General features: G+C 32.8%; 1 protein-coding gene across 1 annotated transcript; it reads right to left on the reverse strand.

Annotated features, from left to right (window-relative positions):
* Window positions 1-31,300: 31,300 nt before the first annotated feature.
* On the reverse strand, window positions 31,301-59,223 carry LOC131930450 (angiopoietin-2-like). Its single transcript, XM_059286942.1, has 6 exons — window positions 58,975-59,223; window positions 58,200-58,359; window positions 41,716-41,901; window positions 32,684-32,869; window positions 32,166-32,303; window positions 31,301-31,906 (listed from the first exon to the last, which is right to left on the reverse strand). Exons 1-6 carry the CDS (start codon window positions 59,221-59,223, stop codon window positions 31,341-31,343), a joined length of 1,485 nt encoding a protein of 494 aa, XP_059142925.1. The 3' UTR covers window positions 31,301-31,340.
* Window positions 59,224-65,703: the final 6,480 nt, after the last annotated feature.

Raw genomic sequence — 65,703 nt, forward strand, 5'->3', positions numbered from 1 at the left:
TCTTAAATTCACCACTAAGTTAGGACAAAAGAACAACAGAATATTAAGATGGTGCTTGTTTTTCCAAAACTTTAATCTTGTAATTTCCCATATTAAAGGAACTGATAATATTGTGGCTGACTGTTTGTCAAGAATGTAACTCTTTTTTTATGCCCACATTGATCATGTGACATTTTTGTGGTTAGTTGTGACCATTTACAGATGATTTGTTTAGGTAATCTACACTTTCTCATGAATATGAATGGTCTGAGTTTTACATTTTTTTTCAAAACTACAATCTTGTTGGAGATTCTTGTTATTTTCAAATTAACCTTATTTGAAGGTGGTTTTTCATTATGTGTATTAAATTATCATAAAATGTACCTTATGATCAGTTGATGTTATATCTGGTCATTGAAATAAAGGAATTACCCTGTCGGGTTTCCCATATGTTTTATCCACATTGCAATATTGTGTTACCCCTGTCTGAGGGACTTTGATGTATTATTATTTTTAGAAAGGGTTATTCCCCTTTTACGAATTGTAAAATGTTGAATTACTTCCCTTTGATTTCCAGGGATGTTTTTACCTGGTATTGAAATTTTTATTCGCCACTTTTGTGGAACATTTTTTGATGTCAGATTTGTTCCTTATATATATGTTTGTTGAGTGACAAATCTGCCTCTTCAAAAGGGAGGGGATGTGACCTACTTGTCTTGTATTTTTTTAGTTTAACATTTATTAATCACCGGTATTTTTCCATAGTTTCAAGAAAGATCTATACCCAGTACTTTTCCATCACGATATGTGGTGTAATCCTTCTATAATTACGATTGGTTAATTCGGACATCGGCGATGGCCTAACCAATAGTCTTATGACTTGAAGGTGACCTCCCATGTTTCCGAAGTAGTTCAAATAGCCTGCGCACACGTCTCTTGAGGCAGATAGACCAGAGTCATCCTGAGAGACCATGCCATTTTGTGCCGCCATTTTGTAGTCTATAGTTTTAAAGCAGCATTTTTCCCTTATTACTTGTGGTTTAAGTAATATTGTGTTCTTTAAGTAGTTTTGTATAAGCTGTGGTGATTTTCCTAAGTTCCATCTCCTGTGATAGTGTAATATAGTGTTTTTCCTTCAACTTGTAAGTTGGGTTTTGTTTATTCTACTCATTCATTATTGTTACGGTTAAGTTGCTGTGTGAGAGGGTTTGATTTACTTGACTCAGCCAACTACCATTTCACTCCTCTCCAATACCAGGGAGAGAGTATCACTAAGGTTGTCTTACATTCAGACACATCAACGACGTTTGAAAATAAGAGGAACTAAGTATTCCTTATACGAATCTTTTATTCTTGTATCTACATATATCTATTTTCCTAGATCCTATCTCTTGACTTGAGTCACGCCAACCAACACACGTCCTTTCACACCGACGATTGAGATTCAACTCCTCACACATAAACTCAGAGCAACCAACTCTCTAACCTAAAACGTCACTATCTTTCGTACCGCGTCATCACACCCATGTGTTCACTATGTTCTCCGCACCAACCTGCACTCAATTCAATACCTACTAAACCATACATCATAACATTACCCCCCTCCCCATTCAAGCTAATCCCATTAGCTTCGAACATTTTCACAAAGTCCAACTATGTCTACCAACATATCATCCTCAACATACTTTTAACCTAACAATATCAACTAGGTGCTATACATGAACATTCATTCTATTTCCCAGTCTTAATTACTACATTACATTGTAATTTTACTCCCACACAATTTTATTTTAATCACTCGCATTCAACTAGTAGTTTCTCTTGAAATATCTCCCTCCGATAAGTATTCTTGGGTTTTCACACAAATCTCATCATCATCCTCAGTGATGTCCATCTCTTGACACCAGTAGCTATAAAAGAAAAATTATACCCAACATCCCATTAGTTTAGACCAATACAACTTGTGATGGCGAACAGAGCCCCCAGTGCCACCATTTAGTGGACATCTGTGGTTGTTCCCATCTTTACATATAATATCACTAATACAGCTTGATCAACATGGCACTGGATCCCCCCAGCTCCTGTAATAAAGTCCTATTAACACATGATATAAACAAATCAACTCAGCATAAAGACTTCTCTCAACCTAGAAAAATAATCAATTCAGTAAATCATTATAGTACAACAAAATATTTCCACATCATGGATCAGGTAACCTTAAGATTCTCATCAACCTAGAGAAGTAAACATAATCACATCAACACATATCATAAGCAATCAAACCCCATCAAAGTGACTATAGACATCATTAGTTCATAACATTAGTGTAATCATCATGCAACAACAAAAAGAACTTATCATATCATTACTTATCATTATCATAAGTATAATATCTCTAGAACAACTTTTATGTCAAAGCTTCATCAACCCACATCGTCATATATTAATCAAACACAACTCAGAGTACTATCAACCAAGCACCTCAACATATCAAGATGTCTACATGTATATATATATATCATACCTTACACTACAGTCTTTTCTTTGACAATTACCTCTGTTGTTTTTTTTTAATTCAATCACTAGCATCAGGCAAATTTGCTCTAAATATGTCAGCCCAAACACAATTTGGATCATTAATCTTTATAGTCTCAGTTCCATCAGCAGAAGTCACTAGAGCACACTGTAAGTCATTCAATTCCCCATCACCAGCACTAGCCATAAAACATTGTGCCTTACTTTGTTCTGTATCATCTTTCTTACACCATTTTCTGTTTCTATTTCTATTCTGATTCCTATCTCCTATATTTACCTTAGTATTATCTACCTTGTCAGAGCCATCAAACTTTATCAGACTGGTCAACTCCTGTACTTTACTTACAAGTTTTCCTATTTCCTTTCAAGGATGCTAATTTTGTTTTCTAAGTTCAGGACTTTACTACTTTCATTATAATCTCTTACCCCCGGAACATTTCCTATTATCAAGTCATACGGGCCTTTCTTAAAAACCACAGCATCTACATATCTGGTAATCTCTTTTGATCTGACAAAAACTCTAGCCACAGGCCAACTATAGCTTCTACCTCCAAACACATTTACACGCTTCCTTTTATTAGTGTACTGATGGGATTTAACAAATTTATCTCTTACAGCAATAATGGAGGCACCAGTATCCCTGATTGTCACTGTATTCATCCTATTCACAGAAGCTTTGAAAGTATTCCTCCCCTGACAATTTTACCTTTAACACTGCTATGTATACACTATCCTGGTCTTGATTATAACTATTTCTCCCTGACTCTTGAAATTCCCTGCAATCTTTCCTCATATGCCCAGACCTATTACAACCAAAACATCTAATTTGTGGTCTAGTTCCTACCTCACCCCTAACTCTAATCTGTCAGGACAATATCTCCCTAAATGACCTTCCTTTTGACAATTATAGCAATGAATGGTTTTATATGATCCCTTGGAAACTACGTTTGGACTTGCATTATTCTTTCTGATATTCCTGTTGTCTACCATTTTACTACAATTTCTTTCTACTCCCTGAGCTAAGAAAATATGACCATATTCTGTCTCTTTCCTAATGGTTTTATGTGGATGTGCAGCCTGATATTTTTGACATAGGTCAGTACATGCAGCTAAGGTTCTGGGTTTCCTTTCTTAAAGAAAGAAGCGACTTGTGAACTCAATAAATTAACGTAATATCTGATTGGTGCACTAAATAAACGTAATATATAGGTTGCTCACTCAGTACATTATTATCTGTGTAACAAGTATATCGTCACCTGAATTGTCTGAACTTTTTTCCAGTCTGTGAATTTAAGATGCCATATTTTAAAACGTTTTTGTTTAGTTTTTTCCTTTTATAAAACGACAGGCAATCAATTACCAGAATAATGATTACTTTATATAGATTGTCGAATGCTAGTTGTGAGTTGCAAATATACAAGTGCTTGCCGGGTTACAATCAATATACATTTGTATTTTTTTTAAATGTAATAAAGCGGGAGTGATCTCGTCTAAACTTTCTCAAATATTCTTATATAACATTACGCGGAATGTAATTCAGGATATAGACATGATTTTTTATCAATTTTTAATTACATAAATATTTTAAAATAGAATAGAATATCGTAGAAAAAAAATAGCGCACCAAGTAAATAGCAAACAATATGTGTATAATAGTGCGGAATATTAGTATTTTATAAATTCATATGCATTTTTATCTGGTCATTGGAAATTACTCAAAATTGAACCGAAGGCGGAGAATTATATCTTTGTGAAATTTCGTGTGTCTATTTCAAAAAGTCATAGGCTTTTGAAAAATAAACAGTAGAATAAATTTCCCTTTTCGGTTTCCTGAAATCTCTGAAAAATTAATACAAAATTACACATTTGACATAATACATATGTATAAAATTTCAAGGATGTGTAAAACGTCGAGATTTGTGAAAATCTGGATTTCGATTTTTTTCACGATTACAATACTTCCTCGTATACGAGAAAGTAAAATTGGCGTTCAATTGCGTACCAGCCCAATACTATATAAGTAACCTTCATGTGAGGCTTCATGTTAAATCTATATATTTTTAAAAGAGTGTACTTTGTTGATTATTTAGCTATAGGACAGTGCAGAACCACTTGAGTAGAGCCACGGGACAGAGTAGAGCCACGGGACAGAGTAGAGCCACGGGACAGAGTAGAGCCACGGGACAGAGTAGAGCCACGGGACAGAGTAGAGCCACGGGACAGAGTAGAGCCACGGGACAGTGTAGAGCCACGGGACAGAGCAGAGCCACGGGACAGAGTAGAGCCACGGGACAGAGTAGAGCCACGGGACAGAGTAGAGCCACGGGACAGAGTAGAGCCACGGGACAGAGTAGAGCCACGGGACAGAGTAGAGCCACGGGACAAAGTAGAGCCACGGGACAGAGTAGAGCCACGGGACAGAGTAGAGCCACGGGACAGAGTAGAGCCACGGGACAGAGTAGAGCCACGGGACAGAGTAGAGCCACGGGACAGAGTAGAGCCACGGGACAGAGTAGAGCCACGGGACAGAGTAGAGCCACGGGACAGAGTAGAGCCATGGGACAGAGTAGAGCCACGGGACAGAGTAGAGCCACGGGACAGAGTAGAGCCACGGGACAGAGTAGAGCCACGGGACAGAGTAGAGCCACGGGACAGAGTAGAGTATTATTGGATTATAATTATTTAATATGGGGGGGTTGCTGATCACTAGACTTCCATAAAAATGGTTCATCACATGAAAAACTGTTGGAACATGTGCAAAACAGGATTGACCATGTTTGAAACTTAAATGTCTATAATAGATTAAACACAAATGTGTGTATGTATTGTTTTAAAAAAAAACGTTTATTTTTAGTGTGATCAAACAGTTATAAAAATCCATACAAAGATGTCAGATTTACTTAGACCCATCTGATCGCTAAATAATATTTTCTCTTGTTACTTTTAATTGGATCATATCCAATTTTAATGCTGAAATTAAATAGAAAATACAATATTTTCCCCAGCAATCTATCTTTTTCCCAAACGAAAATGTTATCAATAGCAATGGCAAAATAGCAGCATGTGAATAAAGACAAAATTTTGAATATATTGACATTGAAGTCTAATATGGTTGCCGCCGTGGTCAAGTTATGGTGTATGCTTCAGTCAAAGTGATTATATTTGTCATATAGTTTGGTTTTAGTTTTAACAAATGGTAAGATTTTAATGACAATTTACCACACTAACATTTTTCCAAGAAAATCAAATTTCGATTGTTTAGGTGTATTAAACATTTTATAATGGTTAAAGCCTAGTCATCTCTGCCGATGTACAAACATCTTCTGTGTGTAAATACTCTCATATAACAAGCTCTGTTAGACACAGCAGTATTGAGATTCTTAGGATGAAAGGACTGCTTGTTTATACAGCCTGCTGTTGGCTATAAAATACCATTTTATTATTGATGTTTGAATACACAGACAAACGGCGAGACGGTATATTAGAGCGAGCTTGTATTGAACTTTAATACTGTGCAGTAAATTGCTCCTTTCATTGCTTAAACAAATGTTGCGTAAGGCTAAATTACGTTCATGTTTAGAAGTAAGAAAAAAGATTGCTAATTAATTTGTTCATACTTTTACAAAACAAAAAACAGAATGTTTACAAAACCTTTGATCCCTAAGCAAATATACTATCTGTTGTTACATGCAAGTATAGGCTACATGTTTATAAAGACAATGTGCCATTATCCATTTAAAGAATAATATAAAAACTCGGAAAGTTTTAAGGTTACATAACATGTCAAAATTAATTTGATAGAAAACGTTTTGAATCGTGTATTCATAAGGATGATAAAGATAAAAGTAAAGACACAAATACTCGTCATCTAAGGAAACTATTTTTAATTACCATATGAAAGCAACAAGTCTATCAAAACTAATTTTTATTAACTTACCTAATATGTCAAGATTTTGTAATGACAGTATTGTTTACTAACAATTTCAATTTGTTGGTTGTATAAAAACATACATGGATTAAACTGCTCGCTTTATTTAGTAGAATTTAATGTGTGTGAATACAGGGAAGTCGTGGTCGACGTTTTAAAGCACGACCTGAGATCGTCTATGGGAACCTGACATATATTAGGGAAAGTGAAAATGTAAACATCAAACAATTCCTTCTATTAATCATTTGGACCCCAACGTTAACCAAACGAGCCACCAAAGGAAAAGCAACAGGCAACATCAACCTGTAAAAAAAGTAAAGTAAAGTTTCCCTTTCAAACCTGACGGTCTATGAGGCAAGTGAAGTAGAGTTCACTTGTTTCTGTGACCTCGGCATATGAAGAGATAGTGTGGTCAGCACTATGCCCAGCCGCCTTTACTTTCCCTAACAGGAGTTAGGTACCCATCAGAGTTTGGTGGACTCAGGGACGGTCTATTGACTTAAACCCGGATTCGATATCAAGACTAACGGGTTAGAAATCCAGCTCTCTACCGCTAGACCACTCCGTCCCATAACATCAACCTGTACTCTACATGTATCAACAGTTGGTCAGGGTTAGATGCTAAGGTGGACAGGTAAAAAACGGGAGACAACTTTCACGGTCAGATACTCAGGTGGGCAGGTTAAGAATGGGAAACAACTTTATATTTGTGTTTGTGAACTGAATATGTGTTCTTTTATTTTTTTACACTTTAACGACTGTACAATAAATTGAAGCTAATATTACGATAAAATACGGTCAAGTCAAACATGTATTTTAGTTTGTGTCTGTATCAAAAAATATCAAACCATTTAACACACATTACGATATTAAACTAATAATAACAAGAAATAAATAAAATGCACGTGCATTAGAGTCAGAGGCGTAGTGACCCTTCTCGTCGCCCTGGGTCAAACTTTCAATTTTGCGTCCCCCCCCCCAATATATATATTTTTTAAATTTTTATAATGCTAAAACTGCAGGTAAAATGAGCTTTTATTTTTTTTAACCCATTTTCGACCGGCAACTGGGGACATATGTACCGCCCCTCGCTACGTCGGTACTTGTTACATGTGAATTATAGGTGTATATATTTAAATATTTATATATTTATATGTTATACATGTTTGAGAAAAATATTTTATAAATTGGTAAAACGCAATGTGCTTTACTACACGATGAACATTGATGACAATTCAAAGAAATAGCTACATACTTAAAAACCCGACTCATTTAAAGTAACATATAAAAAAACTAAAACTTATTAGAAAAATTAAAATCAAATTATGTACATTATTAATCAACAGAATACCATATTAAATGCACACATTGATTAAGAGACTCAAATGATCCTGTTACAAAATACGCTATTCAATTGTCATTATGTCGTTTTTTAAAGTAATTTGTATTAGTTTGACCGAGAAAACTGTAAAACATTTCATGGCGTACGTCTTGATAAGTAGATCTATAGATCTAGATCGAAATCAAATTTGAATGAAATAGTTCATTTCTTTATATTCTAAAATCCGAAGATGACGCCATTACTGTTGTGTTCTTTCTGTAGTGTAAACATAGGGCATGCGACGTCATTCTTTATTGCATTCTTGTCACAACTATAAACACTTTTCCAGTTGCATAATTAAAAATGAGTTTTTACATTCGAATTGGCCTTTATTTTTATTTTTATTCTTTAAATACAATTTAGTTTATACTAGAATGTGATACCATAGCCTGTGAAAATATTTTGCGGACAGAGAGAGAGAGAGAGAGAGAGAGAGAGAGAGAGAGAGAGAGAGAGAGAGAGAGAGAGAGAGAAATGCACACATAGGCTTTTATACATTAGGATAATAATATTCCACATATGCTACTTAGCATTTAAACTTTTCAAGAACAGGCCTATGGTACAGAACCTGAATCAAACATTTCAGCATCTTTGTGCAACAATATTAATGCAAACTCAGCGATTGCGCTGCTTAACTTTTAGCACAATATGTCGATGGAGATCACTGCAATGGCTGGGTAAAGCTTCAGTAAAAGAAAGTGCAGCCCAGCAACTGATGCCACACCAGAGATACCACAATAGAATGTGTCACTAAGAAAATTAGGACGCAGAACTTTGAGGCACATTGGCATGTGTTTAGTACTGTCAGAAGGTGTGAGATGGACTTTCATAAAACAATACAGTGCTGTGTTTACGTTTGAAAAAAATAGTTTAAGGATCACCATATTTTAATTAGTTTATTCATTTGACATTTTTCCATTGAATTCTAAATATTTTTAAAAATATTATTTTATTTTCGAACATATCTGGCGGTACATACAAGTACCACTATTATTTTGAGCGTTAACATTTCAGGAAACTAAATTTCTTTCAACCGTAGCGTTTAGTGTGTCAAAGTTATTGCATTGTTTGAGTCAAAATTTCATTAAAATTGAATGCAGAAAGTAAACTGCAAAATCAATGACAGAGATGCGTTGGACAGCTTGATACCAATATATAGATACATAACAACAAATTTGACACACAAACACTAGATATTTAAACAAAGGGCCCGTTTAAATGTATCTACACGTCATTATAAAAATGTATCTATCATATTCTAAATGCAAATACCGATAAAAACTAAAATCCTATCAAATTTAAATTTAATTTCAAATTTATTCAACTAGCTGTTACCATAAACATTAACATTAGGCATAAGACTAAAAAGGTAAATACTATTTTCCAGTAAAACAGACAACAGCATTTCATTTTATCCAAACAGTTATTCATAAGTTATCGGACGTCTAGATGAAAACATTATATTAAGAAATAGCTCAACAATATTTTATAATTACGTTACTTCACTCACTTGGTTTATTCCAGGTCTGTATTGCGTGTACAGTTTCGTTAACAATAAACCTAACTCGACTTGTTATTTGGTTGGATTTAATTATCAGGATAATTTTACACAATTAATGTGTTCTAAACATTTTATATTTATTTACAACTATATGTTACCTGTTATACAATACATTCATTTTGCACATGTTTGTGATTAATACTAGATTCAAATCAATAACATTTTATTTTAATCAAAATACACATAGCAAGTTTAGAAAATACAGCTACTACCAATATGGTTATTTGCACAGTTTCTTTCTATTTGTTTTACAATTTTAGATCTCAAGCCTTTTAAATATCTAATATTTCTAGAAAATATTTTTATTCAGATAATAAATTACAATTATAAATAAAACATTGTAGCCTGGTTAAATAAAATATTATGTAAATACGTTCATGTGTTGCTTTTTTTGCTAAAATATATTTTGTTTTAATTATTCATTAAACGTACCAAAGGGAATGTTAAATCAGTTCCACAGCCTACAAGTTGACCAGAAAATGTTCCCAGACCTGGTGTCTAGTTGAGGTAAGTTCACACCTGATTTAGCAACTGTACAGGTAGCCAGACGACAGCTTATACAGGTAATGTTGATGAGCTGCAAAGCTTGACATGGACATAGAAACAGACTGGACACAAAAACACCAGATATTTTAAAAAAAGATTCGTTAACCACACAAAAATAGATTGCAATCCTCAAAGTGTATTAACAATCCACAATAATCTAGTTTCTTTTTTAAACAAAGCCGCCTACAAAAAAAAATCATGATTTGTTTTATGAAACTGCGAATTTATTTAAACATTTTAATCTATTTAATTAATGTTTGTTAAAAGGCGAAAAAATAAAATACGATACTATTATCGATGTATCGATATATTGATATATATATATATATATATATATATATATATATATATATATATATATATATATATATATATATATATATTCATACATATATGATACATAGATATGCTATAAACATAAAATAAAAAGGTTGCTAGAAAAATACAATGAACAATTGTCTAATGAATTATTCACGATAGAGGGTAAAAACCAATTTTTTTTTGCCTGTAAGAAACGCCTTGAAGAAACTAATTTTATTAGAAAATTTTTAAATAGAAATAATGTATTAAAAATCATATGTATTTATTAACTATTACCTATTTTATGAAGTAGCAAGTAAATCAATGAGCAGTTAAATCGTACTTGCATAAAATTTATATCAATAATTCTAAAGTGACATTATACAAAATTGTGTCTGTAGTGATCCTAACATTATATTGAAAACTGTGTTGTTTTGTTCTAGAGATCATGATTTTTTATGTCTTTATAGACTGGTCGGATCTATCAAACCATCGATAAATCAAACAAATACACGAGACTGTTTTGTTAAATACTATTGATTATTGGCTATTGATCTCTTACAGTAGTCTACCTCACGTTTTTCACATAACATCTCATAACTTGCCTAATGTTCAATGTTTGCTATGTATCGAAAACATATTGTTTAAAATCTTCGATTTAACGATTGACAAGTTTTCAGTAGTATTTTGTTACAGTTTGTTACAACTAAGAAACATAATAGTTTAGTTTTCTATTATTGCATTGAGTGATTTCTTTGATGTTTACCAACACTAACATTTTTTGAAGTACACCCACACTGCCTGTTATTTATGATAGACTGACGTATTGTGTTAACGAGCTAGAAAAATATTTATTAATGTCGCCATTAATTCAACAGATAACAACAGTAAACATTTAGTTGTATAGAAATTCAATATTTTTTAAGATACAACAGTTGCATTCAATATATACACAACATTTTAAAATAGCTTTATCACACTAAACAGGGAAAATCTTTGTTGAACATTATTTATAGAAATTTACCAATTGTCATTAGTAGAAATACTTTTTTTCATGAAATTGTATCAATCTAGAACGTCTGTTTTTAACCAAACAAAATGTATAGCCTGTACATGAACCATTCAAAGTATGTTTGTAATTAAAAATATAACAACTAAAAATGTGAGTAAATATTAATTTAATTTAATTTAATTTATGGTAGAGAAATATAAATTGTTTAGCAAAACACACAAGCACTTTAAAATCAAATGTGTGTACAATTAATGAGAGTTGGATATACTTAACTACTTAATTTGCTGAAATTTTTATTTTTAATTTGCACATTTCATACACATTAATACACATACGTCTGATTAAATTATATATTCAAATTAACTATTTACAGTTGGTAGCCATGTTCTACCAGGTAGGTAGTATTATAAAAACTTTCCTAATATGTAAAATAGCACGATTTATGTTTATTTTCTTCAAATTTTACATATTGGCTTGCAACATCTTTATAATAAGAACATTTATAATTGTCTTTAAAACAAATGAATACCTGCCTGTAAACATTCCATGATTCAGATTAAATGTATACATTGTATCATTTGTGCAAAATATTTGAGGAAATATAGAACGAAAAAAACACGGAGATTTACACTTGGCAAACATTTATTAAGAAAGTAATGTGACTTTACGTTTTTGTATTTAAAACTAAAAAGTTTAAGTAATTAAAAATGGATTACAAATCATGTCTTTATCCCGAGTTGCCATCCCCTGTTTTTTATATAAGAATATTAAAGGAAGTTTAGGAGAGATCACTCTCGGTTTTTTGAAATTGCGTTTTACTTTAAAATACTTGAAACATTATAACACTGTTTTTTTTGGCTAATTTATACATTTTTAGCAAAATTGGGGGTCTAATTGATTTTTTAGATACACCGTAGATTCATAATAACACACACACAAATGTTAAAAACAATGCAATATATATTTGAACATTATTTGTAGACATGACAAAGGACGGTAACTTAAAGGACATTTTTGATATCTTAGAAAATATTTTTTGTAAAATTTTTAAAATGAATAAAAAAATGTTTATATAATTTTCTTTGAAAATAATTCTTAAATTTTCACAATTTTTTTTAACATATGATGTACAGCCAAATCCTTCTACTTATTTATAGATAGAAATGTTCGCAACGTATAGTGGTCGTTTCAAGTATTTCCGATAAGCACATTTTAAGATAAATTGCATCCTTTGAGTTCTATACCGTAAAGTTTACAAAACGGAGAATACTCAAAATGAAGCTATATTGTCTAAAGATTTCATCATATATATATATATATATATATATATATATATATATATATATATATATATATATATATATATATATATATATATATATATATATATATATATATATATAAGCAATTTAATTATTTAAAAAAAATAATTATAATATAATAATAATTATTATTAGCAATTAATAATTACTTTTCCGATTATATTATGCGTGAAAAGAGCAGCTTACAACATTTACCAAAAAAAATAAATTAAAGTTTGATTCCAATATTCACTAGAAATCATAATCACCAAAAGTAAGATATACAAAACTGATTTTAGTTGAAAAAATTAATTTTTTTCAAGAACGTTGACTACCACGCCCCACTTTAGATAGCCACCTGTCAAACTAGATTATAGTGGCCTAATAAACACATCGTCTTTGTCTCTCTTTAATGGGTAGTGCAATGTGCTATTGATCACATGACCACGTGGACGGCGGATACCCTGGTATATTATGCCCCTCTACAAGGAAACCTATCAACTGACACCGTTTCGGTAGACGCGGGGAAACTCGTATCACCCAACAGCACATTAACTCTTGGCAGGTTTACCATCTAGACTAAATAAAGAAAAATATAATTTTATTAAAATCTATATACTTAAAAAGCTACCGTGCAGCCAGATCCAGCACTGCGGGGGGGGGGGGGGGGATGGGAGGGGGGGGGGGAGGAAAGGTGCTGGCCGTTTAGGGGACGTATATTCGATAAAAAAAAAACAATGCATTTGTTTTTTATTTATTACGTTTTTTTATGCAGCTTTATAGTGGATTTGTAAAAGAGCAAACAGGTCTAATCTAATATAGCAGTGATTGTTCTACATTAACACTAACACACACTATTACGTAGAAAAATATTTATGAACTCTATTGCGAACGACAGGCGAACGATCATGCTAATTCAATGACTTATTGCCCTTCTTAGTTTAATGAGGGATGCCTATAAACCTCCTTTAATCAGTTCTGTACCAAGAAAATTAAAAGAAATTGCTTTTCTTAATTATTATTCAAAAAAGACATAGGCCTACTAAAGAAAGACATATATTTAAAAAAATGTATTTAAAATTCATAATACAAATACAAAAATATCTTAGAAATAAATGCAACGGAAGAAACCGTTGTATATTTGTTGAAACGGCTTTCATCATTATGGCAAACAAAATAATGTAATCCGATATTTTTTTTAACTTAAAGCTTATGTAGATTTTATGTAAATTGGTTTGCTGTAAATCAATTACATATATTACTACAGACAAATGCACTCACACACATGTTGATGTTACTTGTTTTAATTGAATATAAAAGTATTTAAAAACACGGTTATTTCAGGCTCTAAATGAGATTTAACATATTTTGTCTGCCTTGTTATCTCAGAAAGGATGTGGATTTTAAAAAATGCAATAACACACACACACACACACACACACACATATATATATATATATATATATATATATATATATATATATATATATATATATATATATATATATATATATATATATATATATATATATATATATATATATATATATATATATATATATATATATATATATATATATATATATATATATATATATATATATATAGGGGAGGCACATTTTTTTTTGCGGCAGAGCCTTTTTTTTAGTTCCGCCACTGCACCAACCCAAACTCCACCCCCTTCCCATTTAAAGTAAAAATAGCTTGAAGTAATAGGTCACAGTTTCTTAATGTCGCACATTTAATGACGATGTATATAGGTTGTTTGGTAAAAAAAATACACCATTTTATAATGGGATAAACATTTGCTATTATTTTTTCTTTTAGTTGACATAATGTAATACATAATACTATATCAACATAAAATTAAAGATTTCAAAGCTTTCGATGGACCAGAGGCGTAGCGAGGGGGGGGAGGGGCGGGGAGTGCGGACCGCACCGGGTGACACCATTTAGTGGGTGACACCAAGGCAAAAAAAACAAAATGTATAGAGAAAAAATTTGAGGGAGGTGCAAATCAAAAGTTGAGGGGGGGGGTGTGCAAATCGAAAATTTGAAAGTTTGTCGCTACGCCTCTGAGGGGAGGGTGACACCATTAAGTGCCGCACCGGGTGACACCCGACCTCGCTACGCCACTGCGATGGCTACATATTTAATTTATTATAGTAATATCAAACTTCCAACGTGTTAAACTGCTCTAAATTTCATTTCACAGAATGATGGATTATACAGGGGCTTCCAGTATAAATCGTTTGTACCCCAACCGGCGTTAAGATGACACTGATAGCAATCCCTAAACCACCACGCTCCATGATGTGAAGCTGCACAGCTACCATTAGACATGTCATTATCGCGGTCATATGTTGAAAACATCATACCACTATGGTAGTCCGCAAGATCTCCCACGCCACCAACATGTAGCCTATAACCGTCTGACTCACTTGAAATGTAGAAGCTGGAATACTTAGCGAAATAATTTTGTTTATTAACTGTCATATCCATTCTCAGTTCTGTTTGACGGTTTGACGTTAAGAGATAAATGTTCTCATTACCCAGGTAAAAATTACCTGAACTAAAATCACCAAACCCATTTTTATATTCCGTCCAGTTCCTGTAAAAATCTACAGTCCCAGAAACACGTCTTTGGAAAATGGTCCATCCTCCACCGTCTGTCACTGTGTCACACATGACCTGAATTCCTGAGGCTAAGGTCAAGACCGGGCGAACCTCACTGCTGGCTACTCCATTGCATAAATCATACCTCTTCGCTGAATGAATATAAACAAAAGTCTTCTTTATATAAACATTTAATTTATAATTAGATTTTCTTTTACATAAATCTTAGTTTCGATGCATATATAATTTTTCCTTAGAAAAATAGGAGAATTAGTAAAAGGAAATTATTTAGAATACTTTTGATATTTCGTCCCTATGTCTACATAAGACTCTGTGTGAAAGTAAATATGTAGTATTTTTTTACTGCTAGTACTAGCATTCGATAATAACATTGTTAAAAGCAACATGGAAATGTACATTAAAAACATTAGCCAGATGTACGGACGGTAAGTGCCCTAAAAACTTTGTTAAATTACCCTATGTTTTTCCCATCAATTACAAAGATTATAAAGGGAAATATGACTGGTCAGTTTTGACCACTTTACGAAGTTTTCCCAGATATGCCGAGGTTTTTTATGACACCCCTAGGCTTTCTTCTGCGACCTTACAAAATATCAAGTGGGCGGACGTTCAGCAAAAGTTTTTTTCGTAATACCTCTCATATAAGGTGCCGGTCAGTCGAGGTCAGTTTTGACCCCCTCTTCGTTCACGTTGCGGCCAACCGGCACCGGCCCTCGTGTTCTATCGCCCCAAGCCAAGATCTTGTTAGATTTTAAAGCGCCTTTGGCGCCGGCAAGTGCCTCATAGGGCACCCGACAACTTTGCTTTATATATATATATATATATATATATATATATATATATATATATATATATATATATATATATATATATATATATATATATATATATAGATTATAAAAGTAATGCTTGTGATGACCTTTAAAAAGAAATCGGGCTTGAAAACATGTTTGTTCTGAAATCATAAATTGTATCTATTTACTTATCAGACTGATGAAACACCTTATGTTACACTCTTATACTTCGAAGCTTCTATGTGCTTTCTACATCGGGGAAATGCAGTGTAGATCTATAGTCATACGTGCTCTAAACAACTTGTGTCAGTGGGAGACGATAAGCAAAGGTCAGGCAAATGATCTTTGGCAATACGAGCGAAGTTGTGCGGATTGCATGTGTGTTTGCGCGAGTATAAAGGTTGCTGCCTTAACGGTTATTAACTATGGTAAAGTCGCTATTCTGTCGGGATTATATAAAAGACTATGTGTGCACTTCTCTCTTTCTCTGTCCGCATGTCCCGAGTCTATAATATCAGTATCATCATCATTATACGAAAACTTAAAAATACGGAAGCTTGTTGGAACCAATATGTTGGTTGTATTAAATGTATAAACTAAATTTATTTTATTTAAAGAGGGAATATACAAACAAAGCAATATTCGAATGTAGAAACAAATTTATTTTTAATTATGCACACGGAAAAGTGTTTATGTTTGTGACAAGAACGCAATGAACAATGATTAAAACGTCACATGTTTAAACTCCGAAAGTACGCAAAACTAATGGCATTATCATCCATTTTAGAATATGAAGAAATTAACGATTTCATTCAAGTTTGATTTAGATCTTACTTATCAAGACGCACGCTATGAAACGTATAGTTTTTTCGGCCTGAACTAAATTCCATTGTACAGCCGGGTTTAAAAAAAAAAACACTTATGTCTCTTACTGAATGTATGCATTTTATATGGTGTTGGGTTAACTAATAATGTATATAATTGGGTTTTATTTTTTCAATTAGGTATTGAGAGTCTATTTTATTTTTAACGTGACGGAGGTTGAGGTATTTAGTTATTTCTTTGCTTTGTCACTAATATCGTTCAACGTGTAGTAAATCCGTAACATATATATATGCCTTTAAATCACGTGAAACGGGTAGGCCGACCCGTGGATAGTTAACTATAATAGTTTCGCTATTCATTTGCAAACACCCTAGAAAGGAATACATAGAACTGTTTGAAAACGAAACGAAATATGTACAGTTCTAAAGCCGGAAAAGTACACAAAATAAAATGACGTTTATTCTAGAGTAAACATACAATTAAAAAGCCAATGCTGAAAAAATACACAATAATAATGACGTCATCGATACTTGATAATAAAGACAGCGACATCACCACCTAATTTATTTGTCTAATCTTCCAGGCATCTCTTTGAATAACGTATACCGCTCACTCGCACCACCACCCCCCGAACTGAATACAATGTATATTGGAAATATATACTTTTACCAGTGTTAACCCCCCCCCCCCAACTCCGGAGAAATTAATCCTCCTCACCCCCTCCCAAAAAATATATATATCAAGGTTTAGCGGCCGAAAGTTTGAAACGGATTTTAGAAGTAGAGTCTACTTTAGTCTGTATTATCTACACATTTTCGGGTACTGTTAAGAGTACATTTTCCATTTTGTTATAAGGGGACAATAGCCCCCCCCCCCCCCCCCCGCCCCACCCCATAAACAAAGAGTTGCCTGAAAGAAACTCTAAAAGCGAATTCTGTCAAGTTTGAGCTAGGATGCAAGAGGTAAGACTATGACTATGTTTAGTATGAATGTACAGTAATTACATGTAGACCAAGGTTAAATCCGGTTTCAGGATAAAAATACGTTTTCAATGACATTTTTCGTTTCAGGTCAATTTAAAGTTGAGGTAGTGATTTTGGTTTTTATTTCAGTTTAGAGAAAAAGGCAACACTATCAAGCGTCCGTTGTATTTCTCCATTAATGGGCTATATAACATATATATTCCATGAAGAATCATCTCTTAGAATGCTAATATTTTTCTTTTTAATTTCACATTCTAAGTCGGCCACTTACATTTGAGTATAGTTTGTTGCTTCCTCCTCTACTTACTGCAGTGATTGTTCTTTAAGACAGCAGTAGGAAAATTCATTTCAGCTAGCATTAGAAGCTACAGTTGTTACCAAATGCTTGCAAGACTAAATATACAATCTTCTTTGTCCATTTTCCCTACCTCGTATACATCACTTTAGAAATAGCTATATGCTTAGGTATAAGTTTATAACTATTTGCAGGATCGATCACACTTGCAGTATTGTGGAATGTATGTTGTTGTAGTGTTTAATTTAGATTTAATTCTACATAATTCAATAAAACTCAAGTTTTATTGGGCTTTATTGTAAGTAATTAAAGGTATTTTAATGTATGAATCATACTTGAAATGACATAAAGGCAAATTGAATTAAACATTTTACCTGTACAAAACATTAAGTCTGCATCTGAGATAGAACCATTAGACAGGACAGTAATGTTTCTGGTTGTGTTACAGAACTTCCCACTAGAGAAAATTTTTCCTTGAACTTTTTGTTGTGAAGCTTTTAGTGGGACTAGCCATGAACCTGTTACAGCACATGTATATATGTTAACTTTTCTTTTTACGCGAATGATTGAGTCAAGGAAGACATACACATTTAAAATCCTTTTTTAATTTATTGCAATATTTTTATGTTAAAACATTTAAACATTTGAAATACATGTTTTCCCTGACACGATTATATTTGTTTCTCACTGGAAACGCATAATTCTGCAGTTTTATTTTAATAAATCTAGGCGTAGTATTGACTAGTTAAAAACGCCAGCGTAAAACAAGTTAACTCACCCAAACTACAATGTCTTGTGGTTTTGTTGTAGATGTAGCTGTAGCAAGTCTTCTGAGAACTTGTACAAAGATGGGCGCAGGACAAAAGGCTGACTTGGTCAAACTCTACATCGATGGGCAGCATGGTCACGTTTGTGTCATCCACAGCTTTATACTGAGTTTGTTTTATACCGATAACAAATTGAGCTTTAGAAGAAAACAAAACTAGATTTAGCACATCTAACCATGTGTGATGATACACAGTGAAGGTATAATACATCTTACTTTGTGTTATGATACACAGTGAAGGTATAATACATCTTACTTAGTGTAATGAAACAAAGTGTAGTTATAATACATATAACCTTGTGTGATGATAAACAGTGAAGTTATAATACATCTAATCCACATGATGACAAAGGTTTGTGAAGTTATAAATGTTTCCACTTGTTCAATGATCGTTCGTCCACTCTTGTAGTAGCACTTGAGAGGGAATGTGTGTCACAATGTGTTATAGGCCTATATTAAATAAATATTAATAAGATAATATCAAGTAAATAATTTATTAAATGCAATACAACATCACTTAAGTAATGTTATACTTTCTATTATACACATTAACACCAATTATCTAATTAATGCCTGATGAAAATGACTTTAAATGTAACATGATACATTTTCTTGAGTGACACGGATGTAACGCTTTCACGAGTGGGTTTAGTCGTGCCAGGGGACCAAGCCCCCAGTCGATCCCGGAGGACTTACCTCCTCCGCCCGCTGCGGCAAGGTGTGGCTTTGGTTCTCAGGCATCGCTGTAGGCGTCACCGCCAGCCCTTGGCGCGCCTCTTGCCTGCTGGGTGGGCTCAAACTTTCCCTTCGCCCTAGTCTCTCGTGCTACCTGCCCTGGGAGCTGTACCTTGTCTCACTCGACACTCGGGCGATGTGTTTTGGTAGGTGGCCCTGATGACTCAGTCGCAAGCAAAGGTCATCTAAAAACCGCGTGGGGGTGCAATGCGGGGGGCTCTAGCAAGGGTGTTTTATGTGCTTCAACTTGTGATTCGTAGCTATGGACGCCTTTCTGTACCCCACCGATTACGGACGTCCAGACGGTCAGGCAAGCGCGTTTATAACACCAGGAGAGGGGGGGGGGGGGAAGCACTGGCCCCGAGCTGCCACCGCTGCGACGTTTCGGCCCTACTGGGGTGCACACCCGTGTTGTCCGCCTATGGTCAAGCGGTCGTTTTAGTGGCTTTGGTCACTGTCGCCCACCCACGTACCTACTACGTCATTGGCAGAGTTTCAGGTTGGTTCTGTATAGGACTCGGTTCATCCAAAGCCTTTTTGAATTCCGGCTACATGGTCCACCGCGCGGTATTACGAGAGGACACCAGCTTCTCGAACGAAGGTGCACACTTCCTTCATTAGTCCCAGCTCCTTCTACAAGTATTTGTCCACATCTCAGATCCCATCTTTGTGCTCCCGGCCAGGGCGGGGCACTCGACAATGATATGTTCTGCTGACTCTACGGCATTTCCGCAATGTCGACATTGGTCGTCATGGGTAATCATAAAGCCATACAGGTATGACTTCGATGACAATAACTTGTCCTGAGCTGGGTAATAATGGCCTGTGTGCATCTGTGCAGGCTTCACCATGGGTTAGACCGTGAGGACTTCTTCATGTGCTAAAAGACAGTCCGGGCTTTGGGTCCTTCTGTCCACTCCCTTTCCCACTCCTGTTTGAAAGCTTCGTTTAGCTTTACGATACAGTCTCTGCATGTGACGGGAGCGGTAGCGGCCTTTCTTTTTGACCCTCTGTTCGCAAGAGATTCGGCTTTTTTCGTTTCCTGCTATCCCGATGTGGCCTGACACCTTTGGAAGCATATTTTTCTGCCCAGTATTTTTGGAAATCGATCGGCACCATAAAGAGGACGCCAGCCTCGTTATCGTCCGTGCCGCAGCTCTCCATTGACTGCATGGCAGACATGGAGTCGGTAAAGATTACTAGTTACAGCCTCCCCACTCCTCAAAAGTTCCTCGACCTTTTTGAACCTTGTGAGCGATGGCCGTAATTTTCGCTTCATAGTTGGTGCCGCTGCACTGGCCACACAGACAGGTGGTCAGGGTCTTCGACCCGTTCCAGTACTCTATATAGGCTCCGTACCCCGCCCTCGTAAAATCTTTGGAGGATGAACCATTGGTACACGCTCGTATCCACAGGGCAAGGTAACGCTCGGTTGTCGCTTCCGCGGCTTTAAGCACATCACCTACGTCTCCAACCTTCTTCAGCCCGCCTGGCAGTTCAAGATCGTGACATTTGGGCAATTCCATATGCGGTCTCTCTGGCACCATATGGAGCCTCGCCCAATTCGCTGTTGTTTAAGCTTACTCTTACCCTGCAAGACTTTGTCGTTTGAGGCGCACACGGCCTTCAGCCAGGACGGTTTAGGAAAGACCAACGACTTTTTTCAGTTATTTCAATAGTAATGTATTATTACATATTTAAAGAAAGTATTTTTTCTCCTTTTTATTGCATTATGATATAAAAGCTTGTTATTAAAACTTTTTTATGCATTTCTTTTTCAGTATCTTAAAAAATAAATTCAATATAGTTGCATGACTATATTCTATTGCGCCGAACTGAACGTGAGAATGACCGTATAATAGTGAAGAATAATAGTAAGACCACCTACTTTATTTAGGAAATTTGAATTAAGTCATAGAAATGCATTATGCATCCAATAAAGTCAATAAAATTGCATTGCCATCGAGTCTTAATCACGTGGAAATTTTGAAACAAATGGTTTAGTAAGAAGTGCTCGAAATTTTTAAATCAAGAATGCAGAATTTGGTATAACTTTTTCCGACCAAATAACTCAGTAATATTAAATGAGTAAAAAAAAACCACCTTGTCTAACAGAAAAATATTGCAATTTTTTCACTCAAGATTCAGTTTCATTGAAACTAAGTTTACAACATTTGGGAAAATGACAAAATGTTAATATTTTCTAGGTTTCTAATTTCATATTGTTTCAACTCCCAGCCGCTGTGCTACGCTTAACTTAAGATATATACCCATCATGGACTTACTGCAGTGTTATCTAGAGAGAATTCAAGTACTCCCCCCCCATCAGTCACCCTCCCCAAACCACGCCCCGACATCTATTAAATTGGTTAGATAATCAGTGTATATTAAATGATGCATGTTTCTTGATGTTTAATGTTTAAAATATTAATTTAAAATTAAACGGCTAATTTTAAATTAGCAGACAGTGTACATTAAACATTGGTGTGTATAGGTGCTATATAATGTGAAAGATTTTGACCATTCTTTATCAGAAAACCTCTGCAAAGCTTGTCATACTGCCTACTAGAATATAAAAAAGCGTTGGTCGTTAACTGTATTTAGCAGATTTCTTGAGTAAATGAGATGTATAAATTAAACGGATGACTGAAGTGTACGTTTTATCTCCCATTTGTACTAAACTTGAGAATAATCACTCCGAATAACCTTTAGTAGTCTCAAACAGTTCAACACCCATCTTAACTGAGCCTAAAGATGTGCACCTTTTTTTAAAATTTCAGTTGGTTTTTTTTTTACTTAACTTTAAAATTTCTTTTTTTTTTCTACAGGTAGGCCTAGCAAACCAATAAGTTAGGGTAATTTAAGTTACATTATTTGTTGATTTTGATGTGTATGTTTAAGTTTTGTACATCTTACAACAGCAAATACATTTTAACTACTGTTAAAGAAATTGACCTGGAATTAAAGTTAAGAAAAAACATCGTAACTTACCTTTACCCAAGAAATAATATGAACCGAAAGTGAACAATGAAGGATATATTTCCTCAGGTGTTAAACATGAGCTTAGCAGACGCAGAGATGTTCTGTAGACAAATTGAAGGTGTGGTGCAATAGGCTGAGGTTAAAAGAGCATATATTATAAATTTAGCGTGGGAGTGGCACCTACAGACGGTTGTTCAAGTCACGTGACTATAGTATCCAAGTACTTATCTAACGGTTGACATTTCTGTACAGGCCTTATCTTTGTTAAATCTCTACACTTTAGAATATATTTGAATGTTATTACCATTGTAAGCAAGAATATATTTAGTGTAAAACTAGTCATCGGTACACAGGCTATTCTGGTGACTTGTAGCTCTCTTCTCTTTACAAAAGGCTACCCGGTTTTTCTATTAGATACGTATCTCCGGGTAGCGGCATTTAAAATTATCCGGAAGAGGGTGTGTGGGTTATGTGTGCGTGGGGGGGGGGGGGGGGGGGGGGTAGCGGATACTGTTTTTTTCTATATTTTTGTGTGAATTGTTTTTTTCAATTTCGTTCGGAGGTGAAAGAGGAAGAAACGGTAGAGATGCCTGAAGAAAATGTATTTACCTATGGAAAGTGAGTAATGGAATGAATTGTAATTCAGCTTTTAAAAAATTCAGTATAGGAAATTTAGGAAAAGAGACATTTTATTAATCAATAGCATTGGAATGAAACATTCTTAAGATTATGAAAAAAAGGGGTTTGTTTTATGTAGTATCTATGTTTATACTTCTGTAAAATAACATACACTACCATTACCTATTAGAAAAATTAAAACACAATGATATACAGTATTAGTCCAGTACTATATTAAATGCACTCGCTGATTAAGATACTTAAAATTAAGAGACAAGATTTCGTAAAAAACCCGGCTGTTCAACGGTAGTTATGTTGTTTTTGTCTTTTAAAAACACCTATTTCGGCAGAGCATCGGGCTTACAACACTATCCCTTCAAAACAAGTAAACGCTACTTCAATCGCCCCGTGACCCGACAAGTCCCGAAATGCAACTTTATCATTCACATATTAAAAAAAAACAAATTTAAAAAAAAATAATAATTTAAGATTGACTTTGTAGGTCTCGAATCCGTGCCACCCGCATGGTATCAATTCCACTATCATCTCAGCTATTTAGTCACTATAATTTTTATAGAGAATAAAAGAGTTACTTAAGAAACTTAACTTATCCGAATAAGCCCTATTGTTTCAAATTACATTTTATCACAAATTAGCCAACTGCATAGCTAAACAAACAAAGATTTCAATAAAATAATTAAGGCTTATAATAATTTAGTATAGAAATTTATTATCAGAATAAATTCTAGATCTAGGTAGGGTCTAGAGTCTAGATCTAGATCTGTCTTAGTATAGTTTTTTTCCGTAGATCTAGATCATCTAGATCTAGAGCTAGACCTAGATCTAGAATCTCTAGATCTAGAATATCTAGAATGTCTTGATTTAGATTTAGATCTAGATCTAGTATATCTAGATCTAGAATATTTAGAATATCTTGATCAAGATCTAGAATCCTAATATATAAAGTATATGTTTTAAGTTTTGGCCGAGAAAATTGTATTGTATACATTTCATAGCAAACATATTTGAATGAAATAGGTAATTTCTTTACATTCTAAACTCGGAAGATGACGTCTTAGTTAGGTTCTCTTTCCTTAGTGTAAACATTAGTGACGTCATTGTTTCATGCATTCTTTCCACGACTATTAACACTTTTTCGTTTGCATAATTAAAATTGTTTTTCTACATTCGAATATGCCTTTATTTTAATTTTTTCTTCTTCTTTAAATGAAATTGTGTTTATACATTTAAAACATCTAACATATTATTTTCAACAAAAGTCCGTATCAAGTTCTCCATATATCGCTGAAGATACTGATATGATAGCCTGCGAAAATATTTTGCGGACAGAGAGAGAGAGACAGAGAGAGAGAGAGAAGTGCGCACATTGGCTTTAATATATTAGGATAAGAGAAAAAGAGAAATGTCATACACACACACACACACACAAACACACACAAAAGCGTTGGCTGCGTAGTTTCTGGCAATGCGAAATTTAATCATCCATATACTACTAAAACTCAAGTTTGTTTAGAAGTTTGAATATTTAATTTTTCCTTTGTCCGTTTGGTTACTGGAGAGAATCTGCACTATGTGTAGAGCTGTTCACTACGTAATTTGATAGAGAACAATTTTTGATTTAAACAGTCTGTTAATCTCAAATTAACTTAAAGACGTTAATTAATCTATTGATTAACCACACTAATTATAACATTTCAAAACAATGACCTTATAGTGACGTCATATGACTTATTTACTTTTTATAACAATGATAGAGGCTTCGAGACAAAATTTTGTTGCCTATTCAAAAGTATAACACATTATATAGCTAATTTTCTCTCGGCTATAGCATTTACGATACGTTCGTTTGCTATTTTTATTACGTTCGAACACTAATAACAATTTTCAACCATCCTTTTCATTTAAGTTAAAGTATACAATACATTTCATATGACCTAGAATCTAAAGATCAACAAGCTGTCGAGGAAGTTATAGATCTAGAATCTAGGTCAAACCAATATTAATTAGTTAAAAATAAAAACCATTATAAAATCATAATCAATTATTGAGTTTCTTTGTTAAACTATTTTAGACCTTTAATATTTTATATAAATCTTTGCTTTTTAGCTTCAAGGATCATCTAATTCAAGAATACAAGTGATTTATCTATCTAGGTTATAGATCTATAACTTGATAGAACTACCAGAAAGCTCGATTTAACCATACCAGTTGTAGAATCTAGAATCTATATAACACTGTCTCTAAAGCTAGATAATAATGAGTTTCTATGCTAAACTATTTCAGACCTTCATTATTTAATTTAAATCTTTGTTTTTCTACGGAATTGGCTTTGATGCGGGTTCTAGACACATACTGTTTTTATGAAGAGATTGTGTTGAAAACCCATGCTCAGCCGAAATTGGTGTTTTTAAAAGACAAGAACGTCTGAGGTGTGACGTCATTTTTTAATGTGGGGTCTGGTTTTTTGTGACGATAAGTGACAGACGTGATATTTTTTTATGGATGACCCCCGAAACCCACAGTTATCCAAGGGATGACGGGTGGTCTAGTATTCAATTAAATAAACACAATCACTCAGTTTAAACAATGTCTTTATTCAATAAAATAGAAAGAAAATAGAAAACTGTAAACCGCATACAACCATGTTTTATTGGAAGGAGAAATGTTCTTTTTAAAAGAGTTCCGGTATAAAATTTATAAAAACAAAACTCTATCGGGACAAAACAAATTTGAACACTAAACAAAATAGTAATTTAAATAATAATAGATTGCTCTAAATTATTGTTTCTAAATTACAACGGTACGCAATAAAGGGTTAATCCAGTTAAATCAATAAATTTAAATAACTTGTAAGAAGGAGAAACCCACCGCCTGAAAACAACTAAGAGGATCTCAAAAAGATAACACAATTTTTGAAATTCTGAGAAAACAAAGAATTTGCATTTCAATAAATAATTTATATGAGTTTAATATTTGCATGAATAGAACAGATTTGTATCATTTGACAGGTGAACAAATGGACGGTGTGTGTATGACAGGCGTGACACCTGAATTTATAAAAAGTTGCACAAAACGTGGGACGTGAGTAATGTCTCAAAGATATTCATTTTAATTTAAATTTTAATAGAACATTACCAGATTTAGATTGCCACAATATTATCTTACAGTATTCTTTGTGTTATTACATACGTGAAGAAAGAGTGTAAGACAGTTTTGTGTTCCAAACATTGCTTAGATGTATTTTTACATCGTATGTATTTATTAAATGTAAGGCTAGGGTGTTGGTAGTAAGTATTAAGGGCAGTGGTTATTGTTGTCTGGCTTTGAGTATGGGGCTGTGTTGTTTGGGGTGTGGTGAAAAAGTGTGGTGTGTGGTGTATGTGCATATGTGGGTTTCGGTGTATAGGATAAGCGTGACGCGAAAAGTGGGTTCTACTCCGTTTGGTTGTGAGTGTGGTGTGGATTGTCGAGGTGTATGTGGGGTGGATTGTGTGGGGTGCTGTGCTCAGGACGGGGTTGTGTTGGTTTTGGTGTGACCCTTATTATCTGCTTAACATGGCTTCACTTGTTTGCCCTGTCTGGTGATGCTCAAAATTGCTTTCAATTTTATTCCTGTCACGTGATCGTGCCACCTAAGTAATTAGCATCCTCGCCTACTCGCTGATTGTAAGATCTATTGTTGTAGGAGTCCTCCAATCAACCTACCATGTTGCACTAGACACGTGACACTATTGTTTTATAAATTAGCATCTTTTCCTACTCGTTCCCACACGTGCTATATTTTATCGTTCTACGATCAATCTTAGATCAGTGAGGTAGAATTTTAACCTTTGAAGTTAGTAACGTCAGCAAAATGTTCACAACTTAGCATACATTAAAATTAATGAGTTGTTTAAAATTACAAATGCTGTTTACGACCGCAAATGAGTTGTCATAGCAGAGCTTAAATACAATATATTTGTTTGGGTGGTGAATGAATCATTTTACAACTCAAAGTTTTGAATTTTTAAAAGTGCTTAATCTTTTAACAAAATAAGTGAATTTGGGATAATTCTATTCCAAATGTAGAATTTTAAACACAAAAACAGTAAGCTCGTTCAGATATTTGCTAATAGTTGATTTAATTGAAGAGCATACGAATTTATCTGATATTTATCGATGACACAAATACAGATAAAAGTGAACGGTTGTCCTCAATTTTTATTTTCGCTTGTTTACATTTTTTAAAAAAATACTATTAAAAATAAACCGGAGTGATCTCCCCTAAACTTTCTCGAATATTCTAATATAACACTACGTGGGATGGCAACTCGGAATATAGACTTGATTTTTGCTTACTTAAACTTTTAAAAATAGAATAAAATCTAGTAGAAAAAAGAATTGCGCACCAAGCGAACGCCAATACAAAATGTGCATAATATTGCGCAATATTATTAGTACTTTATAAATTTACCTGCGCTTTTTGAGAAATCGGAAATAGCGTAAATTAGTACTTCCGTTCAACGCAAATTACTCAAAATTTGACAAACGTTAGATAATTAGATCTTTAACTTACAAGTGAAATTTCATTTATCTATCTGACATAGTGATCAAGTTATAGGCTTTTGAAAAATTAAATGTAGAAAAAGTACCATTTCCGGTTATCGGAAATCACTCAAAAGTTGATACGGATCTACGATTTTGATAAAATACATATATATTAAATTTCATCAACCTAGCTGTAACGGTACTCAAGTAATCGTGTTTACACACAGCCACAAACACACAGACACACAGACATACGGACAAGATTGCAAAATGTTTTTCCGTATCAGTGAGATGTAAAACAACAAGATTTGTAAAAATGTCGATTTTTTTGCACGATTACAATACTTTCTCTATACTTCTTATATACGAGAAAGTAAAAAAGAACTTTAAATAAAAACCCACGGGAAAACCCAACTTTATACACACAGCTTGAGAGGAGAACTTATGCAAGATCCGTTTCACTATAGCTGTGTAAAAATGATAACTCAAGAAATAAGCCAGAACATATTTATACATTTTAGGTAAAAATGTGGTTTTTATTTAGTTTTTATTTAATCATTCGAAAATGGATACTAAAGTAGGCATTGAAAAACTATGTATCTGATAACAAGCAAATACAAACTTCCCAATATTAAGTCAAGGTAAATAATCGATTTTTAATATTCCTCCATGAAACGTGGGTGATTTCCCTTATCCCTAGCTTCTCCTACTCCAGCTGTTCTTCCGAATTTTCTATTTCACCACTTTTTTTTTTAGCCTAATAGAGCTGGTAAAATACGAAGCCTGACTGTCAATGTGTTTTAAAGTTGTTTTTTAATTGTTGACTCTTTACAATGCACTAAAGCTTAGCGATTTTCTAATGAATTTAAACATTTAAGAAACGGTTAATTTAAAAAAAAAATTATTATTAATATTTCAAAAGGTAACAACAAATACAAGTAAAATGTATGTATTAAGTAATGTAAAATACAGTCACTATAGTTGTACATACTTTTTAAAAAAATCTACCGAATCTAAATTAATAATACACGTATACACGATCTTGTTATCTTAAAGAGTTAAAGACATATTTTTCTCTATCAAAATACGGAAAAACTTTTAAGAATTTAATGTTATCTTTTCCATGATTGTGATTTGGATGTAGATTTTACTATATAACCTTATAATTTGGTTTGATTAGCATTTAGTGTACCCTTACTGTCATTTTCTACCACACTACCGTTATCTTGTTGTATTTACCCACACTATCATTCCCTAGTTGTATTTAACTACACTAACATTTTCTAGTTTTTTTAACCACACTATCATTTTCTTGGTGTATTTAACTGCACTATTATTTTCTCTAGTTGTATTTAAAAAAACACTTCCATTTTCTAGTTGTATTTACGCACACTATCATTTCCTACCTGTATTTACCAACATCATATCCAGTTATTCAAACCCTTGTATCGTGGTTTTTACATTAATTTAACATAGAAATTGATGTGCGCTCGTGTTTTATTTCAGTGATTGCCCATTTATAAATTTATTCAGCGGGTAAAGTAAATAAAATAAATAAACAGTGCAAGAAAATGTGTTTTTTCAAAAATATTCAAATAACTACAATAACATTGTAAGAAGTAAAGATAAATTATATTAACTAAATATAATACTTTTGAAAATAATCATTTATATAATCAAATATTACAAAAATGATTGGGAAAGTCCAATCTTCTTTAAATTGAACTATTTATTACAAAACAATTATTATATACAACAATGAAAGCAGCTTCCTTTAGGAGAAATAATAACCAGTAAGTTGTTGCTTTAAGTTACGATAAAATAATACATCAATTTGCTTTTTCGTTGGACAACTCCGAAAAAATGTACACAATTTAACACAAAAAAAACAACATTTCAGTTTATAATAATTTACATAAATCATTAAGTCGATGGAGCATGTTTTTATTTTCTTATTTATGTTTGTATCCTGCCTACTACATGATATATACATTAATCTATGAGGTTATAATTAGCCCAAACATAACATATATAAGTGTTAATTAGGAGAGATTTAACTGTACCATAATTCATACAATTAGATACAATATCATTTCAGTGGGTACTTTGCTTAGAAGGATTAATTATTTAAGTGGAACTTATTTTGCCAATGCTAGTGTAAAGTTAATGTTATTTCTCTATTTATTTTACAATTGATTTTTAATCCATTGGCTTCCATTAATTGAAACAGAAACACGAACGATATTTTGAAATTATAAATGTTTTCAATGAAATACAGTTTTTAAAAAAATTAAGTAAACGTGCATAAACCATTATTATGTTGAGCTGTTTGTTTTAAAAACTTTATCTGTAGATTTGTAACTTTATGTGTCTCTTTCAAGTAAAATCCAAATTAAAGAATAAAAGTTATAAAACATACGTTTCATAATAATGAAATCAAATCAAACTTTAATGAAATATCACATAAATAAAACCAAACAAAAAACAAGTTTTACACAAATGTCTATTAAATAACCTATCAAATTACACGTGAATTTTAAAATTGTGTACTGTAAACAAAGTCCTTTATAAAATTAATATGCCGATGGAGCTGAAGATGCGGTACAAGCATTTTAAAACGTCCCTTAACTTAAATTTAATGTTCTATGAATTGAAAATAAACAGCCATACAATATATTTATCTGATGACGGTACAAAATTCAAACTAAAACTAGCATGAAAGTGATGTTTTGTAGCTCAAACATTTGTTTTTTTCTTTGTCAAAGAACATGTGTCTCCGTCACTTGCGATCTTAAATTAAAAGAGATCTTTATGACAACATTCAGAATGTATTATTAGACGACTGACTTTATTTTCTGTCTATACCTATCGCTGTTGTTTTTTATAATAACAGATGCATGCTGCATCAGAAAGAAAACAAAAACATAGATTTAATATATGTCAAAAATCATCACCAACGGTGAAGTAGAACACCTTTCGTCAACTTCCCAGGTGTTCGAAACTCACGGGGCTCTCGAGGGAGCCACCAGTCGAGGTACCGAAGTGTTCCAGGGTGCCGTCCAGTTTGTGTTTGCCAATAGACTATCGCTGCCTACAACGCACTCAGGTAGGGCGCTCTTTATAACAGATATAAACGCAACTATGTAAAGGGGGGCCCAATGAGCGATGGATATCCTGGTACAGCTTGCACCCCTGCCCCATCTGCTGGACGACCAATCACCTGACCCCAGTTTGGATGCCGTGGGGAAACTGATTTATTTTAAAGGTATTGGCAAATCTCCTCCCCCCTTAAACAAGTGTAACATCTGGACGAAATGCATATGTACTTTAACAGAATACCCCTCCACTCCACCTACCCGCCTCCCGGAAAAAAATCTCAATGTACTACGTCGCAGTATTCGTAATGCAACACATTTTTAGTTTTAAAAATGTAAAACATGCAATTATAAAACCATGAAACTAAAGGTTACAACTTTTTAAAATGCCTATATAATAGATTAAAAGTAAACAGCATAATAAATACATGAAATGAAAATTTGAAGATCATAATGATGTTAAATTGGTCTAAATTTCATTTCACTGAATGTTGCGATAGAATTGGGATTCCAGTACAAATTAGCTGTACCCCAAACAGCGTTTAGATGACAGCTTAAGCAGTCTCGAAACCACCAGGCTCCTTTAGAGGTTAATGCACAGTTATTAGTATTAAATACGTCGTTATCCCGGTCAAATGTTGTAAACATCATACCATTGTGGTAAGATAGTCTTTCCATGGCATCTCCTGTAAAGCCACCAACATGTAGCCTGTAGCCGTCTGACTCGCTAGAAATGTTGAAGCTGGAATATTTTGCGAAATATTTTTTTTCATTGAAGATCATATCCACTCTCAGTTCTGTTTGACGGTTTGATGTTAAGAGATAAATGTTCTCATTGCCCAGGTAAAAATTACCTAAACTAAAATCACCAAACCCATTTTTGTATTCCGTCCAGTTCCTGTAAAAATCTACAGTCCCAGAAACACGTCTTTGGAAAATGGTCCATCCTCCACCGTCTGTCACTGTGTCACACATGACCTGAAGTCCAGAGCTAAGGGTCACCAAAGGTCGGATCTCGCTCTGGCCTATGATATAAAATGTCCCTTATTATTTGGTTCGTTTTAAACAGACGATTGAAAAAATAGAGAACAAGGAAAATATGTACAAATTGATGAAGTATCTACAGTACATTAGGTAATCTTAATTAAAACATTCATTTGTTAAAATGTTTTTGTTAAGAAACTAATAGTAACTATCAAATGCAAAACATAACAATACATCGTGTACACGTTATTGAAATTCATCAGCAATGACAGAGACAATATATTATTACAACACCTGTACAAAACAGCCGGTCTGTATCTGAGATGGAACCATCAGACAGGACCGTGATGTTTCTGGTTGTGTTACAGAACTTTCCACTAGAGAAAATTTTTCCCTCAACTTTTTTTTGTGAAGCTTTCAGTGGGACTAGCCAGGAACCTGTGACATCAGACAAAATTTACACATTGAATATTAAGATGGGCATCCTTTATCAAATAGTTGTAAGTTAAAGTTCACATAACTCTGAAAGTTTTTAATTCACGCAGCATTCACCCTTTTACTTGAATTATTATTATCTACCACGCAGTTTTCCAGAAGTAAAAACGCTTTAAAAGTACCTAAAAATTCTAAAATTGCTGACGTTTATTCTTGTCTTCATGGCAACCAAAAAATCAAACCCCTTTTTAATGTTTAATACTTTTTTAATGTGTCAAACAAGTAATTACTTGTCAATAGGATTTATTTCTTCAATTGTAAAAAAAAATAAAGAACAAACGCGCATATTCCTTTAAAAGAACATTTAAAACATGTGAACTCACCCAAACTACAAAGTCTTGTGATATTGTTGTAAATGTAGCTGTAGCACGTTTTGTTGGAACTTGAACAAAGATGGGCGCAGGACAAAAGACTGACTTGGTCAAACTCTACATTGATGGGCAGCATGGTCACGTTTGTGTCATCAACAGCTTTATACTGGGTAAATTGTATTGGGTTCATTGACTGGGCTTTAAAGCAAAAAAAATAATGTCTGAAATGGTGTGGTTGGATCGTAATGCACAAACTCGCTAATCTGCACGACTTGAGTTCGTGTCCGAGACTGTAGTCCTTAGACCACCGTTACCATACTATAGTTATCCATGTTTTAAAAAGTTCCTATTTAACATTTAGTTTGTTATTAGGGGACTACAATATAATTTATCACGCCGGGGTCACAGAAGCTGTAAACTTTTAAAACTGATCTGTCGTGATCACTGGCATGCTCATTTACTGAAGTGTAAAGGACGAGGTGTATACATATATATCTATATATATATCTATATCTATCTATATATATCTATATTTATATATACATAGAGAGAGAGAGAGAGAGAGAGAGAGAGAGAAAGAGAGAAAGTGAGAGTGAGAGAGAGAGAGTGTCTAACTTTCTAAAAATATTCATGTTTGTAAAGCTAAAATAATTTTTAGGTAGGTTTGATTTTGTCCTAAAAGTGCAAATAGTATTTGAGAGAACGTATGTGTTCTCCGCACATTAGCAATACCTGTGTTGACTAAGTTTGAGTATATAACCACGAAAATATATAACACATTAAAAACAAACACAACTAACCTTGTGTGATGATACACAGGACTACTATAAAGATCACGGCCCACATTGTGTAGCAGGGCCACAATCCTTACAAAACTTGTGCTGTACTGAGACTTGTAACTCTTACTTGTTTCTAAAATAGTTTTAGTTTCATAAATATATCCATCAAATCGTGCCATACGGTTGGTGCACTCTATACATTAACTTACTTTGCGGTTGGTGCACTACACAAATTAACGTACCGCGCCGTTAGTGCACTCCATAAATTAACGTGCCGTGCTGTTGGTGCACTCTATTAATTAACGTACTATGCGGTTATTGTACTCGATAAATTAACATACTATACTGCTGGTGCACTCGTTAAAGTAACGTAACGTATGGCCGGTGCACTCAATAGATTAACGTAACATACGGCCGGTGCACTTAATAGATTAACGTAACATACGGCTGGTGCACTCAATAGATTAACGTAACATACGACTGGTGCACTCAATAGATTAACGTAACATACCGCAGGTGCACTCAATAAATTAACGTAGCATAACGCTGATGCACTCAATAAATTAACGTAGCATAACGCTGATGCACTCAATAAATTAACGTAACATAACGCTGATGCACTCAATAAATTAACGTAACATAACGCTGATGCACTCAATAAATTAACGTAACATAACGCTTATGCACTCAATAAATTAACTTAACATAACGCTGATGCACTCAATAAATTAACGTAACATAACGCTGATGCACTCAATAAATTAACGTAACATAACGCTGATGCACTCAATAAATTAACGTAACATAACGCTGATGCACTCAATAAATTAACGTAGCATAACGCTGATGCACTCTTCACAAAACCGTCTAAATAAGAAGTAAAACGTCACACTAATCGTCTGAACTTTCTCCCAGTCTATGAAATTTAGTTGCCATATATTACAATTCTTTTTCTTTTGTCTAGATTTCTTCTTTTATGAAACGTCTGTAAGACAATCAATCATTATAGTAATGATTACTCTAAATAGATTACTGAATGCAAGTTATAAGCTGCAAATATGCTTATGCTTGTCGGGCTACAATCAATATACATTTGTGTTTGTTTAGCATGAAAAATGGCAATTGAAATTGAATATTGACTAAGTTGCCTAGCGATTCAATAATATGTAACTAAGTTCAATTGAGGCTTCATATTGAATGTATATATTTTTCAAAGAGTGTACTTTGTTGATTATTGGGTATTTAATCATTCAAAATGTTTGCTGCAAGGAATCATGAAATTTATAAAACCTAATCACGTGTGTGTGACAAAGCAAAAAAAAACCGACCCAAATAATGACCACTTAAACTGCATTGAGTCAATAGATTTGAACACAATGGCTGCTTGTTTCACGTGTGATTGATTTATTGTTCATGCCAAATAAAAGACATCTCAGGTTACAAGGTCAGGAAAAAGTAGTGTCCTGGTTATCCAATATTGAACTGTCATTTGCGTGCTCATGAAATATGTTGCTATAATAGAACAGTTGCATAGCCGGAAGTAAGACAGGAAAAAAAAGTGTTTTGTTCGTTTTTTTGTTGTTGTTTTTTCTAGGCTAGTTAATAAGCATATTATTTAATGAAAATAAATTGTATGCAAATAAAACACGTCCTGTTTAAACTTAAAGAGCGGTAACTCAGTTAAATCTTTAACAGCGATAGCCAAGTATAAGCTTAAAGAGCAGTAACTCAGTTTAACAGCTTTCAGTGGTAACTCAGTTTAAGAATTCCTAGTGCCACTTTAATTCATAGAAACAGTGTAAATCAAACTATTGCTTTCAACTTTTAAAAGATTTATCTTATTTATTCCACTTTATCTGTGAATTAGAACTTCTTTTCCAAGTAGATCATGATTTTTTATGCCGAAAAAATCCTGGACGTATAGCCGCTACCTAGATGATGTGTTGACAGTTTCTCAGATTTTGATGTCACTTTATAGTAATGTTACCCTGTAATGTTACCCTGTAAAAAATACTATTTTGCCTACTATTTTATCACAAAATAATCTTCAACAGTCATAGATTTACAAACGTATATTAGAAAATTTACCTTGATAAAGATTTGGCTTGGTCGTGATTTATCGCGACAATCAACAATTATTAACATACTAAAGATACAACTCTTACATCAGTAACCGGTATATAATTTTACCAGTGTCAGCCCACGCCCCTTCTAATAGAAAAAATAGTTTGAAAGAAACACTAGCTGTATGATTGAGGTTTAGCGGCAAAAAGTAGGGTGGAGGGTAGGGCAATACAAATTGTGGGAGTGAGGGATGGAATAAATTTTCCGGTGAGACGGGCGGGCACTGGTGAAAGTTTATTTTTTTAACTCTAAATGCGACTTTTGTCAAGTTTTAGCATAAGTGCCAAGTCTAGGCGTATGACTACGACTATGTTTAGTATGAATGTATAGTAACTACGTGTTGATTAAGATTAAATCCGATTAAAATGCCAATTCTGGATACAAATCCGTTTTCAATTATATTTTTCGTTTCCTGTTAAATTTGAAGTTGCTGTCGTGATTTTTATTTTGATTTCGGTTTAGAGAAAAACAAATACTATCAATTTAGAGCCCTCAACGGGCCATTTACCTAGTCTATAATAATAGTTTCGCTATTCTGTCAGTGAAAGACTTTGACGTCACATGGAACATATAGAATATTTTCAAAGGAAAACAAAATATTAAGCCTACTGTTCTAAAGCCAGAAAAGTACACACAATAATAAATACATAAAAACGTTTATAATAACAAGCTTTCATAATTGCACTAAAAAGAAGAAAATAATACAAATTTTATTAAACATAACATAATTTTAAAAATATAATAAATCTGCGGTTACTTTAAATATATAAAAAAATTACTTTCTTTAAATATAATAATGCACTACTATTTATATCACTATGAATAAAAGCTTGGGCCGCTTGTTTAAATACTTATTATTATAAATTAAAAATCAAATGCCGAAAAAAATACCACAACAATAATGACCTCATTGATACTTCATATTAAAGATAACCGTCTAATTTATTTGGCAAATCTAAAAGTGGTCTGTATGTAGAGTTTTTTATGCCCCCCCCCCCCCCCTCTCACTGTAGAACGTCTATTGCCTCTCACCTTTTTTAAAAAAAAATTAAATTTCAATAGAAAAATTATACTTTTACCAGTGTCAGCCCTACACCAAGGAGAATTTCCCATCTCTCCCAAAAAATAACAAATAATAGTTTCAAATGCACCCTCCTCCCCCCCGGAGAAAAAAATTAAAAATGTCTGAAAGAAATACTGTATGCATAATAGAGGTTTAGTGGCCAAAAGAAAGAATTATAGCCTATTTCATGACGTAGCAGGTAAATCATTAAGGTAGTTCAATTGTACCTGCATCAAATTCTGTCAATACTTCTATAATGATATCATACTACATGAACCTAACATTCTATTGAAAACAATTTTTGTTTTGTTCTTTAGATGCTGATTCTTTTATATCTTTTATTGGGTTAGCAGGTCTATCAAACCATCGTAAATCAAATACATGAGACTGTTTTGTCAAAAATCAATACTATTGATTATTGGCTATTGATCTCTTACACTAGCCCACCTCACGTTTTTCACATAACATCTCACAACTTGTCTGATCTTCAATGTCTGCTATCGATCAAAAATGCTTTGTTTAAAAGCTTCGACAAGTTTTCAGTAATACATTTTTACAATTTGACTTTCTGTAAAATATCTTGATAATTTTTCAAAACTTTTTCCAATTTTTGTTTCTCCATCTTTTATAATCGGGAAAAGTGAATTGGACCACAAAGACTTTTAATAAACAAGAACGTTTAAAATTGTCAGCCGAGTCGGACAAAGAAACAATATATTGCTAATTTTCTACTTTTGAGTACGACCTAAACAGATGGGTTTTGTTTTTGTTTGTTTCAAGCTGCCAAACTGTAATTCTAGAATCTTGGAAATGTTTAAGGTCTGAAACAGCAATGGGATGTTAAAGTAGGACCTTACTAACGACAGCTGCTGCTTTCTTGAACTGATGCATCATCCTTTGTTCTAGTGTTAGAACTATCCACTTTCACACACTTATTCAAACTATCAACCTTTGTACTAGTATTGAAACTATCAACTTTCACACATTTATTTAAACTATCAACTTTTGTACTAGTATTAAAACTATCAACTTTCACACACTTATTCAAACTATCAACCTTTGTACTAGTGTTAGAACTATCAACTTTCACACATTTATTTAAACTATCAACTTTTGTACTAGTATTAAAACTATCAACTTTCACACACTTATTCAAACTATCAACCTTTGTACTAGTGTTAGAACTATCAACTTTCACAAACTTATTCAAACTATCAACCTTTGTACTAGTATTGAAACTATCAACTTTCACACAGTTATTCAAACTATCAACCTTTGTACTAGATTTGAAACTATCAACTTTCACACACTTATTCAAACTATCAACCTTTGTACTAGTATTAATACTATTACATTTTACAGAACTATCAACCTTTGTACTAGTATTAAAACTATTAACTTTCACACACTTATTCAAACTATCATCCTTTGTACTAGTATTACAACTATCAATTTGTATAGTATTGGTTAAAATATGAACACATTTCTTATACTAATTGGTAAATAGATGTGAAAAAACCTGCTTTCTAGACATTATGTCGTAATGAAAGGTAAGACGTTTTATGCAGTTTTCTGATGTCTAAAGATACAAAGTACAAATAGCCATAGATGCGATGATACAAAGTGAAACCATCCATTATTGTCATGTTTAATGATAAAAGTACAAACATCCATTAATAAACAGTAAAAACAGCCAGTAATGTGATGTTTTATGACAAACAGTAAAAACACACTTTATTGTGTTGTTTAAGGATAAAACGTGCAAACATCCATAATTGTGATGTTTAATGATAAACATAAAAACAGCCATTAATGTGCTTTTTAAAGTTCATAACTACATATGGCCAGTATTGTGGTGTTTGATACATTTCATTTTATTTTAAATGATAACTATTGTGTGTTAAGTCGGGGATTGGACGAAATATAAAGATATGGTGGAGGCCCTATGTTTCATAAGGAGCAAAGAGGACTAAGTCAAGTCAAGTATTGTGTATGTAATTGTCAAGTGATTTGGCAAGTAATTTGCGATTATAGAATCCTAATGAATTAATAGTAAAAAAAAGACAATATTCAATCATAAAATGTGAGAATAAAGGTAGAATCGAATAAAAGATCCTGTTTCTATTTTAATATCGATTTACAGTGATAACATTATAATTCCGAAATACTAAAAATCAGAAAATGCATCAAACTTTTATAATACCTACTTACAAATACGGTAAGACTATGCAAACATGAACTTTTGTTTGTTATAATAGAAAACGCAAGGAACCACCATAATAAGTCTTTAACAAATATTTTATAAATATGATTAGTATGACAAGAAAGTTACATCTATAGAGGATCTAATTTTAACCCTTTTTTTACTACGCACTTTCTACTACGCTTGATGCTTATGTCTAGCTGAAACATCTGATACAATAAACTCCTACATAGTTGCTAACACTCAAAATTGGTGCTATGACTACATTTACTCTAATAGCAGGTGTTTAATTTCTAAGCAACTGTTCCCTCTACAATAAATACACATCAAGACAAATTAGCAACATGTACCATTACAATAGCCAATTCAATGCACGAAATGACACTGTATAATATTATTGCAATCCCTCATACACAGATTCAAGTTCGCCTGTAGCCCACACTTTATATTGAAATACTTTATGCATAGAAAACCACATTAGAGGAGTGTTAAATTGTAAGATATTTTACAAAGGTAAAGTAGGACAGCTAATTATTTCAATAATTTTGGACAGAAAAAAACTGAAAATGAAACATTGTCAGTAGCTTCCTTCTCATGTAAGTCAATGCTTTTAGCAAGTGGATAAAAAACAATAACTTTGTATCTGAACAATTCTTAGGATAGCGTCCATAGTTTCTCGATCCTGTCGAATGTTTAAGGTAATAATTTTTTCACTTTGTTTTACAATATGATTGAATTGTAAATGTATGGTCTTCGGAAGTTTCAACATAAAGATTGTAATGAAAATGTTTGTCACAAACTAGCTTAGGAGATAAGTGGGGCAAGATGCTTCTTTAAAGATGTACCTTTACAAGTGTTAGGTATCTCATATTAAGTTATCCTTTTAATTAAATTGTTTTTTCGTAAGTACAAAGTGTATTTGTTTATTTTATTTTAAAAAGCTATCCAGTTATTGTTTTTTTAGGCTACAAGATACTTATTAAATAAAGTTAACATATAGAGTACAGAATTAAATTTGCCTCCCAAAACAGTGTTCCTACCAGACTTTTTTCTCCGATGGGGGGAGGGCACTTGATATTTTCGGGCAGGGGGGGGGGCTAAACTTCTGGGCTGCGGACGCTGGTACAAGTATATATTTTCTATATAAATTCAATTTCGTTCGAGGGGGTGGGGGCGGGGGCCGAGGGGGGGGGGGTTCTCTGCATCCCCCAAAAGAGATACATGGAAGAAAATCTGCTCCCAAATTATCGCAAGTACATTTGAAAAGGGGTTGTCCATAAACGACATCACACTAGTAGTGGGAAGATGGGTTTGTAATGTTTGTGATGTTGTATGATGAGGGGGCCTTGACAAATGAAGGAATAATACGTTCAGCAATACGATCAACCGCCTTTACTTACCCTAACGTGACTTAGGTACCCATTGAAGCTGGGTTGACTCAAGGACGTTCAAAATCGAGAATTCCGTGTTAGCAGTCTAGCACTATTGATCAAAAATATCTAACGCTAAATTTTGGAAACGTAAATATTCGTTGATTACTGTTCAACTACACAATAATTGCCAGACTTTTTATTAATTAAAGAGTTTCTTGTTTGCTAAGTTGGTGTGCATCAATGGTTTTCTTGTGCTCATGATGTCTTTTCTCCCAGCCGACTATCCCACTTCTCCCGGACTATCCTACTTCTCCCGGACTATCCCACATCTCATGAATATATAATAACTTTCAAATTGTATATTCTGTCAGTCTCTATTTTCTATCCAGAGTGTTAAAAACTGTTTAAACATTGAGCAATAAAAGGTTATTATGGTTTAAAAAGGTTCGAGAGTATGCTACGAAAATAAAAGAGAGAAAAAACAACTTTGTTGATAGTTTTAACTGACGTCACACTCCCCACCAAGCTCTTCTATAAAATTGAATGAAAAAATGTATTAATGGTGGGTTTCAAAAAGCTGTTTTTAAAAGTATGATCGGACTTCACACAGATACTTGGTTTGAGTCCCACAGCTCCAATCATTGAATGGGGAGTAATAGGCATCGTATGCCACACAATCCTCGTTAAACGTATTATCAGGTTCTTCTGAAATTAAATGATGAATTATTGTTTAAAAAAAGATTAAATATCTCCGAAAAACCTAAAAAGATCAGTTAAGTGATCAAAATATAATAATGCTTTTTTTGGTCATTGGGTTCAATAATAGATAAAAGCTTATTAATCCAATTTTTTATAGAGAGATTTCTAGAGTAAAATGTATAAGTGACAATTCGCTTTGAAATTTTGATCACAGTAATAAAACTTTTTAGTTATGAAAAATTAATTCAGTAGCGGCCTTTGTAAGTTAAATTCACAATTTTGTTATCATGTGGTACCCTTAAAACAAATCTACAAATAAAAGAAATAGCTCGAACGATCATAGAGGGCAATTAAATTATATTTCAAAAAATCATTTTCGCAGTGCTATATTGTAAGCTTATCAATAACTTTTCGTATTACCATTATAAACCAGTTATTTTGTTATCTGATTTGGCAGATTCACAAAAAATTCTATACTAGTGCAGAATGTCTATAATTAAAACATATTTAGAAAATTAACTGTTAAGTTATATGACCAGAATTATATTAGTAACTTTAAAAAAAAAATATTGAGTTCAACAATGTATTTATTTGTTAAATTTTATTTTTTGCTGAGCTTCAGAAGTCAAAAATATTTTTTTTTAATTTTACGTCTAAATTTTCAAATTCGCGAGAAATATTTAGTTAATTTTAAACATTACCGTCCATAGTTTGGTTCGCAGCTTACCTAACGAATCAAAATGCATCTTATCGATAACTTAGGTGCTATAATGGTATATGAAACAAACAAATCATTAACTCACTATATGGAAAGAGAATTTTTCTATGTTCAGTGGTTAATATGGACTGGTCCAAGTCCCACACAAATTGGCCCTCTACTGCCTCGTCGGTTAGACCAATCCAGAGGTTTTGGCTGCCACCAATGTGCTCGATAATTGTTCTCTTCTCTATCGTATTTTGTGTCAGGGAATAGAGATTTGATCCCATGTCTGAATATAGTTATTTACACATATATAAAAATAAATAAATAAATATATATATATATATATATATATATATAAATATAAATAAATATATATATATATATATATATATATATATATATATATATATATATATATATATATATATATATATATATATATATATATATATATATGTATATATATTTATATATTTATATATTTATATATATATATATATTTATATATATATATATATATTTATATATATATATATATATATATATATATATATATATATATATATATATATATATATATATATATATATATATATATTATATATATATATATATATATATATATATATATATATATATATATATATATATATATATTTATATATATATATATATATATATATGCCTATATATAAATGATGAAGTTGGGTAATTTTTATGCCTTTAGGAATAAAAAGTTATTGTAAGACAAAACTTAAGTCGGATACAGTTTATTATTACTTTGAATCTACCTATATTGTAAACTAGACAACAAAGTAATCTATATTTTTTTCTGGTAAGTCATTACCAAGCAATTATATATATATATATATATATATATATATATATATATATATATATATATATATATATATATATATATGCTTATATTATTTCTAGGTGTTATTAAAACGAGTTTGAATTAAAATTCAATTAGAACTCTTGCCGTTACAGGCCGTACGTCCAGTATAGAAATCTGTAGCGACCGATGACTTGTACACACAGACACTGACGTTGTGTTGTGTGACTACGAAAAATTGGGCCGTCGTGTTACAGAAATATCCAGAGGAATGAAACGGTTGTTGGTCTGTTGCGTTCTCTAGTCCTAGCCGGGGTACCACCCAAGAACCTAAAGTAAAATAAATGAAAGCACAAATAATAGAGGAAAGGGGTTATCCATAAATGACGTCACTCTTTTTTTGACGATTTTTACCTCCCCCTCCCCTCCGTCACACGTCGTCACAAAAATCCAGACCCCCGCATAACATGACGTCACACCTCAGTCTACAACCCCCCCCCCCTCAAAATTGCAGTTGAATTTTTCTTTAAACATCGATATTTTTCCAAAGTCTTGTCTGAACTCTGTCAAAATAGAGGATTTTTAATCCATTCCTACTTAAAAAGTGTTCTAAAACGCGAAATGACGACTAAAATTCGTTTTCTAGCATTGCTTTTTTTAAAATGCAAAAGTGAGACGTCGCACGATCTGACCCACCCACCCCCCCCCCCCCCCCCTCTCCCCCTCATCACACACCGTCACAAAATTACGGATCCCCCATCCCCCTACGAGTGTGAAGTCATTTATGGACGACCCCTAATGTATGTTTTAAAATTATTATTGGTTTTGACATTTGTGTAGAGCAGGGGTCTCCAAAATTTTCAGTCCGAGGGCCGCATTAACAATCAAATTTCAAATTTCAGTTCGGGGGCCAGTTTCTTCCAGGCATGTCATTGATTTTTCTGGGCAAAGTTCCTCAGCCATCACCAACAAACGTTTTTTCCGTGGACAAAAACATCTCCGCGGGCCGGATGAGACGACATCGCGGGCCGCATCTATCCCGCGGGCCGTAGTTTGGAGACCCCTGGTGTATAGTATATTTGATTTGTTTGTTTTTTTTATTAAAAAGATAAATGCCATTAAGTCAGAATCTTTTGTGGATATTGTTACATAATCCTTAAATACTTTTTACTCATAATATAAGCTTATTCAATATCAAACTTCGTGCTAAAAAAATAAAATAAAAAAAAAATTCATAAAAAACGTTTTAATAACAAGCTTTTATGTAATGATGCACTAAAAAGTAGAAAATAAATTATAGACTACTATTTAAATAACTATAAAGAAAAGCGTGGGTCACTTTAGTATCTATTGGATACCTTTACTAATGTTAAGGAAGACACCCACGCTTTTCTTTATAGTTATTTAAATAGTAGTCTATAATTTATTTTCTACTTTTTAGTGCATCATTACATAAAAGCTTGTTATTAAAACGTTTTTTATGAATTTTTTTTCAGTACTTTACATGTTTTATCTACAATAGAGTTACATGACTAAAAACCATTGCGCGCCTACTGAATATCACGTTCAGTAGGCGCGTAATGGTTTTTGAACGCAGCCATTACGTGGTCGTGATGGCGCAGCTATTGATGACGCGTGTGGTGTGGTTGGCTAGACATGCCTACTAATTCGGTCCAAATTTTAATTAATTCGTAAAAAATCAATTAGGCATCCAATTAAGTCAAATTTAGTTTCAGATTGCATTGTCTTCATGTCTTGACCCACGTGCCAACTGTGAATCGTGTCGGTCAAGTAGAACTGTCCGAATTTTCACTCCTGCGTTTCCGTCTAGACTGACGACTGACGACTGACGACAGAGGAAGTGAGTTAAATAAAAGCTTGTAATAACATGCAGGCCTAATCGACTTAGGTTTGTTTCTAGAATATTGTTAATGTTATTGATTCTCGTACATGACTTTAAATTAAATATTTGAGTTGACTTGGAATACCTATAACCACATCCTGTCTCTGTATTTAGTTCTAATTGTTTAAGTCAGATACATTTGTATTTAAAACAGTTAAAGTTCTCTTCATATTGATGCATTTTTTTGTTTTAATTAATATTCTCTATTTAACTTTGAAAAAAAGTACATAAACGACTGTTATAAGAAGTTTACCTAAGTGACACTCCTGTATCGTCTTGTTGTACCTAAAGCTAAAGCACATGTAGGGGTAGGTGGAGCAGATTTTCCCACAAGTCAAAAGGCTCGCGGCATGAACTTTCATCCCCAGTGATGCCATAGATAAAGCATTGCTTGTCACTTTCTCGTAGTGTTTAGTTACAATATCGTAGAGTGAAACGGGTGCTAAATGAGAAAGTTTTTTGTGCTACAATAATATAATACTTATAACAAGGAAATATAAACAAAAGAAATAATTTATATTTACTAGACAACCCAGCTTCTCGCTGGAAAACAATATGTCGCCTACATTACATAACATCAACTAATAGTTGTACTTTGCGCTGTTTCCGTTTTCTCAAAATAAGCAATTGTAATTTATTTTTAACTTTTGAAAGCAAAATTCGAACACTTCAAACTTTTCACGTAGGTCAAGACTCAAAGACACTTTTTTTGACATAACATGTTACTTAATTTATTGATTATTTGGAAAATAAACAAGGTTTTTATAAAGTGCAAATGTTCTACATTATTATATACATGTTCTTTACAGTTCATTTGGTGCGCAATTAACTTGAAGGTGATTCTATTGTATTTAAAAATATATTTAAAAATTTACTTACCCATCACAAAGCATAGTATTACCATTCCAACAAGAACAATTTCAAAATATATTTGCATATGCATTTTTTCGTTTTACTTCTGCAATATTTTTGTCGCTCCCTTTTTATGAATCGAAGCGTAATATAAACTTCCTTTAACAGATTTTATTATACATAGGTATTTTTTTTTTTAAATATGGTAGTTATTGTTACGTTTTTTAAATCCAAAACCTGCCGAAGCTTATATCACTCATACCTTCGATGTATTTTTTCGATGTGCAAGTTTATGAATGTTTGTAGTTTCTTCAACTTATATTTAGAGCGTGACGTATAAATTATTTAAAACGCTGTTTACAACGATGAAGATTATTGGATTGTGGTACGTATATCTTTCAAAGATCTTAAAATATTTTTGGTCTCATAGTTAAATGGTTAAATTATTATTTATTAATCCATCTGTGAACACGTTTTCAGAAGGTTCAATACATTCATCGTAGTTTAGGCGAACATTAGGAGCGGGCTTAAAACAAAGACTGAACTACTTTGCCTATTTACTCTGCTATTTGATAATTAAAGTGTTTCGTGAAACTTGGCTAGAAAAGTAGGCGCACTTAGTCTAAAACTACATAGTAGTTTTTTCATGGTAAAATACACTAACGTAGTTCTAAACATAAACCCAGTGGCGTAGCGAGAACGGGTGTCACTCGGTTCGGCACTTAATGGTGTCAACCCCCCCCCCAGAGGCGTAGCGACCCTTCTCGGGAACAAACTTTCAAATTTTCGATTTGCATCCCTCTTCCTTCAAATTTTCGATTTGCAACCCCTCACACTTTCGATTTACACCCCCACCCCTCGAACTTTCGATTTACACACCCCTCAAGTTTTTCTCTATCTTTTTTGCCTTGGTGTCACCACCCCCCCCCCCCCCCTAAATGGTGTCACCCGGTGGGATCCACACCCCCGCCCCCCCCTCGCTACGCCTCTGCCTAACAATAACATTAAATCTAAACTTAACCTGTACTTAACCTAAACTTAACCTAAACTTAACCTAAACCTAAACCTAAACCTAAACCTAAACCTAAACCTAAACCTAAACCTAAACCTAAACCTAAACCTAAACCTAAACCTAAACCTAAACCTAAACCTAAACCTAAACCTAAACCTAAACCTAAACCTAAACCTAAACCTAAACCTAAACCTAAACCTAAACCTAAACCTAAACCTAAACCTAAACCTAAACCTAAACCTAAACCTAAACCTAAACCTAAACCTAAACCTAAACCTAAACCTAAACCTAAACCTAAACCTAAACCTAAACCTAAACCTAAACCTAAACCTAAACCTAAACCTAAACCTAAACCTAAACCTAAACCTAAACCTAAACCTAAACCTAAACCTAAACCTAAACCTAAACATAAACCTAAACCTAAACCTAAACCTAAACCTAAACCTAAACCTAAACCTAAACCTAAACCTAAACCTAAACCTAAACCTAAACCTAAACCTAAACCTAAACCTAAACCTAAACCTAAACCTAAACCTAATCCTAATCCTAATCCTAAACCTAAACCTAAACCTAAACCTAAACGTAAACGTAAACGTAAACGTAAACGTAAACGTAAACGTAAACGTAAACGTAAACGTAAACGTAAACGTTAACGTAAACGTAAACGTAAACGTAAACGTAAACGTAAACGTAAACCGTCACCACCACCGCCAGCACCACCATCATCACCAACACCAACACCAACACCACCACCACGCATAGAACATAGAACATAGAACATAGAACATAGAACATAGAACATAGAACATAGAACATAGAACATAGAACATAGAACATAGAACATAGAACATAGAACATAGAACATAGAACATAGAACATAGAACATAGAACATAGAACATAGAACATAGAACATAGAACATAGAACATAGAACATAGAACATAGAACATAGAACATAGAACATAGAACATAGAACATAGAACATAGAACATAGAACATAGAACATAGAACATAGAACATAGAACATAGAACATAGAACATAGAACATAGAACATAGAACATAGAACATAGAACATAGAACATAGAACATAGAACATAGAACATAGAACATAGAACATAGAACATAGAACATAGAACATAGAACATAGAACATAGAACATAGAACATAGAACATAGAACATAGAACATAGAACATAGAACATAGAACATAGAACATAGAACATAGAACATAGAACATAGAACATAGAACATAGAACATAGAACATAGAACATAGAACATAGAACATAGAACATAGAACATAGAACATAGAACATAGAACATAGAACATAGAACATAGTACACAGTACACAGAACACAGTACGCAGAACGCGGAACGCGGAACGTGGAACGTGGAACGTAGAACGTAGAACGTAGAACGTAGAACTTGGAAAGTAAAACGTAGAACGTTGAACGTAGAACATTGAACGTTAAAATTGAACATTGAACAAAGACGTTGAACATTGAACATTGGATATTGGGCATAGAACATAGGACATAGAACAATGAACCTTGAACACAGACCTAGTTATAACAATATTTAGAAGACAATAACCAATAACAATTTTATTATCTGGAAAACAATTTATCATTCTTTTGTTGCAACCTCTTTTTGAAAAAGCTTTGACTGAATGTTAACTATACCAGTAATAATTAGCCCTTCATTAATATTTCTTACTTATGAAGGAACTAAAGAAAAACACATAGAACATAATTTGTTTTGTTTTCTCCTCAAATAAGGTGTGCGGTTCTCAAACATTTAAACCGACCAGAACATCGAAATTCGGGGAGACTTACAGTTTTTGGTAACGGGCAATCTTTTTTACCCTGGGTATTTTGAAGGTGCAAACAAGTTAACTTTAACGACAAAAACAAATTAACCCTGCAATGAGCAGTGTATTTATAAAGTTGTAAAATAATTTAAATATTTTATTTTCAAGCAAGCAGAATTTCCATTTGTTTTATTCTGCTAAAAGCAATGGTTAACATATCCTAAAACAGCTTTATAATTAAATGATAAATAATTTGATTAGTAGTTACATCTCTTGAGGTGTTATAATAGTCTTCTATTTAGCTTGCGTTTAGCTTACCAAAAACAAACTATATATATATATATATATATATATATATATATATATATATATATATATATATATATATATATATAAACATATATATATATATATATATATATATTGAGTTTACAAAAGAGCAAAATTAGAGATACAGTTATTTTACTAAAGATTGTGGTGGGTAACATATTTACTATTTTACCCACCACCGGCTCCAACACTAATCGTTAATGCCAACTCAACATAAAAGAATCCTAAACTTGTGTATAACTTGCTGTTGTTGTAGCTAAATCTATCTTTATACTACTAAAACTTTAGTTCTTTTCAAGTTTGCATATGTTTTGTTTAATTTTTAACTTATTTTATTTTTTGTGTCTGTTTGGTTACACGAGAGCATCTGCAGTATGTGTAGAACTGTAAAATACGTATTTATGTAGAGAATAATGTTCTTTTTTACCAAACTGTTAATCACAAATTCATTTACAGATTTTAATTAATTTATTGATATATTCAATGCTAGAAACACCACGTTAATTATACAAGTTCAGAACAATTACTTTATTTATAATCACGTCACATGATTCATTTACTTTTTATAACAAACATGGAAGATCATGTTGCTCATTCAAAAGTTTTACACATCATAAATCTAATTTTTCTTTCGGCTATAGCTTTAACCCTTTCAGAACCACAAGGAATGCACGCATATTTTCAAATATATGTGCGCATATTTAATAGTAAAATGGTTTTAAAAATGTTAACGGTTTTTTTTATATCTCAAATAGATTTTGAGATACAGCATGGGACATGTATGTCCATATGGGCGTCAAGGGAAAGTTACATCAAAATGATTATTATAAAGGTGATCAAACGTGTATTTGTTGTTCTGGTACATTGGGAATTAAGAATAGCACTAATGAAAACACATTTATGTCTTATATGAGTGTATAGTCACATATGAATGAACATTTTGAAAGCAGTCACGTGATTTTATGTAATAATAAGCGAATAGAAATCACACATATTGTTAGTTCTCTTCTTAGTCTTTTCTCTTGCACATTGTGCATAACTTGTGCGTTTTTCTTCCTTTGATTCGCCAATTCGTGTTCACGTTGTGATGTTAAAGTTAATTTCTTCCCTCTACGACCAATTCTTGAAGTGATATTTCTTTCATGTTATGCCTAAATGAGAGCTCTCTCTATCATTTGCCTATATTCAAGCTTGGTTTTGCATTGTAGCCAGGCTTGAATTCATGCCACGTCTTAAAGCCTTTTTTAAACTTCAAATCTATATCTTGGTATCACAATATCAACATATTAAACAAGGATATCAGGTTCCGCGGGCTAGTAGTCTTGAAGGTTAGAAGTACTTGGTATCCCATCACAAGTTTCATTCTCAAAAATGTACAGATGTCTTGTGATAATCAGAGCTACCAAGCACTCAAAATAACAAATCTTTTATATGCCAAATATCCTTGGGATCTTCATTACAATCAACATCTATTGTAAATGTCCCATAACCATAGTCAATAACTTGTATTTGAAAGTGTGTTTCCTGAAGCCTCTGGTTGAAAACAATATCTTGTTCCATTATCCTTTTTCCTTGCACGTCATGTTCCATTAACAATAATGAAACGTGTAAGCTTAGAGTCTAGGTCAACACCCCCCTCCGCCCGTCAAATACCCCCCTCCCCCCGGCGATGCTGAAGAATCCTGACCTTCACCCCAAACTCCAACCCTATAGCTAACCCTATCATCAATTCCTAAACTCAATGCTAAACCAAGATGTAGACCTTACACTAACCCTAACCTAACCCTAACATATCGGGGGGGGGGGGGGTATGTCCGAGAGGTAATTGTCTCTGTTAACGCTTCCTGTGAGGGGAAAAATCTAGTGGGCATCGTATATTTTTTGTGCTCGTTGTTCTAAAAATCTTTACAAGTTTACCTCTATTTTACGAAATAACGTGCAGATTAGAGAGAGTATCGTCCCGAAAAATGTTTTAATTGGAATTATTGCTATTACATTATCTAAAAATATTGTACAAGTTCACAGTTCTAGAAATGCGCGCGGTACCAATTCAAGCGTGAAACTTCAGTTCATCATTTATCCTTTATGTACTTACGACAAAATAACCGTTCTGTCATGGGTGACCGATGAGGTTTGCCGTATCAGCCCTTTAATCAGTCAAACACATCCATAATTAATAGAAAGAACTCGTTTGTTGTCGGTTTTTAGCCGGTCCATTGAAAGAACTCGTTTGTTGTCGGTTTTTAGCCGGTCCATTGAAAGAACTCGTTTGTTGTCGGTTTTTAGCCGGTCCATTGAAAGAACTCGTTTGTTGTCGGTTTTTAGCCGGTCCATTGAAAGAACTCGTTTGTTGTCGGTTTTTAGCCGGTCCATTGAAAGAACTCGTTTGTTGTCGGTTTTTCGCCGGTCCATTGAAAGAACTCGTTTGTTGTCGGTTTTTCGCCGGTCCATTGAAACTGGTGCTGTGACACAGAGAATTTCAAATGTATTTTTCCCGTGGGTCTTGGTACCACGGTGCGAGCGGGGTAATTGTACGCGATGCCAAGCTTGCTCATAAGACGAGATGAAATATTGTGATGAGTCACATTATTACCTTGAATAGATGAGGTCATACAAAGAGGTTACCCTGACACTGTTATGTTAGTTAAGTTACTCTGTTCATGGGGCAAGTGAAGTAGAGTTCACATGTTTCTGTGATCACCGTTGATGCCTATCTGTCTTTACTTTCCCTAAAGTGAGTAACGTACCCGATCGGAGCTGGGTGGACTCAGAGACGTTCCACTGACTAGAACCCGGGTTCGAACTCGAGTTAGAAGTAAAGCGCTCTACGCCACGCCATCCCAAACACTACTGTGTGAGGTAACTTAATATTAGCTCATATAAAATTAACGAATTACGTAATGAGGTCATTCTGAGATTTGATTATGTGAGGTAATTTGATAAAATGTCTATGAAAATTACGAAAACGAGAGGTAATTTTATGAGGTCAGTGTGTGATACAATTTTGATGTCGCCTTGAGACTCAACGACTATGTGAGTTAAGTTGAAAAATAAATCGTTCCGCCCCGAACTTAAAAATCTGATATTAAGTAGTTGCTTTTTAAGAACTTGTCGGCATGTGAATAGAGCATTGTTAAAGTATTTCGCTGCGCTGTGTACTAGGTTTAATGACGTATTAAACAGCTAGCTTGCTACATATGATTACCTAATTAAATATGCAGCATTAAAGCATTAACTAGAGACTCGCGAATACAATATCAGATCATATCCATGTCGGTAAAACAAAACCACAGAATTTCTTTTCTTCTAAATATTTAAAGACACGTCTTTTGAAACGACATCATTGATCCGCTGTTCGTGAGAATGTGAACGTGTCTAAAAATGATTAAAACAAATTAGAAGATACTGCGTGCACATTTTAAGCTGTAACTGAAAATAATGATAATAAAATAACGAATTAATGTCGTAAGCGGTTATAATTTTTACTCATAACAACAAATGCAGTCAAACTTAGATTAAAAATATATTGTAACTCACTAATTGCTGTGTTCATTATAATTATTAGCTGATAGACCTTCATTAGATCAATGTAAACGTTGTAAGATCGCCAAATATTATGAACTCACTTTCTCACTACAGGCAAGTTATAAAAATTGTTATCGAAACATTAGCTATGGTAATAAATATGTAAATAGATAAGATCTCAATAAGTTTAATGTTTTTTACAGTGATTAGAAACAAATGTGACTATTAAGCGATGATAGTTAAGATTTTTTAATTCAGAAAAATAAGCTGCTTTATCAGTTTCAGTATACAATGTCAACAACGAAGATCGCTAATAAAAAACTATAATCTAAGTTATAATATCATACTTATTTAGATCGGCTTTATATTCTAAAACTACAATATATCAACAGTTGTGTATGCAAACCATTATGTCAAGAGACAACTAATTTTGTTTCATTGAATTTGCGAACTTGTCATCGTCTTCTCGACGCCTGGGTGAGTACACAACAAGAACGTGACGTGTTCATCACATTTATATCAGGCGAGTCAACCTGTACCACAATGTCTTTCAAAATCGACAAAAATTATGTATTGGTAATATTGTTTGAAGAAGGTGCGAGAGAGTATCGGCAAGTTACTTACTTTGATGAAAACTGTACACACCTGAAATACTTAGACAGACATATTTAAATATTATATACATATACATATATATATATATATATATATATATATATATATATATATATATACATATATATATATATATATATATATATATATATATATATATATATATATATATATATATATATATATATTATGCACGTCACCTTAGCATACACTACACAACATCTGAGCACACATCTAAATATTACTTGATACCTCTTATAATACAATAGCTAATAATTTGTTAAATATAATCCTACTATAACTAGGCCACACGTTATTAATAATAACAGATGCTTATTTTGTATTGTGAAACTATTTTTTAAACGAGCTTGAAACAAAATTGACCAACACTATACAATATATTGGCAAGATATAGACTTAGACACAGTAAAATTGTTGGGTTAACTAAGTAGTATATCTGAGAATTATTTTTACTTGCGTATGTTGTGATATCATAACAGCCGCCTTATTAAATATGTAAACAGCATGAAGCTTTACGTTGTAGCTGATGGAATAAAGTTTAGATTATATGCACGTTTGCAATAAATAATAAGATTATTTATAAAAAATGGAAGTTTGCAAAACAAAATCATGGCAAATAGAATAATTCCTCTAAATATTTAAAGACAAGTCATTTGAAACGACATCATTGTTCCGCATTTCCTCATCGCTGAGTTTAACCTTCACACAACTGGACAGTATATCAGACCACACGATATTTACAGACTTGCTTGAATAAAAGAAAATATCGTGATGTGATACATCTCGGCGAATCCCCACTGGGTTTCCGTATACAGGAAATAAAAAAATAAAAGTATTTTTCTCTCTATTGTGTACACGTGTGTTCGCCTAGATCAGAGGTGGGCAAAGTGCCACTCGCGGCCCGCCATAGAACTTTTTGTGGCCCGCCTTGAACTGAGATTTGTTTCTTGCCCGTGACGGATAATATTTTTATCTTTGAGCGGCAATTACAATGCGCAGGCTGTGAAAATACGTTCTTTTCCACTTTGTTTTAGTTCAATGTAATGTTATCTAAAAAATACAATCCTTTTAATTTGAAGTTTTTTGTTGTGATCTATGAATATGATATTTAAAAAAAAAAACATGCATTTTTTATGTTGGTTTTTTTTTTTTTTTTTTTTTTGCAATTCGTTGAGTTTTCGATTTCATGGTTTTCTTTGTACTTACTAGTTTTTTAGAATGTTGACATGTATTAGTAACAAAAAAATTGTGTTATATAATAAAAAAATTGTTTAAGGATAAAACTGGTTCACTGCATCATTCGACTGAATTTTAAAATTATTAAATTTCGTTATAAAGGACATTTTTAAAAAAAATAATTACGTTGAAGCTTGCAGGTTAAGTGTGGTGTTACTTTTATCAAAAAGCTTATCTTTCTCCAACTGCCCAACCCCATCCACCAACTCATCTTTCTAACTTTCGCTAATTCTGATGAACTGTGTATAATATTTTAAATTTTAATTTTTATTTTGCAATGATTAAAGAAAGGCTGGACACTTTATTTATTCATGCAGGCGAAGAGTGTTGAGTAGCGACGATTGAGATCCCCCACAATTATAATCTCAAAATGACAGCTGCTTTACTCTATATTGTGTTTATTGGACTTGTGTCCCCTTCTGTCAAAGGATAAAATTCGGAACAAAAACAAAGGTACAAAAAAGATAATCCACACCTCACATTAGTGAGTTTAGTTTTGTCAAAAATATATATTGAGTTGTTTCCCTTAGTACAAAAAAAACAACAACAACGCAAAATAAAATGTTAATTTTTGCCAGTTAGCTTGATTAAAAAGGTAATGTTTCAGAAATCATAGTTTAATAAATAAATGTCAACCTAGGCAATGCTTAAATATTATTAGAACCATATTTTTATTTTATAAATATTTTAAAATGTGAAGTGGCTGTTAAACAAGATTTTGACATTTTAAAATAAATTATTGGACTTTCTACCTAGTGTCTAAAAATGACAAAGTTCTATACAGCTTTTAGGATCGTCACGTTCTTTAATTGTGATCTCAATGGCTTGTTCATTGTCACTTTTAATCTTTAAACATTAATACGAAAGCTTAAAAGTTATTTTGAATAAAAAAATTGTATTCGATCTATTTCAAATCTAGTTTTGTATTTTTTTGTCGGTCACATTTTCATATAAAAATCTTGCGTCATTACTTTTTTAAAAATATTACTAATAATCAAAATATATTTACATTTAATTTGTTTTCAAAAAAGCAATTACATTTTCTTTTTTAATGTAATGAAAATGTATAGCTATTTCAACAAAAAAAAAAACAACATTATTTTAACTTTTATGTCGTTTTTATTTAAGACTTAAAATTTAATTTTCACGAATATTTGTGATATTTTGTTTTCGGCCTTGTATACGAAATAATATATACTTTTATTTTTCTCAAAGTACAAAGCTGCTATAATGATGTAGGAGAAGTGTTCTCTGATCACTGCTACTTTGTGTCGTATACATCAACAACATGGAAGGTCTCACAGCATTTATGTACTGAAATGGGGGCTAACCTGGTAACTTTAAAGTCCAAAGAGGAGATCGCTTTCTTAAACAGAATGGTAAAAAAACAAATCAATAAACCATAGCCAAAATGACAAAATAACTTTTTTCTATTTTTGTTTTTGGCAAAAGAAAGTTAGGGAGAGTTCGGCCAAAGAAATCTGCAGATCTATGGTTGGTACCCTACACCCCAGCAGGACAGAGGAATTAGTAGACCTTTGGTTGGTGTCTATAGCCCAACATTACAGAGACATTCTATAGATCTTTGGTTGGTGGCCTATAACCCAACAGAACATATGATTTTGTAGATCTTTGGTTGGTGGTCTATACCCTAGACGATGTGACGGGTTATGATGAAGATGTTGACGATGCTGATGAAGATAAAAATATCTGGTTTAAATATATCGTATGGAGTCATTAATTCCACCGCTTTGTTTGAGGTACCCAACTCACTTAAAGGAAATTGAAATTGAAATTCCTTCTTATGTCCTTGTCGCAAAAAGCAGGCGAACTCTACTTCGTATAAAATTATCATTGATTGGTTTAAAATGACACCTTTTTTGTACTACTTAAAGCACAAGCACTATTTTATTTAAGAAAATAACTTAAAGAGACTTCATTGAATGAAAGATATTATTTTTATTTTTTAAGGTGTTTTTGGGGTATTGTTGGATTGGTTTGTACGCTGAGTCAGTTAATCAGCCATAGAAGTGAGTTGCTTGTATCGTTGCTTGTACACTATTACACACAGCTTTCGTTGTATGTCCACAGTTTTACTCTCAATTTAACTCGTGTAAATGTTTTGTTTTTTATAGTTAAAATACGGTTGAAAATATAATTTTAACAAGCTTTGTTTAAAGATTGGAATCGAATTCCCAGATGGGTTGATGGAGGGGAATTAAACTTCACAAGATGGAGTGCTGGACAGCCGAACCTAAAGGATGAACACTGTGTATTTATATGGTCAAATTGTGGTAGAGTCAATTTCAATCCATAGTTTTAATTTATTATTTACATATTTAAGTAGAGTAATAATCAACAGTAATTACACTTAGTTTTATGTAAGTGTAAAAGAAGTTTGATACGTGTAATTTATATTTTGACTTTTCCCAGATCAGTGGCATGACTACCCATGCACTTATGAAGCTTTTTCATTGTGTTAAAAACCTTTCAATCAGACCCGTTATAAGCTGATCACAAAAACAATAGATGCGGGACAGAAATATGTTGACCAATACAATAAGAGGAGCTTTTTAAATTTTTTTTTACCTATAATCATTTTTTAATACATAAATATACAAAAATATCAATAAAAAGGAGTTCAAATGTATATTTCTTTATCAAATATTTCAATGCATATATTATATGTGCTTAGAGTTTACAATAAAACAAATGCTTTTAAAAAAAAAAATTAAAGCGCTAAAAATAAGAAAATAAAACTAATTTGATTTCTTTTAATAAAAGATTTTGTCGCTCATGACATCTTATACATACTTAGCGATCAAATCTTTTCTGAGAGAAAGAAATTTAGTTTATTTACTATAATTAATTTGCATATTCTTCACTTTCAGAAAATAAAACTTTCAGCGTGGTTTTGTCAGCTTCTCATAAACCAAGTATGAGTTCTGTGTTTTTGCTGCAAACTATCAACTCGATTGTGATTTTTTGGTTTATCCCTCTGTAAGGCAGGTAAATGCTATTTGAGCTGCTTTGTGTTAATGGGTAAGCTTTCCTTTTTTTAAATATATTTTATTGTGTAATTTAGTCAACAACTTTTAGATAATTCCCTAAATATAAACAAAATTTCAAAAAAATATTCTATTCATCAGCAAACTTTTATTCTCAGATATTTTCCTTTTTACTTATTACAGTGCAGTCATAAAACAATAAAACAGTTTGTTGGCGTATTTGTCAATAACAAGGAACGTGTTTTTTTCCGAAAAAAACTTTTATAAAGGTTGATAACTCCAAAAATGTACTTTTAATGAAAATAATAAATCAGTTTTAATGTGTAATTATCGTCCTTTCTTTGGAAAATATTGTCTTCGTTTTAACTTATAGTAAGTTTTCTATGGTCACTTGACAAGAATGTAAAATGGCATTTAAGTGCTGAACCACGTCCAACAGACAAAAAACGTGGGTACGTTCACCATCAAATTTCCCGACCCATCTGCCCGACCCACGTTTTTTGTCATCAAATGTATGAACAGTCATCACAAGAACCTGCACAGCTCGAGGAAGCACAAAATCCACGAGCAGTCATTGGTAGATCCCCTAGGGTCGGAAGAAAAATTTATTTTCTACTTTTTAGTCCACAAGAAAAACGTGGTTTTTTTAAGTATTTTATTTTCTCCTTTTTAGTCCGTTGCTACACATGAAAAACGTGTTTTTTTTTAAAGTTTTTTATATAGTTTATTTTCTACTTTATCTAATGACTTGATTAAGTATGACTTGACTAAGTGTTTTTAAATACACGGACTAAAAATCTTGAGCGACAGATACGCTTTAAACAGAGAAGGGGCGTAATTTAATTAAGTCTACATGCCGTGACCAGGATTCGAACCTGGGTTGTCGCGGCCACAACGCGAAATACTAACCACTATACGATCACGGCCACCGCGCTCACATCGATTGGGGCCGAAGTAACTGTGTCAATATTTTCCAGTCTTGTCGGTATCTTTAGAAATCATGTCCTCAATTTTAGGGTCCTTGGGGCGTAATTTAATTAAAGTAATTTATGTCTCTAATTGCTAGTTTTTATGATTGCATCTGAAATTGTTAGGCGAAAATAGCCTGCATGCCGAATTTCAGATCTCTAGAGCAATCAGAAGTGGGCTAATTTTCGTTGTCAATTTTAACAACAAACAAACGCGAAGCTGAGTTAAGAAAAACGTGGTAATAAAAAACTCTGCACTAGCTACAGGAAGCTCACAAAATTGAATAAATCTTTCCATGGCGTCTCCATGTTCAGTGATATATCTGATTGACAAAGAAAATTGATCCATTCTACTAATGTCGAAAGTTGAATCTACAATCACAACGAAATACCTAGCTATCTTAATTTCACCTACTATCTTCTTAAAAATTTGGGCTGATATAGACTTAATTAAGTCGTTTTGCATACCCGGACTTAAGTATGTTGCATTTCTGTCACCGAAAAGTAAATGTTGTTTTAGCAAATCATCTTTCTTAGAAATGAGTTTAATAAGTTCCAAAAAGTTGCCTTCATTTAATATAGCTTCTCCTAAACCTTGGGATTCACGATGGCCCCTAAACGCCAATCCCTGTTTTCCCAAATAGAGAACTGCATCTATAATACTTTCCAGTATTACTCTGTTTTTTTTCTATTTCCTTCTTTTCTTATGTTAAAATGTCACATATTATGGTTCTGTCTTTGTAAAGTCGGAACTTTGTAATTAAAATTTCTCTCTCTCTGCAATCTTCTGACTTTCAGAGTTTTTATGTTTGTTAATTTTGTCGGGACCTTTAGCAAAGTTCATACAACCCAATTTTGGATCGCCCCAAGTGTCTGACTTGTGTTTAAAAAGCCAACAAGCAAAACAAATCATATAATTTGCCTTGGGCGAATATAATAGCCAGTGTCGTATTATTTCACGACTACATTTTGTATGGGGTTTTTTCTTGTACCAACTGGCACTAAAGTGCCGACCAGTTAAATTTTTGGGAAAATCTTTATAACTATCTTTGAGGCCTGGTTGACAAGGACCAAACTCAAGTAATGCACGTACCAGATCCGGTGTTACGGGTGTTTCACAAAACAAAAAAGGATCTGTAGGATATTCCAGATTTATATCGATTATAGCTTTAAGTTTGACTGGCATTGTACTGTCAATATCCTCTTATAAATGGGTGCCTTCTAAAATGTCTATAGACATTACCTTATTGTCTTGAGTCTCGAAGCCTTGATTCTGCATCTGAGAAGATGTTGTTGCTTGTACATTTTGTATTTGGGTATCTTGAGACACAACAACCTCTGGTTGTATTGTTGTAGCAGTTAAAGGCGTACAGCTTGAAAAATATGTATCCAGTTTGACACATTTTAATGACGATTGTTGGCGATCAGAAATTTCTTTCAATCTCTTCCTCTCCCACCCCGAATATTTTTTCTTTTCTGGTTTCCTTTCCATTTAATAACCTTTTAACTAACGAATTCTAAGCGCAACTGTTGTCTTATTCGCAATATAGTTAGTATGATACACCAAATAATTTAAATGGTGCGATTACTTTTTGATAATTACTAACTATTGGAACAAGTTCAAACGATACATCAGCTGAGCGGATAATTAACTGTGCTCTCGGGGTTAGTTTAAGTTGAGTTGTTTTTTAAATACAAAATATAGCCTTATTCAAATTTAAAATATAGATCTAGATCTAGTAAACTAAAATAATATTTAATATAAAGTTGATACTGTTTTATATAATTTGTAATCGTAATCAGTATCGCCCAAACAGTAAGAATACTACTTCTTCATCATGATGACGTTGTTTAACCTTGTCAAAATTTCCCCACCGCTACGCAGTTTGCCCATAAGTAAATTTAAATAGAGGTGTCACAGTAGTTGTATTTGTTTCTGTATTGTAATTTTTAAAAAATCAATCACACTATTCAAACTGTATATATAAAGTAATTTTTTGGGAAGTTTTAAGTATAACATTTTCTAATTCAATTATTCGTAAACAAATACATAATACATTATACCGTGGATTTAAACTTAACACCCCTCTTGTCAAGTGGTACCACCCGTAGATGGTTTTTAAACATTGCATTGCATCGTAATGGTGATTTTTAGAACGGCAAACTGATGCAGCTGTTAATACGTGTTGTAAACGTAGATAGTACTAGACTAGTACAATAATGCTTAATTGCTGCATGAAAAGAAATCTTGTGATTTACAAAGATGTGCCGAACAAAAATATTTTTTAACAAATATCATTGTTTAAAACTTTGAGTTTAAAAAGTTTCCAAAAAGGCGCCACTTTGCTGAAAATGGCCAGAGGGGGAGCGGCCGCTCCCCACTGCGTACGCTACTGCAGTGAGGTGTAAAACGTCGAGATTTGCAAAAATCTCGATTTTTTATTTATTTTGCAAGATTACAAGACTTTCTCTATACTTCGTATATACTAGAAAGTAAAAAAGTGTCGAAATTGCTAATTTTTATTTTCAAAAGCAAAAATATTTTGTCAATTTGAAGAAAATATTTTTATTACTATACATTAAAAGAAAACACCAATTACAAGTAAAGCATATAATGTAATGTAAAAAATAGAATATGTTCAAGGTTTTCCACAACGGTTAAAATTTGTTTTTTTAAAATTCATCATATATTTGTTGCAGAAACAATTTTCTTTTCACTACCATAATTTTCTAGTAGTATATCCCCCCAGCCCACCTACCAGCTATACATGACAGACCTATTGTGAGAGCGATCGATTTTTTTAAGACGTCACTTTTAATTTATTTACACTCAAAGTTTGAATTAATTTTATGAAATAAAAAATATTTTGTGCTCTATTGTTTGTACTTATGTCTGCACATGCATATATTTATTCTTAGTATTTAAATAAATTATACAGAATGCATTAAAATTGGAGTTTTCTAGCAATATTACACCACTCTGACCACAATAATATGAAGTAGTCTGTAAAAATTTCCCGAAACACATACCCGAGATTTAAAAATATAATTTTTCGTAATCAAGTTTTTAAAAATTGATTCAGAAAATCTGCTATATAATTAATGTACATTCTAGGTTAAAGCGATGTACAATATAAACAGCAACAACATGTAGCAATACACATATGAAGTTGATACTTTAATTAATAAACATTAATGGCTTAGTTTTTCAGTTGATAATAATTTGCTTAAATCATTTTTTTTTAAATAGTTAGTTTACATTACAAGTAAAGATAGGGCCTACTATACCAAGAGAATAAAATTATATTAACAATATTCACAAAATAGGTATTACACAGTTTTCGAAAATATAATATAACTGTTTCCATACAATTTTTATATATAACATTTCAATGGATTTAATAATGGCATGCAGTGAATTGTTTAGAAATAATACAATTTGACCAAAAACAACTACGTTTAACACTACAAATGCAGGTGCTATACATTTAACAAAATATATTTTCCTCATACATTACTTATATGGATATGAAGATTAGAGGATATAAGTATGCCATGTTCAACACATGTTGATTGTATGCATTTGAAAAAAAAATAGACAACACTTATATTGTCTTGACATTAGGCTAGATTGCTGTTTAAAAAAAAATCCTAGCTTATAGTGCTCAATAGCCCCATATATATTTAGCAACTTTGGTTTTTCGAGTCAAATAAACATTTTTTAAACAAACAGTAACAAGCATCGGCCTTACAAGACCGTAACGTCAATGTTAACAAAAAAATCGGAATAGCACAATTTATCTTAAGCATACTACATTAAATTTTTGTAAAAAAATGAAATAGTATTTTTTGTAATAATTGATTAGTTAGTGGATCTGACTTTGCCTTTTCTAGTATAAAGTATTTTTATTTTAATCAATCAATTTTCTTTACGTTTATCGAAACAAGAAAGATATTTTACAATTAGAATTATGTTCAATTAAATATACTATTCTCTGGATCAAAAATCTATAGACTTGCATATATATTTTATTGTGCTTAGCAGATGTCGATCTATTATATCTTTGTTCTGTAGTTTTATACCCACTGAGGATTGTCTTAAACACTAGTTATAGCTCTGTAAAAGTGTCTTTGTTGAAGTAACATCAAGATTAGTTAAAGTGCATACAGTATAAAACATCACGTTTAGTGAAATAATATAAGTTATACAATATATCAAGGTTAGTAAGGGAATATGCGCTTTTTTTTTCATTTTTTACCATTTTAAGATCTAAAGCCTTTTAAATACTTTTTTCATGTTTGGCACATGAAAGTAAGTATTAAGCAGCTGAAAAGTGTTGAAAACAATTTTGGTTGTCATAAAAACCCAAAAAGAAAACCTCCACCATTATGAGTTGTTCGATAAAAATGCTAAGACTTTTTTTAAATTTATGCACCTATAGCAATTAAATTTAAACTGCTTATATTTCAGTATATATTAAAATTTTTGTCACTAAAATTTTCTTAAGCGACTATTAAGAATTTTACATGGTCTAAAAATTCGTTCCCTTTTTAGTATTCAAAGGTTCAAAATTTGCATATTAATTACCAAATACTTTTTTAAGACAAAAGTTTTAGTTTTTGCATGAAATTCAATTACTGAAAATGTAGTGGATATTGTTCAATAGATAAAACAGAAGTAGGCTTTTTAGTGTTAAAAACCTTCAAACTGAGAAAAACAGCCAAAAGTAACAAAAAGTAGGTAACGAAAATATCATATCTGAGTAAACTGCAAAGCCGATTGTAAGCTTTGAGTGTTCCCGAGATCATGAAAATTTACTTTGGTGTTTTTTCTTTGGTGAACAAAGACGGCTGTAAAAAAAAAAATCCTTACATAAGAACATGCTAAAGTTAGCTAACGTGTCACAAGCAGTATTAAATGTTGACACGTGTGACTTCCGTGTGATGAAGTACATTCTTAATGAAGCAGGTAAAAAATCAACTGACAAAGTTGAGTATGACAACCAGAGAAATAATTTTGTTAAAATTAAAACAGTCCGAATCTTAAATAGAAATGGATAGCTACAGAAAAAAGCCAGGAAAACACCGAACCTACAGAACTGTGTAAATGTGTCCTGATTGTTTATTATCAAAAAAATGTAAATACGTAAACCTGCCAATCAGGACTTAGGGTTCGTGGACTAATACAATTATAAAATATACTAACTGCATACTCGTGCTCCGCCACGGTGAATCTTTTTTAAATGTACCACTTGGGAACAGAACAAAACTAAACACAAACGCAAACACAAACTCAAACACAACGCAAACTAAAAAACAAACAAAACACAAACTAAAACACAACGTAAACTCAAAAACAAACACAACACAAACGCAACACGCAAACACAAACACAAAAGAAAACGCAAACACAACGCAAGCTTAAATGTAAACACAAAAGCACAAACGAAAACGCAAACGCTCAGAGTTTACAGCGTTGCGCGCGGATGGGGGTCCCCGTATTGGGGCGGATATTCCTTTAGCGCCCCGTGCTGCGCGCGGGTGTCGGTAGCACTTTGGAGCGAGTATGGATATTCCCAAAAATTAATATAAGGTAAAACAATTTAGAGCCGATGCTCTCACTAACGTCCGCCCAGACTCGCGTCGTCATCTAAACCGCCGCCGAACAACCTGTTTTTCAGGGCGTTCGCGCCCAGGGAGAGACTTCCACATGGTTCCAAATTCTATAGCGATGACCGACTGACACACTACCAGCCCGCTTATACTATAGATTTTCCTTCAATTATAATCTGTTTTGCAACACGTAGTTAATTTATAAACAATGAAAACCCAGAGATAACATTTTAATTTATATAGATAATTCCTGCCACCTACATTGAATTTAATTTACAATGAGATTTAAAATTTTAAAAATTATGAAAGCATAACGTGCCTTACCAAAAAGCAGAAAATTTATCTTTTTACATTCATTTTTAAACTCACAAATGTATGGTATTTACTATGTTTCCTTTAAAGATTACTGTCCATCTATATACTACTTAAACTCAATTTTTTTTACATGTTTAAATATTTATTTTTTGTTTATTTTTTTTTTGGTTGTCCGCTTGACTACAGGAGAGAATCTGCACTATGTGTAGAGATTTAAAATAGTATGTAGGTAGAGAATAATTTTTGTTTTTTAGACAGACTGTAAATCACAAATTTATCTACAGAAGTTAATAAATTTATTGATTTATTCATTGGTAGATTAATCGCATTAATTATAAAAGTTCTGAACAATGTCTTTACTTAGAGAGAATAGTGACGTCACATGATGTATTTACTGTTTACTTAAAACAATTGCGGCTTCCATCGAAGATTGTGTTGCCCAATCCAATGTTTAACGCGTTCTAAAGCTAATTTTCTGTCGGCTATAACTTTAACAATACGTCCGTTTGCTGTTTTACAATACATTTTTCTAGCTCTACAATCTAAAGACAAAGATCAGCTGTCCAAGAATTTTGGTCGAACCGAATAATTAAAAAATCAGAATAGTTTATTGAGTTTCTTTATTAAACTATTTTAGTCCTTAAATACTTGATATACATCTTTTCTTTTAAGCTTCACGGATCATCTAATTTAAGAATACAAGTGACTTATCTATCTAGATCTAGATTTAATCTAGATCTATATCAAGAGTTAAGGCAAAATATAGACTTAATCAAACCAGTCGTAGAATCTAGATAATTCTATCTGAATCTAGATAATATTGAGTTTCTATGCTAAACTATTTCAGACCTTCATTTTTTTAATATTAATCTGTGTTTGTTAGCTATGGAATAGGCTAATTTACGATACAATTTAATTTGAAAGTTACTAGATCTAGATCTAGATAGGGCCTATGCACGTAAATCAAGTTGCATAAGGAGACACAACGTATTAAACTATACCACAATAATACTTCAATGACGTTACGAGTCTAGATAGCTAAGTTGTTAGTATAATAGGCTTTCATGCAGGTGGCACGGGTTCAATTTTTTTTACATATGAATGATAAAGTTGCCTATCTGAACTTGGCGGGATACATGGCAGGTGGAGTTGAGTTCATCTTTTTCTTTGTCCTAGCATATGAAGGGATATTGTGGTCAGAGACATGCTCGGCCGCAATCGTTTTTTTGAACGATAAAAACATGTAGTCACCTGTGACGTCAGTATTTGAACGGGATATTGTGGTCAGACCTATGCTCAGCCGAAATCGGTGTTTTTAAAAGATAATAAACAGGGAGTGATCTCCCCTAAACTTTCTCGAATATTCTAATATAAAACAACAGGGGATAGGAACTCGGGCTATAGACATGATTTTTAATCTATTTTAAATACATAAAGTTTTTAAAATAGAATGAAATCTCGTAGAAAAAAGAATTGCACACCAATTGAATGCCAAATAAAAAAGGGCGTAATAGTCCGCAATATTATTAGTACTTTATAAATTTTCATGCGTTTTTTGAGAAATCGGAAATAGCGTAAATTACTACTGCCGGTCAACGAACATTGACAGAAAGAAGTAAAAAATTAGATATTTTACTTACATGTGAAATTTCATTTATCTATCTCAAATAGTGTTCAAGTTATTGGTATGTGAAAAATTCAAAGCAGGAAAAGTACCTCTTTCGGTTGTAGGAAATCGCTCAAAAGTTGTTCAAGCTCTACGATTTTGATAAAATACTTATATTTGAAATTTCATCAACCTACCTGTAACGGTACTCAAGTTATCATGTTTACACACACACAGACACACACACACACAAACACACAGACACACAGACATACGGACAAGATTGCAAAATTATGTTTTTCCGTATCAGTGAGGTATAAAAGGTCGAGATTTGCAAAAAGATCGATTTTTTTTTTGCACGATTACAAGACTTTCTCTATACTTCGTATATACGAGAAAGTAAAAAACGTCTTTTTGAATGTGGGGGTCTGGTTAGTT

This window comes from Physella acuta, unplaced genomic scaffold (genome assembly GCF_028476545.2).
Source record: "Physella acuta isolate Inbredline_101_S28 unplaced genomic scaffold, ASM2847654v3 ptg001778l, whole genome shotgun sequence".
Lineage (NCBI taxonomy): Eukaryota > Metazoa > Mollusca > Gastropoda > Physidae > Physella > Physella acuta.

What these genes read in the sequence shown, in the direction of transcription:
- LOC131930450 (XM_059286942.1), bottom strand. Translation starts at nt 59,223, where the DNA reads ATGGAAAGGAAACCAGAAAAGAAAAAATATTCGGGGTGGGAGAGGAAG. An exon ending in TGCAACATACTTAAGTCCGG is followed by an intron (nt 41,902 to 58,199) that starts GTATGCAAAACG and finishes AACTATATTCAG; the next exon opens with ACATGGGATCAAATCTCTAT. An exon ending in AGATACAGACCGGCTGTTTT is followed by an intron (nt 31,907 to 32,165) that starts GTACAGGTGTTG and finishes TTTATATCATAG; the next exon opens with GCCAGAGCGAGATCCGACCT.